The sequence below is a fragment of the Daucus carota genome, chromosome 9 (assembly GCF_001625215.2).
Source record: "Daucus carota subsp. sativus chromosome 9, DH1 v3.0, whole genome shotgun sequence".
NCBI classification, from domain to species: domain Eukaryota; kingdom Viridiplantae; phylum Streptophyta; class Magnoliopsida; order Apiales; family Apiaceae; genus Daucus; species Daucus carota.
In genome coordinates, this window is record NC_030389.2 from 38,449,179 (window position 1) to 38,502,238 (window position 53,060).

Consider the following 53,060-nt stretch of genomic DNA (forward strand, 5'->3'; position numbering starts at 1 on the left):
TCCGCTACCCGCTTCTCCAGAGCGTCAACACCGGAAGAAGAACCACCCGCGCCCGCCACTAAGCTCAAATACTCTGCACTTTCTTTCACAGAAGAGACTCCCTCCTCAAAAGCTTTGGCCAAGGCAGCCCGATATTCAACACTAGCCTGATATTTCCGGATGGCCATCTCCTCAGTGGGTCGCGACGCAACCATAGCTTCAGCTTCTTCGGCACGCTTGCGCAGCTCGGTGAAAGTCCGCTCCGAGGCCACCTCCTTCCCCTCCCAAAACAGCCTTTGGGTCTCCAACTCCTTGTCCACAAGGCCCCTTCGATCCGAAAGCACCTGCCAGTCAGCTTTGAGAGTCTCCATCTCTTGGGCAAGTTCTTTCTTTTGATCCTCGACTGCATGGAAGTTCTCCACCAAGGTCTTCTTTTGACCTTCAAGATCAGCAACCTGCTTCCGCAGTGCAATGTTGTCCTGGCGGAACATTTCTCCCCGGGTGCTTAACGCCAAGTCATACCCTCGAGCCTGCAACAACCATCAGAAAACATATCACAACCCACATACACAAAATTAAACGCTAAGTACAAAAGCAACTGCACAAACACATACCTTCCTGTGATGGAGCTCGGAACGACGCACCAGCTTTTTCCATCCCAACCCATCCAACTTTTCAAAATCATCCTCAGTGAGGCCAACCTGTCCTGGTGGCCCGGCTCCAAACAAATTACCTCGCCCCACACGGCGGGCATCCACAGGTCCCACCTCATCTTCGGTCCCGGACGCATCCCCAGCACTGACACCCGCCATCAAATCCACGTTGCCGCGGCGCTTCACGCGACGCCCAATCTGGGCACTCAAGGTCAACTTCCGACCACTGCCAGCACTGCGAACCCGCTTTCTCCGCCTGGGAACTTCGGGAGTCCGTCCCTCTGTTGTCAGGTTCTCCAGCATCAATACAGTCGACGACCCGCCGACCTCAACAACTTCTTTCTCTCCAGCTGCACGGGACGATCCCGCCTCCACAACTTTCCCGCCAGCCTGTACACTGACCTCAGTTTCACCCTCCCCGCCAAGACCATCGTCAAACTCGCCCGCGGTGGTATGACCGCCACCTTCTCTTTCTTCGCTGTCCGCAATCTCATGGATCTCAGGACTCCTCTCAACGTCCTCCTCATCATCATCTGCATCCCCAAACACACCTTGGTTTTCCACCTCCTCACTTGGCACATTTTCTTCCTGCTCAGTCGCGGGTTCCGGTTCATCCCTCAAGAGCAGCACGCGGCCTCGGGACGCCGTCCCCGAGGTAGAGGCACCAATGGCCGTTCCCGCAGGTTGCACCACCGCCCCCCGTGTCGCCCTAGCAGCCGCGCGTCCCGCTCGGCTTTGCGCCGGCGTACGTCGCCTTGCCTGCGACCGCCCTTCACCTTCAACCCGGGCAGCACCCCTATACCTGGGGGGATTTCGGTTCAGCAGGCCCGTGAGCAATTTTATCTCTTCTTCATCAGTCATGCCCTCCAAGAACGGCAACTCCGTCAATCGCGGGTCCAGGACTGCAAGTTCAAGCAACATATCACAACACTATAAAGCCAAAAACCCACCAAACACAACGCAAACTCCCCCCACATTTAGTAAAGTCAAAAACTTACGCAGGTATAGTTGCAGCCTCCCGTTCTCAAAGAATGCACTCTTGGTCCAGGTGCTCCCCAACGCCTTTGTAATACCAACCAGTATCTCCACGTCAACCGCGGACAATTGATCCCGCGGCGCGCGATAACTCTTCTCTACTTTCCGAGCCATGTTAGGCATCCACGCCAATTCGCCGCCCGCCACCACCAGAAACTCATACTGCCAGTCCGTCATGCTATTTGGAAAATCAAAAGGCATATAGTCCACAAGCTCTCTGCCAATCACGCTGCTCTTATTGGCAAAAGGCAACTCCACAAACGGCTTGGCCGTGCTCGTCTTGATGTTAAACAGGTGAAAAAAGGCCTTAAAAGTAGGCTGCTTCGCCAGAGCGGTGCAACTCGCTATAAACCAGTTAATAGCCCGGATCGCGTTGGGCGTAATCTGCGAAATGGAACACTTCAAATGCACACAGACAAGGTCCCACATGAAACGGTGCATCGGGAACCTCAAACCCGCCTTCAGCTGCTCGAGGGTCACGCATATGGACCCGCCAGCACCACGATGGTGCAACCTCTCCTCTTCCCGGGCAGGCCTCCAGCTATAGGCACTCCCAAACCTAAAAAGCTTCGACATGTATGGCCCATACTCCGCCACATTGAACGTGCTCCTCCTCTGAAGATGATCACAGTCTGCCAGTTCTTGCTCCACTTTGGCATTGTTTATCTCCACTGGGCGTATCTTGAAGGTCCGATAGAAACTACTCTGATCCTCAAAGAACCTGTAATGCAGGTCTTTCGGCGGAAGTGGAATGGTAAACCGCGGAAAATCCCGCCATCGACCAGACAAACTAATCAGCGGCCTTGCCTCCCGCGTCACGGGATCAAAACAATCTTCCCCGGGCATGGCAGCCATTTCTTCTTCAGTACCCAGATGAATAGCTTCCAGACGCACCTCTTCAGCCACAGCAGTCATCAATTACCTGCAAGATGGCCACACAGAGAACAGCCCGTTACATACATCGCCTCCATCCCGTCAACATTAGAGGCATACAAATCAAAGACAAAAACACGTTTCACAACACAACCCCTTTTTGTTACCCGCGACCCCCATACAAACATATTATCAAACACCTACAGTACAAACACGTGCAACCGCCGCATGTTACAAACCTTAAAACTTCAACCTAACCCTAATGGTGCACAACCCGAGACGACAATCCCGAGGTCGCTACACCGCCCTCAAACCGCAAACGACACCGTAAAGACGGCAGCCATGGCGACAAAAACTACGCTACTACCACCACAAATCAAAGACGAAAACACGAACATTCAGACATTTCACATAACTGAAGGACAAGCCCTAACACACCGATCTACTCACACTACGGCGCAGAAACAAGATTACGACACTCATAAACCAAATACATACAGCACAGTAACAGCGGCAACAAACACGATGAAAAAAGCAAAGTACAAAGACATCAACCAGATACAACTCACCCACAATGTACAAAGACAGAACAAGTATAAACACAAAGGACCGCCGGCGACGCTTACTTGTTAACGGAAATGAAGACGAGAACGAGTACACTTTACTCCTTCGAGCGACTTCTCGAAAACTACAAGTGAAAGAGCAGAGCAATTCGGAAAAACTAAAGCTTCAGACAGATATACTCAGAACTGGGTTTTAAGACATACATATATACCCCCACAATTACCAAGAGATGCATTAACTGCATGGCCACGTGCACACACACGATTGGCTCAGAAACTGCACCATCACACCCACCCCTCCTCAAAAGCCGCATAAACCGTACTTCATCCCCAAAAAACCCCCAACTTCGAAAACCGGTGTCTTTTCGATTGCCCCTATAAACAAATACATATATGTCACCCTACTTATCAAATCTTACCCACAACATTCTCCGCATTCAATTTTATTCCCCATTTATTACTCAATTTATTACAAGTAATGAATTGGTCGAGGACAAAAAACATAAATACAAGCAAGCCAAAAGCCAGCGGGAAGCAACACACTTCACATATATATATTAAGAATCTTTTTTATTACAAACCAAAGCAGACTCAGTCCGCGACAAGGAAGCCCTATTCTACAGCTGAGCCTCCAAGTCCGCAATGCGGGCTTGGACATCCTCTAATCGCTCCTGCAGCTCGACCCTCTCTTCCCGGGCCGCGGTCAGCCTCTCCGCCACCGTGGCCTCCGGCGCGGGTTCCGGCCGATCAATGGGCACATACCACCGCCCATTGATCTGCACCGCCGCTCGCCCGCGTCCCGGGACCAGCATTCTCTCATACACCTCCTCAAGAAGGTCGTCATAGGGAAGGCCATCTTCCAGCATATCGGCCAACCTCCTAGCAAAAGGATCGGTTGGCAAATCATTGAACAAAGTGAGAAGTTCAACCCTTCTCATCCAACGCATCTGCGTCCCGTAGCTCCCACTCGACACATCACTCCCGTTGCTCACAGATGCCGAAGAATTATCAGACATTTTTTACAGTACTTTCACAACAAAAAGAACGATTTGACGATTAGAAAAGAGGAAAGAAGATGAACGCACAGATGAAGTACACAATTGAACTTCTCCAGCCCTTATATAGCCACAGCAACAGCCCCGCAATAAAAGCAGATGGGGTTCCCAAAGCGTTCCAACTTCCCACAGGCGTTTCCTAGGTCAACTATAACTCAAACGCACCTGGAAAACCAGCGGTCAACAATCTCCTCAGTGAATGTCTGTGCAGTGCATTTAATGCACACAGACGCCCACGAGCTACAAGTCCACACAACTTCAACACCCACGACCGTACCGCTACCGCTACCACAACCTTCCCGCCAGCTCTTCCCTCATTATTGGCCGCGTCCAATACTTGGGGGGCATATTTTCATTTTTTACTTCAAATTTTTTCGACTTCCCTCATTATTGGCCGCGTCCAATACTTGGGGGGCACATTTTCATTTTACTTCAAATTTTTTCGACTTCCCTCATTATTGGCCGAGTCCAATACTTGGGGGGCACATTTTCATTTTATTCAAATTTTAACATCTTCCCTCATTATTGGCCGCGTCCAATACTTGGGGGGCACATTTTCATTTTCTTCAAATTTTTATCTTCCCTCATTATTGGCCGCGTCCAATACTTGGGGGGCACATTTTCATTTTACTTCAAATTTTAACATCTTCCCTCATTATTGGCCGCGTCCTACTTGGGGGGCACATTTTCATTTTCTTCAAATTTTTATCTTCCCTCATTATTGGCCGCGTCCAATACTTGGGGGGCACATTTTCATTTTACTTCAAATTTTAACATCTTCCCTCATTATTGGCCGCGTCCAATACTTGGGGGGCACATTTTCATTTTCTTCAAATTTTTATCTTCCCTCATTATTGGCCGCGTCCAATACTTGGGGGGCACATTTTCATTTTACTTCAAATTTTAACATCTTCCCTCATTATTGGCCGCGTCCAATACTTGGGGGGCACATTTTCATTTTACTTCAAATTTTAACATCTTCCCTCATTATTGGCCGCGTCCAATACTTGGGGGGCACATTTTCATTTTCTTCAAATTTTTATCTTCCCTCATTATTGGCCGCGTCCAATACTTGGGGGGCACATTTTCATTTTACTTCAAATTTTAACATCTTCCCTCATTATTGGCCGCGTCCAATACTTGGGGGGCATATTTTCATTTTTTACTTCAAATTTTTTCGACTTCCCTCATTATTGGCCGCGTCCAATACTTGGGGGGCACATTTTCATTTTACTTCAAATTTTTTCGACTTCCCTCATTATTGGCCGAGTCCAATACTCGGGGGGCACATTTTCATTTTATTCAAATTTTAACATCTTCCCTCATTATTGGCCGCGTCCAATACTTGGGGGGCACATTTTCATTTTCTTCAAATTTTTATCTTCCCTCATTATTGGCCGCGTCCAATACTTGGGGGGCACATTTTCATTTTACTTCAAATTTTAACATCTTCCCTCATTATTGGCCGCGTCCAATACTTGGGGGCACATTTTCATTTTCTTCAAATTTTTATCTTCCCTCATTATTGGCCGCGTCCAATACTTGGGGGGCACATTTTCATTTTACTTCAAATTTTTTCGACTTCCCTCATTATTGGCCGCGTCCAATACTTGGGGGGCACATTTTCATTTTACTTCAAATTTTAACATCTTCCCTCATTATTGGCCGCGTCCAATACTTGGGGGGCACATTTTCATTTTCTTCAAATTTTTATCTTCCCTCATTATTGGCCGCGTCCAATACTTGGGGGGCACATTTTCATTTTACTTCAAATTTTAACATCGTCCCTCATTATTGGCCGCGTCCAATACTTGGGGGGCACATTTTCATTTTCTTCAAATTTTTATCTTCCCTCATTATTGGCCGCGTCCAATACTTGGGGGGCACATTTTCATTTTACTTCAAATTTTTTCGACTTCCCTCATTATTGGCCGCGTCCAATACTTGGGGGGCACATTTTCATTTTACTTCAAATTTTTTCGACTTCCCTCATTATTGGCCGCGTCCAATACTTGGGGGGCACATTTTCATTTTACTTCAAATTTTTTCGACTTCCCTCATTATTGGCCGCGTCCAATACTTGGGGGGCACATTTTCATTTTACTTCAAATTTTAACATCTTCCCTCATTATTGGCCGCGTCCTACTTGGGGGGCACATTTTCATTTTCTTCAAATTTTTATCTTCCCTCATTATTGGCCGCGTCCAATACTTGGGGGGCACATTTTCATTTTACTTCAAATTTTAACATCTTCCCTCATTATTGGCCGCGTCCAATACTTGGGGGGCACATTTTCATTTTCTTCAAATTTTTATCTTCCCTCATTATTGGCCGCGTCCAATACTTGGGGGGCACATTTTCATTTTACTTCAAATTTTAACATCTTCCCTCATTATTGGCCGCGTCCAATACTTGGGGGGCACATTTTCATTTTACTTCAAATTTTAACATCTTCCCTCATTATTGGCCGCGTCCAATACTTGGGGGGCACATTTTCATTTTCTTCAAATTTTTATCTTCCCTCATTATTGGCCGCGTCCAATACTTGGGGGGCACATTTTCATTTTACTTCAAATTTTAACATCTTCCCTCATTATTGGCCGCGTCCAATACTTGGGGGGCATATTTTCATTTTTTACTTCAAATTTTTTCGACTTCCCTCATTATTGGCCGCGTCCAATACTTGGGGGGCACATTTTCATTTTACTTCAAATTTTTTCGACTTCCCTCATTATTGGCCGAGTCCAATACTCGGGGGGCACATTTTCATTTTATTCAAATTTTAACATCTTCCCTTATTATTGGCCGCGTCCAATACTTGGGGGGCACATTTTCATTTTCTTCAAATTTTTATCTTCCCTCATTATTGGCCGCGTCCAATACTTGGGGGGCACATTTTCATTTTACTTCAAATTTTAACATCTTCCCTCATTATTGGCCGCGTCCAATACTTGGGGGGCACATTTTCATTTTCTTCAAATTTTTATCTTCCCTCATTATTGGCCGCGTCCAATACTTGGGGGGCACATTTTCATTTTACTTCAAATTTTTTCGACTTCCCTCATTATTGGCCGCGTCCAATACTTGGGGGGCACATTTTCATTTTACTTCAAATTTTAACATCTTCCCTCATTATTGGCCGCGTCCAATACTTGGGGGGCACATTTTCATTTTCTTCAAATTTTTATCTTCCCTCATTATTGGCCGCGTCCAATACTTGGGGGGCACATTTTCATTTTACTTCAAATTTTAACATCGTCCCTCATTATTGGCCGCGTCCAATACTTGGGGGGCACATTTTCATTTTCTTCAAATTTTTATCTTCCCTCATTATTGGCCGCGTCCAATACTTGGGGGGCACATTTTCATTTTACTTCAAATTTTTTCGACTTCCCTCATTATTGGCCGCGTCCAATACTTGGGGGGCACATTTTCATTTTACTTCAAATTTTTTCGACTTCCCTCATTATTGGCCGCGTCCAATACTTGGGGGGCACATTTTCATTTTACTTCAAATTTTTTCGACTTCCCTCATTATTGGCCGCGTCCAATACTTGGGGGGCATATTTTCATTTTTTACTCAAATTTTTATCTTCCCTCATTATTGGCCGCGTCCAATACTTGGGGGGCATATTTTCATTTTTTACTCAAATTTTTATCTTCCCTCATTATTGGCCGCGTCCAATACGTGGGGGGCATATTTTCATTTTTTACTCAAATTTTTATCTTCCCTCATTATTGGCCGCGTCCAATACTTGGGGGGCACATTTTCATTTTTATTCAAAATTTTTTTGCGCCCAATATTTGGGGGGCACAACCCTCATTTTTACTACGTGTTCTGTCCGCTTCAAAACTTTATCGCAGGAACTAAACTCAAACACAGAGGCAACACAAGGCGATAAGCGAATAAACAGTTTCACATTAAGGCAGAAATCAAATTACAATCAGACACGGGCTACTCCCGCATCGAAACTACCTAAGGAAGCTGAGCCCTCAGCTCCGCAATCCGCTCATCTACAGCTTCGAGCCTGGTAAGCAGGCCTTCCCTCTCCACCTCCGCGTCCCGCAACCGCTCCCGCACCGTAACACCAGGAGGGACCGGCGGGTTGTCAATCGGCACCATCAACCGCCCATCCACCTCCTCCGCGTCCCGGGCACGACCCGGTAGCAGGAGCTCGTGGTAAACAATCTCCAGAGCAGACTCATAGGACTGCTCCTCGTCCTCCAGCGCTTCCGCGATTCTCACCGTGATAAGCTCGACCGGCAACCGGCGAATCCGGTTGATCAGATCCTGCCGCCGGCGCCACTCGCTAGACCGGCCATAGTACAAATTGGAACTAGCTGCAGAGCTGTCGGAAGACATATCACCTGCACAAAACACACCAAGATGAGACGACCGGTTAACAGTTCCGATCAAACAACAAAACAAGAAACAGATTATCACTACGCCGGAAAAGCCTAGAATCGAACACTAACCAAGATTGCAGAGACAAGCTTTTACAAAGATAAACGATGAACTCAGCACTTTTCACCGGACGAAAACTCCCCTTATATAGACAGCCCTACCCAGCCTTTTGAACTTCAGCCGTTACTTCCCTAGACAGCTGAAGCGCCAAAAAATACACATCCATCACCCCAGTCAAAAGCCTCATACATGTATCTGTGCCAGTGGTTAATTGGCACAAATATCCGCACCAAAATACCATCAGTCAAATTAAACCCTGCATGTAATTACGGCATCAACCACTCACAGTAAGCCACGTGGAAAAACCGTACATTCCCCATACGGAACGACAAGACCAGGCGGCAAAAGGCTTCACACCTTTTGAAAATTTTGAAATCGATGGCCCAGCGAACACAACCCGGATACATCACGCCAATAACCCGCCGCCTCAGCCCAGTCACTCACAAATACACGCTCGCCCACATACAACCCGGAAATGCACCTTTGCGGGAAAGATTTTACTTACTCCCCCCACCCGCTAAAGCAGATGGAAGGAGTAGGGGGGCAATGATAAGGTACCACGCTACAGGAACCGCCAACAGTACCCGCCCCCGCTACAGGACTCGGTGATCCCCGAAGTCAGATCTCATCATTACTAAGTACAAGGCAAACAGGATAATAAGCATGCACAAATCCCAAAAGGACAGAAAAAAGGACAGTAGCTGCACCAAAACAGCCACCCATGCTGGGGAGTGCCTACAGACTCATTCCCGCCACTGTAGCAACAGTGGCGGCCAAGGGCCTATATAAAGGACTCCCCAGCCAAAGTGGAAGGTAAGTGCAAATTTCCCCCCAAAACTCTCTCTCAAAAGCATCTCTCACCATACATTTAGAGTGAAAACTCTCTGATTTCCCTTATTTGTCAAGCACATCCAAATCACTGATTATCACGCCGGAGGCGCCTCACGGGATGTCACCCCCCGTGTAGCGTTGTTTTGCAGGTTAGGTCTTGCCTGAAGCTTCCCGGAACAGTGCATTGGAACCCTAGACGAGATTTGGAGTTATCAACAACCACTCGGCAATCTCGTTGAATAAGCTCTAGCATAGGTACTATAGAATATACGTCAACAGCACGCACACTGATGTTAAATCTCCCGAATACATTTGTTCTTGTCTCTGCAATAGTGTTATTTCGGCACCGCAGATCCACTGACGCATCTGCATATGTACATAATATCAATTAACAGCATGATATTTACTGACATTTATGCAAGCCACATTAAATGAAACCAGTAAGAAAATACTCCCTCCATCCCAAATTAGATGGCTCCGTTGACTTTGGGCACACAATTTAAGGTTCATTGACCGCATGGATACGTGACTTATTTTCAAAATTTTATTTTTGCAAATAAAAATTTAAATATGAAATTTTCATTTATAAAAGAAAAAATAAAAAAATAAATTTTGGAAGTAGACGCACCTAAAGTTGCGTGCCCAAAGTCAAAGGGGACATCTAATTTGGGATGGAGGTAGTAATATTTACTCACTAGGGAAAGGTGGGGCAGGGCCTTCCGGGAAGGTCTCGTTGACGCGACATAACACATTCCCGGACATGTTAATGACTCTAATAAGAAGATCTTTCAGGAGTTGAGCTTCAGCACCCGAGGGAGCTGCCATGAATGCGGAAATGGCAACCAATAGGACAAGTAAGAGGGTGCGATTAAGGGAGGCCATTGAGGTTTGAAGTTGATGAGATTCAGTGAGTTGTGCACGAGCTTATTTATACAATGGTGATGCTAAGAGGGTAGGGTGATAATGGTAATGTTGTCTTTTAATAGTGCTTCTACAACATAAATAGAAAATCATTGTGTTTTAGTGGCATCTCAACCTGTATATATACTCTCTCCCCCATCCAATGGGTTTGGTCATTGAGGTCAGAAAGATTGTTAACATGATTGTGCACGAAAGTTATCAGATAATATCTGAAAAAGTACCGGTGTTAATTAAAGGTTAAGGCCAAAAGATTTTAGAGGATGGAGAAAATTTTGTTGTTATGTATACATGAGTTTTGTAATCCTCAAATTGCCAACTTGTTGTATCATATGATATATATAGATGAATGCAGGCAACTTGATGATAAATCATACAGTACTAGTGCTCGCCCTTTATATGCTATGTATTGCTGCCATCAGGAATTACACTATACATAGTTCTCCACCCACAATTAGCACCATGTAACTTGTATCGAAATCTCCCTATCAGAATCTTTGTACACAATTTCAGGACGTAATTTATATAATTTATCATCATGATATTTGATTTCTTATCAGTCTTTCAAGATTCATGTTCAGTATTTGTTTATGTAGTTTATATTTATGAATCAGTGAACAATGAGCCGTACCTCTAAATCTTACAAAATATAAAACAACTATTCCATATATAATATTGGTGTTCAATCACCGAGACCCTAACAAACAAACAAATAATTGCATGCAAAACCAAGATGTAGTTAGACATTGCTATGATTTGCAGTGACTCGTCATCATTGTCCTGCAACGAATTGCCATGAATTGAATTTGTTACGCACATGATTCTTTGTTCAGGCTTTCTCTCTTCAAGATATTATTTAGGAGAGAAACTGAAAGATAATAACTGATATGTGACTCGTGTTAATGTGGAGGCTGGAGCAAAAAATGTTATTATGATTTTGAGTTGTGTATAATATTTTATTGCGAAGTTGCATATCGGGAGTTTACATGTATACAAAGCAGTTCAAAAATTACAAATACATCAACTTTTAATACTAGTGATCCGATTAGGTTATTATCCAATGGTGTTGAATATGATCTTTAGGGACTCAAAAATTTATGATCTCCAAAGAGCTCAACTACACATATATGTATATATATATATATAGGTTTACTCCTCTACAAACTCACTTGAAATGAACTAGAAACAAGTGACTAAGACACTAATATTTAATGGTAATTCAGTTTTGTCCAAGCCCCACCCCACCCTCGCTCGCCCCTATCCCATTCCAGCCCCAGCCCCACTCTTCTTTCGATCGCTGTCATCATCTCCGTTTACCACCATTAATTCCGACCTAGAAACCAGTGATCCGAACAATTACATTTAGCGATTATTTGGTTTTATCTCAGCCTCAGCCCAACCGACTCCCAGCCCAAGCAACAACCCCATCCCAGCCGAAATCAATTACAAAATAAGCCCCACCACAGTCCCAAGCAACAACCCCATCCTAGCTAAAATTTATTACAAAATAAGCGGAGACAAGCCAAAATGAGCTGAAAGAGTTGTAGACCATGACTCAGTTTAAGTGAGAGACTGAGCGGGGGTGTTTCAAAAACAGGCCGGGACGAGGATGGTGGTTGCAGTGGTTACAGAATGGGGTTGTTGGTGGTTGGTGGTTGTGCTTGTGACGGGGCCGGGGGCGATAGCAGTGGTTGCAGTTATAGCGTGGGGTGGTTGTAGAGAGCTGTGGGGGTGTTTAGTGATTATATTTAAATAATTAGTGATTTTTTTTAGTTTTTAGGCTTATATTGATTTGTATTTGATCATCCTCATATATATATATATATGATATATATATATAATTTCTTTGTCATTATTCCAGTTATTCTCTTATTACAAACGATTGTCCCAGCCTACCAGATGTGTACAATATTAGTATGAGGAATGTTTCTTATCATTAATTTGTTTTCAATAAACAGAACATTGCATTTTTTTTACTTAAATCATTGATAGAGCATATATTTATATATGTTTTTATATGATTTTATTCCCATAATTGTAGTATTTTGTAAATAATCGGGTTATTACTAATTGATTTTAAGTGTTTGATGGCAGGAAAATAAATATTCCTAAGTTGGATGAAATTAGCTTATTTGGGCTTTTATTTGATGGAAATTCGGACTTTATGGGCTACATGCGCAACAAATCTTGTTTGGGCCATAACTTGAGTTCCGGGCGTCAGAATTAGACGATTCAACAGCCCACGCGAAGATATCGAAATTTTCTACAATTTTAAAATGGGCCAGCAATCAAAATCCAGCTGTAGCAGTCCAGAATCAGGCCTGAAAGTCAGCCAGCGAATTTCTTTTCAGAATCCAACTTGTTTTAGGAAATTGGATTTGTTTTTCAAGGAAACCATTAAAAACACTATTATTATTATTAGGGTTGGTATTATTAGAGATAGATTGAATATTGTGTATTGAGAGAGAGAGGTAGAGAAAGCTTTGGGAGATAACTTGAGCAAAGATTGAAGGGATTCAGTCCAAGTTCGAGAGATTTCGTCAAGTTGTATTTTCTTCACTCTTGTACTCTTTTGACATGATTTCAGTAATATATATATTCGTGTTTATTTTAATTGTTATGGGTAACTAATCCTCTAATCTGAGGATTGGGGAGTATTTGTTGGCTTAATATGTTTGTTTGATCTAAGATTGTGGTTTCTTTATGTATGCTAATCTGTCATTGCGCGCTTAACACAGTTATAGGAGTCGCGAACCTGTAATTGTATCTGTAGGATTTATAATGAATCGGGAGAGGATTTATAATTCTTGTACATGATATGACAGACATAACTTGATTAATTAATCGGGAGATTATTAGGCGAGTTGTGAAACAGAAAATCCTTGGTTCGTGATAGCTTATAAGTTGGTTTTGATTGATCATGGGAGTGACTTCAAGATTAAATTATAGGTATTATTTTGTATCTTGGGAGAGAACATTATAATCAATAGAAGGATTGTTTTTAGCAGAGTGGAGACTTGTTTATCACGATTGATTGACATTCATTGTAGCCAGCAAAGAAACCTGATTCTTGGATTGCTTTTTATCATCGTTAATTCACATTTTTAATTGCTTTATTAGTTTAATTTAGTTGATAGTAAAAACCACAATTTATTCTCCAAACTTCTAAATAGAAAGGAATAATATACTTGATTTGATATTGTATTCAGTCCTTCCCTGAGAACGAACTTTATAAATTTCACTGCAACAAATTGGCGCCGCTGCCGGGGAAGGCAACAATATTAAGTTTAGTTTAATTATTTCTTATTGTTTAGATTTTATAATATTTGTTCCAAGATCTATCTCATTGGTGTTTCATTTCAGGTACACCTAACATATGCGAAGATCAAAAAGTGTTGGAAATTTCGAACCAGATCCAGAAATTGAACGCACTTTTCGAATTAGAAGGCAAGAAGCAAAAAGAAAGCTAGAGGAAGCGAAGATGGATGATAACAACAATGCAAACGGAAATCTCCATGTTATTGTTCCTGATGAATCATCCATTCAGGATCATGAGACTCCTAATCCTGCTAATTGCATGTACAAGACTCCGGCGATTGGTGCAACTCAATATAACATCAATCCCAGTCTTATTCAGATGGTGAGCAATTCAGCTTTTGAAGGAGACATTGAGAGAGAGGATCCACACCGACATCTAGAGCGCTTCGTGCAAATGTGTGGTTCTTTCAGAATCAATGGGGTTACTGCTGATCAAATTTGTCTTCATATGTTCCCTTATTCTATAAAGGGAAAAGCTTTGGAATGGTTTCAACAGCTTTCAGATACTACTCTAGCTACTTGGGATAATCTTTCTACTGAGTTCTTATCCAAATATTATCCTTCTGACAAGACTCAGCAAATGAGAGCAATTATTCTTACTTTCAAAGCACAACCAGGTGAAGGTTTATATCAGGCATGGGAGAGATATAAGGCATTGTTGAGAAAGTGTCCACATCATGGTTACGAGGAGTGGATGGTTCTGAGCACTTTCTATGGAGCTCTAAATTCTGATATTCGACTAAGTTTGGATGTTGCAGCTGGAGGAAATTTTAAGAAAGCACCTGTTACTCAAGCTAAGGCACTTCTCGAGGAATTGGCCTCAAATAACTATGCTTGGGCACCTAGTGGTACAAGCTCAGTGAAATCAGCACAAGACACTGAGATGATGAACTTGCTCACTCTAAAATTGGATGCTCTTACTCAGGAGGTTCGTGGACAAAGGGCAAATGTCAATGCTATCTCTTCTCCGATGGAAGGATATATGGATCCTAGTGTTAATCAGCACTCTTATACACAACAGTTTCCGGCCGAAGCAGCTTTCATCCAAGGAAGACAATCATGGCCTGTTCAGAATAATTCTTATTACAATCCAAATCAGAGGCCCAACAACAATCTTTCCTACAACAATAATCATGCTGTTAATCCATCATATGCAGCTCCAAAGCAAAATCCGCCTCCTGGTTTTCAACCACGTCAGCAGTATCAAAGTCAACAACAGTTTCAACCTCCACCTAATGACAAAAAAGAGCCTGCTGATTGGGAAGTTGCACTCGGCAAGATGATACAAGGAACTACCGGGGCTTTTGCTAATATCGAGACTAAATTCGAGAAGGTTGAGTCAAGGATTGATCAGATAGCTTCGTCACAGAAGATGTTGGAAATGCAGATTGGCCAAATTGCTAATAAGGTTGGTGTTCGAGATCAGGGATCACTGCCTAGTCAACCAGATGTGAATGTTAAAGAACACTGCAAGGCTATCACGTTGAGGAGTGGAAGAGAGTTACCAGAAGTCAAAGCTCCTCAGCTGAATGATGCAACTCTTCCTCCTAAAAAGAGAAAGTCATATCAAACTACTGTGAAAATTGCTGAAAAGATTGTGGATGAGCCAAAAGATGATACTGCACCGAAAGCTAATGTGAAACAATACGTGCCTCCAATCCCTTTTCCACAAAGGTTGACAAACCGGAAGTTGGAGAAGCAATATGAGAAATTTTTAAAGATGTTTCGGGAGATACACATTAGCATTCCTTTTGCTGATGCTTTGGCTCAAATGCCCCTTTATGCGAAATTCATGAAACAGGTATTATCTAATCGCAAGAAGTTAGAAGCGGTGGAGACAATCAGTCTTAGTGAAGAGTGTAGTGCTGTTATACAACGCAATATTCCTCCTAAGCTCAAGGATCCTGGGAGCTTTTCTTTGCCCTGCACTATTGGACAAGTCGGAGTAAAAAGAGCATTGTGTGATCTTGGAGCTAGTGTGAGTCTGATGCCATATTCAATCTATAAAAGACTTGGTTTGGGAGAACTAAAGAAAACAAAGATATCACTTCAACTTGCGGATCGATCTATAAAATATCCACTGGGTGTACTTGAAGATGTTTTGGTGAATGTTGATAAATTTGTTATTCCTTGTGATTTTGTTATTTTGGAGATGAATGTGGATGTTGAGATTCCAATTATCTTAGGAAGACCATTCTTGGCCACTGGTGGAGCAAGTATTGATGTGAAGGCTGGCAAGCTTTCACTAAATGTGGGTGGCGAAAAAGTCGAGTTTGATCTAGATCAAGTTATGAAGGCACCAACACTTGAAACTGAAAGCTTTGTTGTGGATATTGTTGAAGAACTTGTGAAGGAAGTCACTGATGATATTCGCGAGAAAGAAGCCAAAGGTGGTGAAAATAATTCTCTGGAATTTCGAGAAAATTATCTGAAGGAGACAAATTCAACACTTGGATCATTTGAGTTGGTTTTAAAAGAGCCACCATAAAAGAATGAGGTAATAACGTCAAGCTAATGACGTTAAACAAGCGCTTTTTGGGAGGCAACCCAATGTCTAAGTAAGTTATTATATTATATAATATAATTTTTGTAATTTTTTAGGAATATTTATTTATTTATTTTTTTACTCCCACAAGGTGTCTTGATAATTTTTGTGAAGTGTTGCAGGATTATAAGAATAAATTTTAATAATTTTGGATGAAAAGCAGAAGAAAAAAAAAATGAAAAAGAGAAAAAGCTTGGATGCTGTGTGACTTTACTGCTTCAGGAAGTGTGCGCATTTTAATATTTATGTGCTGGCCGTGCGGATTGCTGCTGACCGTGCGAAATCTACTGACCAACGCCATCTTATTTCTCTTCACTTCATGCGTGAATGAAGCAGCGCACATCAACATGGTAGTTGCTAGCAAGAAAAAAATTGCTTAAGTGAGGAGTTGAACACCTGACTTACCAAGATTTCAAGGTGACATTGCAAACCAGCTGAGCTATTCAAACGATGTGGTATAATTTGCGTAGGAGTTAGATGAAGAGAGCAGGCCAACACTTTAATCAATTTCCAAGCATCAACGAGGGGAGTATTCTTAATTTTTTTTTATATATTTATTATATTATATATTCTTGTTTAATTATATTATATTAGATATTATTCATTGAGGACAATGAACCATTCAAGTGTGGGGATATGTTTTCACGAATAATAATATTATTCTAATATAAAAAATGGTAAAAAAAATTAGAAAGATTAGAATAAAAATTGCATATTGCCTTGTCTTAATGTTAGAGATTCAGGATAGTTCCATTTAATTAGAGCATATAATTATTTAATTTGGCATGAATTTTTTTATGAGTAGATTTTTTTTATTTTTCTTTTTAGTTTGCATTTGCATAATTCCATGAAAATTTGTCGACCTAGTCAATTTCCTATGATGAGTTTATTTGCATAATTTCTTGGCTAGTAGTCTTGATCATATGTGATGTCTTGCATGCTTAGAAATTGCTTGTGCGGAACTTGTAATTACACTATAATGTTCTAGAGACGAGATTTAGGCCAGCTCAATTCTTGAATCTTAGCTATGAGCCGGGCATAGAATTTTGACTATTCCCTTTTGAGCTTAGAGTCTATAATTCTTAAGTGAGGGGAAGCTTTGGGATATACATGCCTTTCTTAAAAAAAAAAAAGAAAAAAAAAAGATACATGTATTAGCAATAAAGTTCACAAAAAAAAAAATGGTGGTAGAATTGACTAGGTTGGGCTCATTAATACTCGAGTAATTAAGTCTGAGGGGACTTTGTGCCTAGTAACCTAAAGCCTTTCATGGTTTGGGATTGCTGATCCAACACTAGCTAAATGGGTATTAGTGCATAAATCTTTTGGGATCTCAACCATTGCACGGTCAAATAAGCCACCTAAAGCATGTGTGAACAATTTGGTTGGTGAAGTCTTATGGTGGCCGTAACTCACTTACCCCGAGAAGCGTCCCGACCTTAGACCGAGCATGTACACACCAAACGATAGCTATTGTGAAAAAGAAAAAAAAAAGATATATTCAGGAGAGGCATGGAAGTTCCTTGGTGACCCTAAACTGTAGTTGGCTCTAATGTAACGAAGTGTTTAAGCATTATTTTGATTAACGACTCATGGTTAAGATTCTGTTGAAGTTTGTTGGTCTCTATTTTGTTTTATTAGAGAGCATGTTGAGCACACACGATGCACTCCGTACTTGCAGTGGAAGAGTTGCATGACTAATATGTGATATAGATGAATTCCGTGAGTGTTGCATATTCTGAGGATTATATGTTGACAAGGTTGATACTTTCATGATTGGAATCTATGCATATTCATTTAGTTTGCATTCATGTTAGTTGCATTGTTGAGACATGGCAGAGAAAAAAATGAATTTTGTGGGTACATTCGCTATAGGCCCTCACGAGACCTTACTCGTCCACTACGGCTGCCTAGGGGTTTAAAGGGCTTGTTGCATATGCCAAATGCAACCGTGATCACCTACGGAAGTGGTATATATGTATTAGGTGTTAGTTTTATTTATTTTATTTGCCCGAGGACGTGCAAAATACTAAGTGTGGGGATATTTGATAGAGCATATATTTATATATGTTTTTATATGATTTTATTCCCATAATTGTAGTATTTTGTAAATAATCGGGTTATTACTAATTGATTTTAAGTGTTTGATGGCAGGAAAATAAATATTCCTAAGTTGGATGAAATTAGCTTATTTGGGCTTTTATTTGATGGAAATTCGGACTTTATGGGCTACATGCGCAACAAATCTTGTTTGGGCCATAACTTGAGTTCCGGGCGTCAGAATTAGACGATTCAACAGCCCACGCGAAGATATCGAAATTTTCTACAATTTTAAAATGGGCCAGCAATCAAAATCCAGCTGTAGCAGTCCAGAATCAGGCCTGAAAGTCAGCCAGCGAATTTCTTTTCAGAATCCAACTTGTTTTAGGAAATTGGATTTGTTTTTCAAGGAAACCATTAAAAACACTATTATTATTATTAGGGTTGGTATTATTAGAGATAGATTGAATATTGTGTATTGAGAGAGAGAGGTAGAGAAAGCTTTGGGAGATAACTTGAGCAAAGATTGAAGGGATTCAGTCCAAGTTCGAGAGATTTCGTCAAGTTGTATTTTCTTCACTCTTGTACTCTTTTGACATGATTTCAGTAATATATATATTCGTGTTTATTTTAATTGTTATGGGTAACTAATCCTCTAATCTGAGGATTGGGGAGTATTTGTTGGCTTAATATGTTTGTTTGATCTAAGATTGTGGTTTCTTTATGTATGCTAATCTGTCATTGCGCGCTTAACACAGTTATAGGAGTCGCGAACCTGTAATTGTATCTGTAGGATTTATAATGAATCGGGAGAGGATTTATAATTCTTGTACATGATATGACAGACATAACTTGATTAATTAATCGGGAGATTATTAGGCGAGTTGTGAAACAGAAAATCCTTGGTTCGTGATAGCTTATAAGTTGGTTTTGATTGATCATGGGAGTGACTTCAAGATTAAATTATAGGTATTATTTTGTATCTTGGGAGAGAACATTATAATCAATAGAAGGATTGTTTTTAGCAGAGTGGAGACTTGTTTATCACGATTGATTGACATTCATTGTAGCCAGCAAAGAAACCTGATTCTTGGATTGCTTTTTATCATCGTTAATTCACATTTTTAATTGCTTTATTAGTTTAATTTAGTTGATAGTAAAAACCACAATTTATTCTCCAAACTTCTAAATAGAAAGGAATAATATACTTGATTTGATATTGTATTCAGTCCTTCCCTGAGAACGAACTTTATAAATTTCACTGCAACAATCATCGGTCATTTGTAAGTTGTTACATCTATGCAGCAGTGATTAAAGCATTAAAATATCTTGTATATAAATTAGAGGACCTCAATTGTTACAGAATATCACAGATTTGATTCTGTAGTGATCCCTCCCTAATACAACCTTCACAAAGTAAAATCAAACGCCAACGTATATAAAATTAAAAAGTAAAGTAACTTGTGTTATGATTGATTGCTGCCTGCATATATCCATCAATACACTAAACTTTATTTAGGGGAGTTGGGTTCTATGGAGGACAAAATAAATTGGAGTACTTGGAGTACACTCTTAGAGCCGTTGGATAAAAACAAATCCTGTGGTCATTATTCACTATACAGACCTTTTTTTTAATTTTAAAAATCAGAATACAAACGTGGGTGACTTCAGATGTATACAGTACCGTATATCCTTGAAGATCGGTAAACAATATCCCGCATCCTGCTCTCCCGAGAAACTGCTGTTACAAAAATAGTGCAAGATAGTCGCTATCATCTTCTTTGAAGTTTCTTTGATTATTAGCAGGACAAGTAGCGAAGAACAAATGGCAAGTCAGTCAAAGATGAATCCAGGTATGTGATTGAAGTTTTTGATTAATTATCTCCTTTTTTCGATTTCCATCTCATCTTATAACTTCGATCTGGGTATATTATTTGGAGTTTTGTCTTGCTTTTACGAGGGTTATCAATCTAAAGTGATCTCATTAGGTTAGAATATGCATCTTATTATTTTGGGTGAAACGAGTTGCAGGACAGTTGTTCTGTTTATTCTCCGAATTATTCTTATACTTGTATAGACAAATTAGTAAAAATGAATCTTATAATACTTGGTGAGCACATGGGTTCTGCTTTACTATTTTATTAACTGAGAATGTATCCCTCTTTTGACATGTTCTGTAACTATAAAGTGATAAGCTTTTTTTTATTTAGGATAATGTAGGGGATGGAAACGACGAAATACAGGCTCTCGGCAATGTAGTTTCAGGGAATGAGTTATTGGAGGTCAATATCTTTGATTGTGGCATTAGTTGAATGTCATACTTTACAAAATAAATAATTATAACAATTTTCTAATGGTTTTAAATTATTCATTTCTAATCTTGGGTACAATTATTTAGACAAAGCAAAGTATTGCAGTTTTGTTTGAGTACACAAGACCTGTAATAGGGCTTCATGATTCGTCTTCTGTTTGAATGTTTTTCTTTGTATATATATCTAATGTCGTTAAGGAAATAATTAGGGAATATGTTACCATTGGAAGAGAATAATGAAGCACATGGACGTTGCATTATAGTCATGGTTGATTATGGGAAGCAATATCAGATTAATCAAATTGTAAAATATATGTTCTTTATGATTGTGCAGGCTTTCAATTTTGCTTGTTCTGCGCAGGACGATGTTGTCAGAAATGATGCACTTGTTGTAATTGGTAATGTTGTTCCAAATTGTGAGCAATCGACGAATGTGCAACAAAACTTGATGAGAAGATAATTTTTGTAACCTGTCAGTAGAATTTCCAATTTACAATAATATTACAACAATTAAAATGACTTTGGGGCTAATGTCATTATGCAGGCCATGTCCTATAAAAAGACAATTGAGGTTGGGAAAGAGGATCGAAATTCAGTTCAGCTTGGAAAGATGCGTAAGGTACTAGTTAAAGCAAATTGTTAAGAGTGCTTTCACTGAGAACATTTGATCAGCACTCCTCAAAAAGTGCATCACAATATTAATAATCGTGCAGAACAATTGTACTCACTCTAAAATGTGTTACGAGACATATAGAGTCGTGCATGGAGAACACGTCTATAGCGTAGGTTTACTTGTTTGCTTTGCCTATTCTTATATCTGAGTGTGAAGAAATGATGTGCAGGATAATCAAAGTAGCGTGTTGCACAAACTAAGAGTGATCTTTGCTCACTGGATGCTGTTATGGTCCAAAAACATGAAAAGGCATCGTGTGTTGAATAAGATGGTCCAATTCAGAAAAAGCAAGCTGATAGGAGTTTAATATATTTTTTTTAGAAAGTATTTTGTAATTGATCCTACTGTAGTCAAACTTGCTCTTCAGTTCGTATCTAAGTTGGATGAATTCTCTGAAATACTAAACTGAATTTACCATGTCGGTTTAAAGAATTGATTTTTTTTGTTGTCATATTTTTGTGTAGAAATTCTGCCTCAAGTGATGTGAATGTTTTACTTTTTTGTTTTGCAGTATTTTTTTTTCAATCTCAGATCTTATAAAGTGAAAAACTAACTGGTAAAACATTCATTCGTTGAGTAGATTCTTGCTCACTTGCATGAGCATCAGACTCCATGGTAAAAGGAAGGAGTGAGAGAGACATCTCATAACACTTAATCAAAGTTCTAGGTATAAGATGATGTGCGGAAATAAACAACAAATTGACCTTCTCCGGCCTAACCTGAAATAAAGAATGTTCTTTGGACTTGCCTCTCTAAAATAAGCATAATACCATGTAAACACATCTAATTTTCAATCCTTTGTTTAAAGTAAGTTTAGAAGAATGAAATAATAAACACAAAAAAAAAAAAATTATACTGTAACAGAGGAACATAAACTTCGTCTAGTCATAATAATATAGCACTGTGAATGACAAACTTATTAATGTTGAGTAATGGAAATCTGAACTTGAACCATCATTTGGAAAATAATTACAAACAGTTGAATATATCAGCTAGGAACAAAAGCTTCCTCCAATAAAGGAAAATGTTGATTCAAGTACGGTTTTTTCGAATCCTCGCATTTAGGAGTCCATAACTTAACACCATCAGGGGAAGTAAAACAAGTCTGTTCTGAATTATCATTGTCAGTTGGTTCATCCGCTTCTTTATCAGAACCAGAGCTTTATGAGTTTAAAGATACTAATTCATTTTCAGAATCATCAGAGTCGGAACTTCAATATGTGGCATAGCCTCCGAAACTACAATAGATTTACAAAAAGAAATGAGCATTTAAAAAAAGGCCAACCAATTAAGTAAAACATGCACATAACTCTATAATCTGCAGTAAGTTTTGAGCACGCGGAACAAAAAAAATACGCATGATTCTTCAACTGAAAAGGAGAAATGTTTATAAAAAACTGTAAATTTTTACAAACAAAACACTCAAACAGAGTACAATTCATAAAGGCAATCCAACAAGCCTGATTGATGTTGTTTAATTTCCATGTGTACCCGTGGAGAATGAAGAAGATAAATTAGAAAAAAAGCCACGGCTGGAACTGTGTAAGATCGTTGATAGTGGAGTGCAGAACAGAATAAGAACATTGATAAAGCAAAGTTCGTTGTACATGTCTGTTGATCAGTAATAGGTTGCTATAATCTTGGAGCTGTTGTAACTGTCAATTAAAAATAACAATATACGTATAAACCGATTCAAACATATACGGTCTAATGATGATGCTTTAATTTAATTTTTAAAATTAAAAAACTGCCAAATAAATGCTAGCCCTTGGATGAGAAATGAATTAACGGTAGATGCTTTGTCCTCCAATACTCCAGTCATTATGTGTACTCCATATAACTTTTCTCTTATTTAGGGTACATATATTTGTTACATAGGCTGAGCGATGCTTATATAGGAGAATTTTATAAGCCCAGATTGTTAACCAAGCTGAAAACTCCTGCAATAAAATTGAAGACGTTAATACCGTTGACGATGCTGAAGATGCCTGCAGTTAAGTTTGCGACGAGATTTCCTGGGACGGGTAGGTTTGCATTGCACTGAGCCAACAATGTGGTAACAATCACTCGGCAACCCCCGAGTTGAAGAAAGTCTTGTATACTTAATTGAGTTAATTGGTCAACAGGACCCAGAGTGATGTTAAATCTCCCGGATTCGTCTGTTGTTGTTCTTGCAACAGTGAAATTTCGGCACCGCAGTTCAACTGCCGCTTCTGCATATGTACATAATATCTGTTAACAGCATGATGAAAACTACAAAATATATATATATATATACTCACATGATGCAATATATATGCACGCCACATTGAATATAATCAGTAAGATTGCATTGTAAATATTTACTCACGAGGAAAAGGCGAGGCAACGCCTCCTGGGAACGTCTGATTGATCTGACATAACACAGTCCCGCCGATGTTAAACACATTATTAGCAATAGGGTTCACGAGTTGAGCTTCAACACCGGAGGGAGCTGCCATGAATGCGGAAATTGCAACCAATAGGACAAGTAAGAGGGCGCTATTAAGGGAGGCCATTGAGGTTTGAAGTTGAGGAGATCTGGTGGATGATAGAGGATGTTGTTTTGATGAGATTCAGTGAGCTGTGCTCGAGCTTATTTATAGTAGTTGGTCGGGGCATGCTACGAAGCCAGGGTGCCAATGGTAATGTTGTCTTTTAAATTTTAATATTATTATGATACATAATTAGAAAATCAATATTGTCTTCTAGTGGCATCTCAACTTGTACTCTGCCCCATCTAGTGGTTTTGGTCATTATTTGAGGTCAAATTTGTTTTGACATGCTTGTGCATGAAAGTTATTCGATAATAGCTGAAAAAGTATACTGGTGTTAAAAGTATACTGACAAATTTAGTTATCATCTATACGTGGTTTTTTAATCCCTCTATTAACTTATTTTATTAAAGAAATTTATTAAATTTCTATTCATAAATTATAAAATTCAAATATATTAATTTGAACAATTTGGTCAGGGCAAGAACTTTAACAAAAATTTCATTGATTAGAAGTGACTATATATATATATATATATATATATATATATATATATATATATATATATATAAACTAAACCAAATCAAACATACTCCGTATATCCGACCATGCCTCTACCCTTAGAGAGGCTGTTTCGTGAATAACCCCGGCTTAGTGCACAATAAATAAAATTGTGTGTGATATAATAGTAATATAATACTTTAGCTCATGACCTTCTTCACATGTTACTTATTTAAACAGTTCTATAATGGGTGATAATTATTGAAACAGAAATATCAAACTAGATCAAAACTGTCATGGCATACTTTCTTAAATTAACTATATATATAGCTTCTGTTAATTATTTAGTACCTACCTGGATTCATCGCTGACATATATACCTAGCTAGGGCTTACTGTCAAATATAAATCCAACGTTTTTAGCCAAAAATGTTTTGTAGTGAAATGTCTGTATAGATTAGGCCCACTTTGATCTTCTTTGCGTCCTTTTGATCATTCACGAATATTCTTCCCGACAACCCCAAGTTGCCAACTAGCTGTATCATATGCAGTGCGCCGATCTAACTATAAAATTAAGGGGTCAATTTTTTTGTAAAAAAAATTAAGAGAGATCAAAAAAATTAAGAGGTCAATTTCAATTTTACAACCTAAAAATGTGTATAATATTAAAAAAAAAAATAATTTAGAGGGTCAGTGTTGCCCCTTCCCCTCCGCCTCTGATCATATGATATATAACGCAGCGGGTAGATTAATTCAGGCAACTTGCATATATCATACAGTAGTGCTCGCGCCTTTATATGCTATATATTGCTGCCACCAGGAGTTACACTATATATATAGTTCCCCACCCACAAGCACCATGCAAGTTGTCCGGAAATCTTGTAGGATATCAGCACAGACGTTAACTGGAACTCAAGTTTATCTATACACTTTCTGATAACCATATAATTAAAAACATACAACGTTTAAATAAAAACTACTCTTAAAAATAAGCAACTAGTTTCCTGCATAAACTCCATCACATAAACTTTTCCCCACAATTCTACTACTAAGTCACACGGTTAACAAAAGCATTCAAAAACTATATTAAAAGAATACTTAAATTTAAGTTTGAGATTAAATTCCAACAAATCTCCTTATCAGAATCTCAGGACACAATTTCCACACGTAATTTATATAGTTTATGATCATGATATCTGGTTTCTTAATTATCACTCTTTGAAGATTCATGTTCAAAATTTGTTTATGTAGTTTATATTTATGAATCAGTGAACAATGAGCGATACCCGTACTACAACACATCCTGATTTTTTTGACGGATTTTAAACCTGGAATCCATCAATACACTGGAAAAAAACTCATTCCATAATATTAAAGAATATAAGATAACCATTCCATGATATAACCGGGTAACTCTAAATCTTGTAGAATATAAATTAACCATTCCATAATATTGGTCCTCAATCACCGAAAACCCCAACAAACTTAACAAATAATTGATGTGGTTGGAAATTGCTATGATTTGCACTGACTCATCGTCATTGTCCTCCAACGAATTGAATTTGTTATGCACCTGATTCTCTGTTTAGGCTTTCTCTCTTCAAGATATTATTTAGGAGAGAAACTGGAAGATAAAAACAGATTTGTAAGTCATGTTAATGTGGAGGCGGAAGCAAAGTGTGGGATTAAGATTTTGAGTTGTGTAAAATATTTTATTGCAAAGTTGCCTATCCGGAGTTTACATGTACAAAGCAGTTAAAAATTACAAATACATCAACTTTTAGTATTAGTCGTCCAATTAGGTTAGCATCCAATGGTGTTGAATATGATCTTTAGACACTCCAAAATTTTTGATCTCCAAAAAGCTGAACTACCCACATATACAGGGATTTACTCCACTACAAACTCACTTGAAAATAAAATCTAGAAACAAGTGACTGAGATACTAATATTTAATGGTAATTCAGTTTTGTCCAAGCCCCACCCCTACCCCCACCCCCTTTCGCCCCTATCCCATCCTAGCCGAGGCCCCACTCTTCTTTCGATCACTGTCATCATCTCCGATTACCATCATTAATTCCGACCTAGAAATCAGTGATTGGAACAATTGCAATTAGTGATTATTCAGTTTTATCTCAGCCTCTGCCCAACCAGTACGAGCCCAAGCAACAACCCCAACCAAGCCGAAATCAATTAGAATATAAGACCCACCCCAGTCCCAAGCAACAACCCCATCCTAACTGAAATATATTACAAAATAAGCGGAGACAAGCCAGGAGTCTTGAGTCAAAGAGGAGCAAGTGTCGCAAGCTATAAATGAGGTGAAAGAGTTGTAGCCTGCTCTTGATGAGAATAAATCTCCACTACATGAATTAACCTACCATGACTCAGTTTAAGTGAGAGACTGAGTGGGGTGTTTCAAAACAGGTGCGGGGACGAGGATGGTGGTTGCAGTAGTTCCAGCATGGGATGGCGGGTGGTTGTGCTTGTGGCCGGGCCAGGGGCGATAGCTGTGGTTGCAGTTACGGCGTGGGGTGGTTGCAGAGATGTCCAGGGTTGTTTAGTGATTATATTTAAGTAACTAGTGATTTTTTTTTAGTTTATAGGTTTATATTGATTTGTATTTGATAATCTCCCCATATATATATCCGATATATATAAAATTTCTTTGTCATTACTCTACTGATTCTCTTATATATTACAAACAATTGTCCCAGCCTACCAGATGTGTACAACATTAGTATGAGAAACGTTTCTTATCATTAATTTGTTTTTAATAAACAGAACATTGCATTTTTTTTACTTAAATCATCGGTTATTTGTAAGTTGTTACATCTATGCAGCAGTAATTAAAGCATTAAAATATCTTGTATATAAATTAGAGGACCTCAATTGTTACAGAATATCACACATTTGATTCTGTGGTGATCCCTCCATAATACAAGTGTCTGCAAGTAAAATCAAACGCCAACATATATAAAAATTAAAAAGTAAAGTAACTTGTGTTATGATTGATTGCTGCCTGCATATATCCATCAATATTACACTGAACTTTATTTGGGGTACATATATTTGTAACATCGGCTGAGCGATCGATGCTTATATAGGAGGATATTATATGCCCAGACCGTTAACCAACCTGAAAACTCCTGCAACAAAATTGAAGACGTTGATACCATTGAGGATGCTGAAGACACCTGCAGTTAAGTTTGCGACTAGATTTCCAGGGACGGGTAGGTTGGCATTGCACTGAGCCAACAATGTGGTAACAATCACTCGGCAACCCCCGAGTTGAAGAAAGTCTTGTATAGTTAATTGAGTGAATTGGTCAACAGGACCCAAAGTGATGTTAAATCTCCCGGATTCGTCTGTTGTTGTTCTTGCAACAGTGAAATTTCGGCACCGCAGTTCCACTGCCGCTTCTGCATAAGTACATAATATCTGTTAACAGCATGATGACAACTACACAATATATATATACTCACATGATGCAATATATATATGCACGCCACATTGAATATAATCAATAAGATTGCATTGTAAATATTTACTCACGAGGAAAAGGCGAGGCAACGCCTCCCGGGAACGTCTGATTGATCTGACATAACACCGTCCCGCCGATGTTAAACACGTTATTAGCAATAGGGTTCACGAGTTGAGCTTCAACACCAGAGGGAGCTGCCATGAATGCGGAAATGGCAACCAATAGGACAAGTAAGAGGGCGCTGTTAAGGGAGGCCATTGAGGTTTGAAGTTTAGGAGATCTGGTTGATGATAGATCGAGGATGTTGTTTTGATGAGATTCAGTGAGTTGTGCGCGAGCTTATTTATAGTACTTGGTCGGGGCATGCTCCGAGGCCAGGGTGACAATGGTAATGTTGTCTTTTAATAGTGCTTCTCTGCAATATTGTGATACATAAATAGAAAATCATTGTCTTCTAGTGGCATCTCAACTTGTACTCTGCCCCATCTAGTGGTTTTGGTCATTATTTGAGGTCAATTTTTTTTCACATGCTTGTGCATGAACGTTATTCGATAAAAGCTGAAAAAGTTGTACTGGTGTTAAAAGTATACTGACAATTTTTTTTTTTTTTTGTCATAAGTATAGTGACAAATTTAGTTATCTATACGTGAGTTGTTTAATCCCTCTATTAACTTATTTTATTAAAGAAATTTATTAAATTTCTGTTCAAAAATAATAAAATTCAAATATATTAATCTTAACATTTTGGTCAGGTCAAGAACTTTAACGAAAATTTCATTGATTAGAAGTGACTCACTAAATATGTATATATAGCTTCTGTTAATTATTTAGTACTCCTACCTAGCTACCTGGAATCATCGCTGACATATATACTTAGCTAGGGCTTACTGTCAAATATAAATCCAACGTTTTTGGCCAAATATGTTTTGTGGTGAAATGTCTGTATAGGTTAGGCCCACTTTGATCTTCTTTGATCATTCACGAATATTCTTCAGGACAACCCCAAGTTGCCAACTTTGTATCCAATGATATATAACGCAGCGGGTAGATGAATTCAGGCAACTTGATATATCATACAGTAGTGCTGGCCCTTTATATGCTATATATTGCTGCCACCAGGAGTTACACTATATATATAGTTCCCCACCCACAAGCACCATGCAAGTTGTACGGAAATCTTGTAGGATATCAGCACAGACATGTTAACTGGAACTCAGGTTTATTTTCATACACTTTCTGATAACCATATAATTAAAAACAAACAACGTTTAAAGAAAAACCACTCCTTAAAATATGCAAATAGTTTCCTGCATAAACTCCATCACATAAACATTTCCCTAGAAATCCTCCACTACTCTACTACTCTTTCCCGACTACAATAAGTCATACTCTTAACAAAAGCATTCAAAAACTAAATGAAACGAATACTTAAATTTAAGTTTAAGATTAAATTCCAACAAATCTCCTTATCAGAATCTCAGTACACAATCTCATCACGTAATTTATATAGTTTATTATCATGATATCTGGTTTCTTATCACTTTTTCAAGATTCAAGTTCAATATTTGTTTATGTTTCTGAATCAGTGAACAATGAGCTGTACCCGTACTACAACACATCCTGATTTTTTTTTTTGACGGATTTTAAGCCTAGAATCCATTAATACACTGGAAAAAAAACTTTTTTCATAATATTGAAGAATATAAGATAATTCCATAATATAACTGGGTACCTCTAAATCTTGTAGAATATAAAGTAACCATTCCATAATATTGGTCCTCAATCACCGAAAACCCTAATGTTGCGTTTGGTTACGGAGAATGAAATGAGTAAAATTACTCGAACCTAATAGAGATACGAGGGAAGTTTTGAAATAAATTTGAATGAGTGCAAAATTGTATGATGAGATTTGAGAAGAAATTGGAGGTAGGAGAGAATGGAGCATTCCATCTCAAATTAAAAGTATGATCTCTGGTACATAATGTAAGGAACGGAATGGATGAAGGAATGAAATTTGTTAATAATTGCTCAAAATATAGTTCATTTTTCATCCATTCCTTCCGGATCATTCACCCCAACCAAACACAACATAACAAACTTAACAAATAATTGATGTAGTTGGACATTGCTATCATTTGCACCGACTCATCATCATTGTCTTGCAACGAATTGAATTTGTTATGAACCTCATTCTTTGTTTAGGCTTTCTCTCTTCAAGATATTCAGGCAACTTGATATATCATATAGTAGTGCTCGCCCATTATATGCTATATATTGTTGCCACCAGGAGTTACACTATATATATAGTTCTCCACCCACAAGCACCATGCAAGTGGTACGGAAATCTTGTAGGATATCAGCACAGACATGTTAACTGGAACTCAAGTTTATTTTCATACACTTTCTGATAACCATATAATTAATAACATACAACGGTTAAATAAAAACCACTCCTAAAAATAAGCAACTAGTTTCCTGCATAAACTCCATCACATAAACATTTCCCTACAATTAATCCTCCACTACTCTACTACTCTTTCCCCACTACAATACTAGACTAAGTAACAAAAGCATTCGAAAACTAAATAAAACGAATACTTAAATTTAAGTTTAAAATTAAATACCAACAAATCTCCTTATCAGAATCTCAGTACACAATTTCATCATGTAATTCATATAGTTTATGATCATGATATTTGGTTTCTTATCACTCTTTCAAGATTCATGTTCAAAATTTGTTTATGTAGTTTATATTTATGAATCAGTGAACAATGACCAGTACCCATCCTACAACAAATCCTATTTTTTTGACGGATTTCGAATCCATCAATACACTGAAAAAAACTCATTCTATAATATCAAAGAATAAAAGATAACCATTCCATAATATTGGTCATCAATCACCGAAAATCCTAACAAACTTAACAAATAATTGATAGTAGTTGGACATTGCTATGATTTGCGCTGACTCATCATTATTGTCATGCAACGATAATTGAATTTGTTATGCACCTAATTTTTTGCTTAGGCTTTCTCTCTTCAAGATATTATTTAGGAGAGAAACTGAAAGATAAAGACAGATTTGTAACTCATGTTATTGTGGAGGCGGAAGCAAAGTGTGGGATTAGGATTTTGAGTTGTGTAAAATATTTTATTGCAAAGTTGCGTATCTGGAGTTTACATGTACAAATCAGTTTAAAAATTACAAATACATCAACTTTTAGTATGAGTCGTCCAATTAAGTTATCATCCAATGGTGTTGAATATGATATTTAGAGACTCCAAAATTTTTGATCTCCAAAGAGCTGAACTACCCACACACATATAGAGATTTACTCCACTTAAAACTCACTTGAAATTAAAAACCATAAACAATTGACTGAGATACTAATATTTAATAGTAATTCAGTTTTGTCCAAACCCCGCTCGTACCCCCACCCCTGTTCGCCCCTAACCCATCCTAGCCCCGGCCCCACTCTTCTTTCGATCACTGTCATCATCTCCGATTACCATCGTTAATTCCGACCTAGAAATCAATGATGGGAACAATTGCAATTAGTGATTATTCAGTTTCATCTCATCCTCTGCCCAACCCAGTCCCAGCCCAAGCAACAACCCCAACCAAGCCTAAATCAATTACAAAATAAGCGGCACCCCAGTCCCAAGCAACAACCCCATCCTAACTGAAATCTATTACAAAATAAGTGGATACAAGCCAGGAGTCTTGAGTCGAAGAGGAGCAAGTGTCGCAAGCTGTAAATGAGGTGAAAGAGTTGTAGCCTGCTCTTGATGAGAATAAATCTCCACTACTTGAACCTACCATGACTCAGTTTAAGTGAAAGACTGAGCGGGGGTGTTTCAAAACAGGCGGGGACGAGGATGGTGGTTGCAGGAGTAATGCTACCTGCACATAAACTCCTACAAAATTCTTTCACAGAATGACGTGGTAGAGCCACCTTTGCATAATAGTAATGTGTCTTGCCGGCCACTATTTTTGTGTACACGCTTTTCTTTTTCATTTTTTTTTTCTTAATATTGAGATTGATGTTTTAGTTCACTTAAAAAATGTTACATTTAGTTTTTACTTTTCTTACACTTTTCATTTTTTTTAAATTTTTTTATATTTAATAATTATATAATTTTTATGTTATTTACTTTTCACTTATATTATTTATTTTTTACATTTAATACTTGTTGAGTTTTATATCTAACTTTTTATATCAAATTCACAAAAAATATATATTTTGTTTTTATCGCCCACTATGCTTGTACATATATATTTTATTTTCATTTTCTTGTTGGAAAATTGAAATTAAATTTGATATTCAGTGTACACGTCATTCTGTGAAAGAATTCTGCATGAGTTTATGTGTACGTAGCATTACTCTGGTTGCACTAGTTCCAGCATGGGATGGCGGGTGGTTGTGCTTGTGGCCGGGATGGGGCCGGCGATAGAGGTGGTTGCAGTTGGAGCGTGTGCGCCTGTGCGGGGTTGTTTTGTATATATATTAAATATAGAATATCATGTTAATTAATAAAAAAAAACTCACACACTATTATATTTAAGTATTTTTAGTTTTTAGGATATATTGATTTGTATTTGATAATCTTCCCATATATATAAAATTTCTTTGTCATTATTCTAGTGATTCTCTTGTAACAAACAATTGTTCCAGCCTACCAGATGTGTACAACATTAGTATGAGAAACGTTTCTTATCATTAATTTGTTTTAAATAAACATTACATTGCATTTTTTTAACGTAAATCATCGGCTATTTGTAAGTTGTTACATATATATATGCAGCAGTAAATTAAAGCATTAAAATATCTTGTATATAAATTAGAGGACCTCAATTGTTACAGAATATCACACATTTGATTCTGTGTTGATCCCTCCATAATACAAGCTTCGCAAGTAAAATCAAACGCCAACATATATAAAAATTAAAAAGTAAAGTAACTTGTCTTATGATTGATTGCTGCCTGCATATATCCATCAATATTACACTGAACTTTATTTGGGGTACATATATTTGTAACATCGGCTGAGCGATCGATGCTTATATAGGAGGATATTATATGCCCAGACCGTTAACCAACCTGAAAACTCCTGCAACAAAATTGAAGACGTTGATACCATTGAGGATGCTGAAGACACCTGCAGTTAAGTTTGCGACTAGATTTCCAGGGACGGGTAGGTTGGCATTGCACTGAGCCAACAATGTGGTAACAATCACTCGGCAACCCCCGAGTTGAAGAAAGTCTTGTATAGTTAATTGAGTGAATTGGTCAACAGGACCCAAAGTGATGTTAAATCTCCCGGATTCGTCTGTTGTTGTTCTTGCAACAGTGAAATTTCGGCACCGCAGTTCCACTGCCGCTTCTGCATAAGTACATAATATCTGTTAACAGCATGATGACAACTACACAATATATATATACTCACATGATGCAATATATATATGCACGCCACATTGAATATAATCAATAAGATTGCATTGTAAATATTTACTCACGAGGAAAAGGCGAGGCAACGCCTCCCGGGAACGTCTGATTGATCTGACATAACACCGTCCCGCCGATGTTAAACACGTTATTAGCAATAGGGTTCACGAGTTGAGCTTCAACACCCGAGGGAGCTGCCATGAATGCGGAAATGGCAACCAATAGGACAAGTAAGAGGGCGCTGTTAAGGGAGGCCATTGAGGTTTGAAGTTTAGGAGATCTGGTTGATGATAGATCGAGGATGTTGTTTTGATGAGATTCAGTGAGTTGTGCGCGAGCTTATTTATAGTACTTGGTCGGGGCATGCTCCGAGGCCAGGTGATAATGGTAATGTTTGTCTTTTAATAGTGCTTCTACAATCAATATACTTATATAAAGGAGAAGCGAGGGGCGTGTAGGTGGCGCCTCTCACATCGCTCCGTTCTATTTTTCTAATTTTCTGGACTTTTTGGATGAAAAATATCAAAAATTAGAATTACCTTTTTGGTTTCATGTATATTAGAAGGAAGTTTCAGAATCTGATTTTGTTTCAGATTATTTATGGAATATAGTAACTTGAAAGTTTTAATCTGATTTTGTTTCAGATTATTTAATTACAAAAATTAGAATTACCTTTTTGGTTTCATGTATATTAGAAGGAAGTTTCAGAATCTGATTTTGTTTCAGATTATTTATGGAATATAGTAACTTGAAAGTTTTAATCTGATTTTGTTTCAGATTATTTAATTATGGAAAAGATTAGCACACAAGTCTCTCTGCACCTATAAATACCCCTATAGATTTTAGGGTTTTTGATCATCTAAACACAACCTCCTCTGTTTCAATACCACAACCCTACCTCTCTTCTTTGGTGATAGTCATCTGAAGGCTGTTTATACAACATTAAAAAATAAAGGTTGTTGCAAGCAAAGGTAGTTATAGAGCGCTGTGTGGGAGTCGACAAATCCAGTAATCTTGACATGATATTGATAGATGATATCAATAAATTAACTATTAGTGATTTATGTTTGTTGATTATTCTTTTATAATATTTGTCATCGGACATGTTTGTTTTTGTTAATTTTTATATGATTTACTTTGTATACATGAAAAAATTATTCATGCATAATTTGTTTGCTCCGTTCAAGCAACTTTTAAGTGATGGCTATTTATACAGTACTAAAAAATAAAGGTCGTTACAAGCAAGAGTAGTTATAAACCGCTATCTCATGGATTTAAACCAGATGTTTTTGTGCACAATCAATCCAAAAAAATTCGAGGAAGGTGACAATGTAAGAACATGATTACTTTTAAAAAAAACACAAATAAAATTAAGATTCGTCGTGCTTTAAATTGTTAATTACGTGTATAATTTTATTTCCATTTTCTCACCATAAATTATTGTCCAATTTTGCAATTTTATATATTAGTATTGACATCACATCAAGATTTTTATAATATAAAATTTAGTTTATCCTACAAATATTAATTTTGAAATATTAATATATATTTTATAGACAATCACAAAATTATTTTATTCTACAAATATTAATATTAAATCATTAATATAATGTTATAGGCCGCCGCAACGCGCGGATTCTCAACTAGTTTGATACATAAAAGAAAATCATTGTCTTTTAGTGGCATCTCAACTTGTATACTCTACCCCCATCCCGTGGTATTTTGGTCATTGTGGTCAAAAAAATTGTTGACAATGATAGTTATCAGATAATAGCTGAAAAAGTAGAATGGTGCTAAAAGTAAAGGCCAAAAGATTTTAGAAGATAGAGAAATTTAGTTGTTCCATATATACGCGAGTTTCTTAATCCCTCTATTATCTTTTTTTTTAAAGAAATTTATTATATTTCTGTTCACAAATAATATAAAATCAAATATATTAATTTTAACTATGTGGTAAGATTAATGTTAACGAAAATGTCAGTGATCAGAAGTGGCTAGATTCATTGCTGACATATATACCTAGCTAGGGCTTACAGTCAGATATAATCCAACAATTTTAGCCAAAAATGTTTTGTAGTGAAACGTACGTCTGTATAGAATAGGCCCACTTTGATCTTCTTTGCTTCCTTTAGTTACCACCATTTTGATCATTCATGAATTAATATTCTTCAGGACAACCCCAAGTTGCCAACTAGTTGGATCATATGATATATAACGCAGCAACTTGATAAATCATACAGTACTAGTGCCGGCCTTTATATGCTATATATTGCTGCCACCAGGTATTACACTATATATAGTTCTCCACCCACAAGCACCATGCAAGTTGTACCGAAATCTCCCTATTAGAATTCAAACGTGATGTGGGGCTGAAGAGTTCAGCACGGTCATAAGAATTTAGAAAAGAAAAAATCACTAGAGTTGGAGACAATCAATCCCATTTAGAAACATAATATATATACCACTACAACAAACTCGCAATTTACGATGGAAATCAAGTTTTTTTTTTTTTTTTTGACGTAAATGGAAATCAAGTCTTAAATCTGTGGTAATTTACAAATTTATTGCAGACAATTTCCGTCGTTTTTGCTCAAGTAGTAAGTTCGAAAATCCGTTACAATTTTCTATATATGTCGTAAGTTTGATCAAGCGTCGTAAGTATAAATAAGCGTCGTAAGTTAATTTGGTAGGACCCACAATTTCATTATAATCATAGTTAAAATTACGGCGTACAATCCGTCGTAAGTCGGACATTTTACGATGGAAACTTCCGTCGTATGTATATTGTGGGCCATCAGTTTCATATTTTTGGTTTTGATCTTGTGACGGAAATTTCCGTCGATAGTTATCTTATGACTGAATCTATTATGAACATCCGTCCATTATAGAGAAATCTGAAACACAAATAAAACACATATAAATATTAAATAATTCATATTATTGCACATATAATTAAATTAAGGAAGAATAAGTAAAGATTTATTATATACTTACATTGGTTCAAGTGATGATAATGGCTGTTGTTATGTCATATTTTGTGTGAAATCATAAGGAGAAGTATTTTGTTTTGAAAGAGAAGTGGAACATGGAAAGGGGGTAGTAGTCATTATTGAGACGAACTTAAGACGGAAAGAACAGCTCGCACAATAATAGTGACAAAATTTCTTTTCATGATAATTAAATTTATTTGTATTTTGTAGATGGACGTAAGACACAAATAAATTGGTAAGGAAAAGTAGTGCATAACCTAGCTAGTTTGTACTCAGTCCCATTTTATTTGAGCTTGTTTGACTATGTATGTCATTTTTAAGAGATGAATGCTTGACTCATTTTCAACCAAGAGAGTTGGTAAATATTAAATGAACATAGTTTATGAATGTGTGTTGTAATAATACTTCATTAGAAAGATGCTACATATAAAAGGTTCATTTTTTCTGTCGCATCCAAAAAAGAAAAGTGATTGAAATAAAATGGGACAAAGAAAGTATACAAGATGCATAGACCTTTATTATTACAGAAAGGAGCTATATATATAAATATCTCCTGTCCCATGAGAGTATCCCACACTTGCTTCTCTGGTGATCTCTCCTTAATACAGAGCTTGGCTTCGTAAAAACACAGACAGTAAAGGAAATTACTTTTGTTTGATCGAATGCTACATGCATCAATCAATACAATAAACTTTATTTGCGGTAACATATTACATCAAAGGGCGATGCAGCACTACAAAAAAACAGGACAAAACCGACCGCCCAAAACCGACTCCTTAATTTAAAATATACTAACCCAGCAGCTGAAAAGAGCAACCCCTAAATTTACGATGCCGCCGATGACAGGAAGAGTACCATTCATAGGAAGTATTTGAGCTACGAGATTTCCCGTAGTCGGGAGGGAGACGTGGCAACTAGACGGAGGTTCTTTAACTATGGCTTGACATTCGCCACCCTTCAGGAGAAATGGATCAAGGAGTATGCCACGCTGCAGGAGAAATGGAAGGACCGCACATATTAATGAAAATCTATTTGAAACGATGTTGAAATTCCCAGAGGCGTTTGTGGTTGTATTTGCCATAGTTGTATTTCCGCACTTCAACATCACATTCGCGTCTGCATACAAGACCATATAAAGTATATGATAATTTATTACAAATTCTAAGGAAATGAAATAGTTAACATATACTGCCATCATCCCAGCCGGTTGTTTACGTTGACTACTGTTTGCCCGTATTTTGAGTCTCCTATACCTTATAGTTCCATAACGTTTTTATAATTTTATTTGTTTTTTGAATAAAAGTTTAAACATCAAACTTTTATTCAGAAAAAATAAATTAAAAAGAATATCTAAATGCGATAAAAAAGTAACCTAAAGAACCTGCGGGGATGGTGGGAAGAGGGAGTATGTGTATAGTATATATAGTAGTGTACATGCATATTTCACGTACAAAAAATTGAGTCCAAACCAAGATGCATCGTTCATAAGAACTTTTTTTTTTTTTTGAGAAAATCTTTCATAAGAACTTAATATCAATGTTAATTAGTTCATGTGGCTGGTAAAGGTGAATTACTAGCTATCAGTGTATCTTTATGTGCATATGTATACATTAATTATTACTCACTAGGGAATGGTTGGAGGTTTGGGGGCAAAGTGCCATTGTCAGAAACAGTGACATTGGGAGTACAAAATACAGTCCCGCTGATATTGAGGAGATGAGGCAAAGCTGCAGGAAATATTGGGGGAGCAAGGCCTGGAATTATCTGAGCTTCAACAGAGGAAGGATCGGCCATGAATGCGGAAACGGCAACCAAGAGGCTAAGGAAGAGGGCGCGGTTGCTGTTGAAGGAGGCCATTGAGATTGGAACTTAAGGTGTTGGACATTATACAACAACTAATTCTGTTATACATCCACTTGTACATCCACCTGGAGATTAGCTGGCATTAGCTGTTATCAGTTAGTTAGTTAGTCAGTTAGATTAGAACAGTCTGGAATCTCTCTGTGTATATATTTACATTCCTCTTGTAACATTTCATTAAGTGAATATACAGTTTTACAGTTTTTGCTCTGTTGCTTTGTTTCTTCTCTCTACATCACCACCAAACTCTAGCTAAACTAACATTTACAACCCTATCAGTTATTTTTTAACACTCCTCCATCCTATACACATTTACAACCCTTTGGCTGCCTTGCCTACATCACTGATACTAGATCTCACAAAGATAAATTTTCACCTAGAGCTTTCCCTTGTGTTTTCCTTGGCTATCCTTATGGCAAGAAGGCTTACAAATTCTTAAATATGAGCACACATACTATTCAATACTCAAGAGATGCTCGATTTCACAGCACTATATTTCCCTATGTTAAAGCATCTTCCTCTGAGTTTATTCCTCTACCAGTTCCTGATTCCACCATTCAATCATCATCTGCTCAACCTATCCCTGATACTCCTCCTTCACCAGTAGACAATCATAATTCTGTGCCCTCTTCTCCACCATCATTTGTTCCACCAGTTCTTCCTAGCAGAAGGTCTACTAGAGTCACAAAACTCCCTCCTTATCTTGATGATTATGTTCACACATACTCCAACACTGCTTGCACAGAATCTGTCTACTCATGCACTTTATCCTCCTTATGCTGTGTACCCAACAGTTCCACACAATCACTCATTCCTTGTTGTAATGTTACAACAATAAACTCACAGCCTCCTCTAACTGAACCCTGTTCTTATAATGATGTTATCCTTTATCCAGAATGGCAAAAGGCTATAGCTTCTGAATTCTCAGCTCTCGAAGCTAATAATACATGGTCCTTAGTACCTTTACCACCTGGCAAGAAAGCAATTTCTTGCAAATGGGTTTTCAAAATCAAACGCCACGCAGATGGGTCTATTGAGCGTTATAAAGCACGCCTGGTAGTTAAGGGCTTCACACAAAAAGAAGGCATTGATTTCACTGAAACCTTCTCCCCAGTTGTCAAAATGACAACTATTCGAGCATTAGTTGCCACTGCTGTTAAGAAGGGTTGGTCAATGCATCAATTGGATGTAAACAACGCATTCCTTCATGGAGATCTCCATGAAGATATTTACATGAAACCTCCACCTGGTCTTGATCTCCATGATTCTTCTCTAGTTTGCAAGCTTGAAAAATCATTGTATGGTCTGCGACAGGCCTCAAGGGAATGGTATTCTAAGCTTAGCTCGGTTTTGTTGACCAGAGGTTATACTTTATCCAAGAATGATTCCTCCCTATTTTATAAGAAAGAAGGTAGCTCTGTTGTGTTTATGGCTGTTTATGTCGATGATATCTTGCTTGTTGGAAACAATCATACAGAAATCTCTGATATCAAATCATACTTGGATTTTGTCTTTAAATCAAAGATCTAGGTGCTTTACACTATTTTCTGGGTCTAGAGTTTACACCTATTGCTACTGGTATGGTTGTTTCTCAACGAAAATTCACACTAGAGCTGCTCAAAGAGTTCTGTCCTGATGATCTTTCTCCTGTTGCTAGTCCATTGGATCTCAATAACAAACTATTTCCTGACAAAGGAGATTTATTTCATGATGCTTTTGAATACAGAAAATTAGTAGGAAAACTCAATTTTCTTACTAACACCAGACCAGACCTTTCATTCTGTGTTCAGCACTTAAGTCAGTTCATGTCTTCTCCACGACAGCCTCATTGGGACGCTGCCATACATGTTCTCAGGTATCTTAAACGTGATCCATGTCAAGGCCTTTTCTTCAGCACAGATCCATCTTCATCTGTCACTGCATATTGTGATGCAGACTGGGCTGCTTGCCCAAACACCAGGAAATCTGTAAGTGGCTACGTTGTCTTTCTTGGAGACAGCTTGATCTCTTGGAAGTCCAAGAAACAACACACTGTCTCATTATCATCTGCAGAATCTGAATATAGGTCCCTCCGACGAGTAACTGCAGAACTATCCTGGTTATCCAGATTACTTCATGAACTTGAAATTCCTAACATAACTCCTATTCCTGTCAAAAGCGACAGTCAGGCTGCTATCTACATAGCTCGCAATCCTGTCTATCACGAACGCACAAAACATATTGAGCTCGACTGTCATTTCGTAAGAGAAAAGTTATGTTCTGGTCTCATTTCCTTGACCTATACTCCTACAAAATTACAGCTCGCAAATGTCTTGACTAAGCCTCTTACTGGTATCCAGCATCATAGCATACTTGGCAAGTTGGGTGTTACTTCCTCACCCTCCAACTTGAGGGGGGGTGTTGGACATTATACAACAACTAATTCTGTTATACATCCACTTGTACATCCACCTGGAGATTAGCTGGCATTAGCTGTTATCAGTTAGTTAGTTAGTCAGTTAGATTAGAACAGTCTGGAATCTCTCTGTGTATATATTTACATTCCTCTTGTATCATTTCATTAAGTGAATATACAGTTTTACAGTTTTTGCTCTGTTGCTTTGTTTCTTCTCTCTACATCACCACCAAACTCTAGCTAAACTAACATAAGGTTAGTGAAGAGAGGGTGTTATATTGTTTTGATGGGAAGTGGAGTGCTGTGGAAGAGCTTATTTATACTACTCCTTCTGGCCTCTGCTGGCACCAAGCATGCAGATAAAGTTGCCTTTCAACAGCGCTTGTACACTCCTAGCGATATAGTACATCTCTAAAAGGTCCTATAATGGAATGTCAACTGACAATTGTTACCTTGATAACTTACATAGCATATGTAGGGTTGTTTAACCGAGCTGCTCGCGAACAAGCTCGAGCTCGGCTTGTTAAGTTAACGAGCTCGAGCTCGAACACAAAAAATTGTTCGTTAAGAAAACGAGTTCGAGCCGAGATTTTAGTACGTAGGCAAAGCAATAAATCAAATTAAATATATATAATTTTTTTTCTATTTCCAACTATTCTTATTTATTTACTTAATAACAAATTTACTTTATTCTTGTTAAGTAATATTAATAACTTATAATTCTTATAATAATAACTTATGTACACTAGTTTTTATTGATATATTTTAATTTTTATATTTGATTTTAATATTTTATTATTAGGAATCAGCTATTTATTCTTCAATTTCATCATTGTTAAATGGGTTTGTTTGTAGTGATTAAATATAAAATATTATTTTATATACGGTTTAACCTTAAACCGATCTCATGTTTACGATCCTAACTCCAAACAGGCTTTTAGGTTAGAAATCAGATGATATGTATGTATAAAGTTTTTCATCACCAGCTGCCACAACAACAACAGTGAGCGATTTTCATTGCATGTTATAAAATAATAATGAAAAAAACACAAAATTTGGTACGAAATCTTACACCAAATGACATCAGGCCTTACTCTATTATTTTGTGTAAAATTTTGTATCTATTTGTGATGGACATGTGCATATATATAAAAATAGGTAATATTGGAAAAGCACCCAATAAACTAGCTTGTATATATATAAGTTGCAGGGACCTTTATTAATACAGAAAGGAGGTATATATAAATATCTCCCAGCCCTTGAGAGTATCCAACACTTGATTCCCTGGTGATCTCTCCTTAATACAGAGCTCGGCGAAGTAAAAACAAAGACAGTATAGAAAATTACTTATGTTTGATTGAATGGTACATGCATCAGTCAATACAACAAGCTTTATTTGCGGGTTTATTCATAACATATTAGCATCAAAGGGCGATGCATGTGCATTTGTTTATAAAAACCTGAAAAGACCAGACACAATATTTAGGATGCCCCCGCCAGGGAAAGGAATAGCAGACAGAGGACTTATATCAGAGACGAGATTTGTCGTAGTCGGGAGGGTGACGTTGCACGACATAGACACTGGAACTATGAGTCGACATTTGCTTCCGCCGCCCAGGAGAAATGAAACGACCGCCTGAATGACTGGTGCAGCTCCGGAAACGAGATTTATGTATATGCATATTTGACATTAAACAATCAATCTAAACTAAGATGCATTGTTTATGTGAATTTAATATTAATGTTAATCAATTCATGTCGCAGCTGGTAAATGTTAATTGGGTTTGTCTAGTGTGTGCCCATGGCCACATGCTAAGCGTGGAATTTTATATGTTTGGGAGATTTTGGTTAATGTGATAATTGTATATGCAGGAGGTCTACCATTATTAAGATATGAGAGCCAATAAAAATGACTCAAACTTATAAAATTCCGCGCTTAGCATGTGCCCATGGACACACACCATATATATATCAATTACTCACTAGATACTGGTTGGGCGTTCGAAGGGACAGTGCCATTGGCAGAAACGGTGACATTGGGAGTACAAAATACAGTCCCGCTGATATTGAGGAGACGAGGCAAAGCTGGAAATATTGGGGGAAAGCCTGGAATCTGAGCTTCAACAGAGGAAGGAGCGGCCATGAATGCCGAAACGGCAACCAAGAGGCTAAGGAAGAGGGCGCTGTTGCTGTTGAAGGAGGCCATTGAGATGGGAACTTAAGGTTTAGTGAAGAGAGGGTGTTATATTTGTTTTGATGGGAATTGGAGTGCTGTGGAAGAGCTTATTTATACTACTCCTTCTGGCCTCTGCTGACACCAAGCATGCAGATAAAGTTGCCTTTTAATAGTGCTTGTACTCCTTAGCTAGTACATCTAAAAGGTCCTATAATGGAATGTCAACTGATCACAATTGTTACCTTAATACCTTACATATGTGATCCGTACAGCCCGATGAGATTCAAAGAATTTGTTAAACTCGACTTCCTAGCTTGTTTAATTTCTTTAACTCTTACAGTTAAAGATTTTTTGAAAAAGCATTTGTAGATAAACTATCACTTACATCAATTAATATTGGAGCTTCAACTGACCCGAAAACATGAACATTTTTTTTATCGTCAAAGGCGAGGTTTTGCAATATTCACCACCGTGTCATATTTGATACGATCCTCACCGATCACCCAAAATATCAGGTAAGTCTTTATGGAAGTCCATAACAAAATAATAAAAACAAACCAAAACATTCCAAAAAAGGGGGCACGATTAAAAATTTTGATGAGGTACTCAACAAGAACTCACCAAAAAAAGTTTAGATCTTGATGTTATGTATAAACTAATAAATATGAGATAAGATGGACAAACAAGATGATTTAATCACTAAAACTGATAAAGGTTGAAGAGCGGAGAACTAACCGTCGGAATTCTCTTGATTTGGAAGTCGACTCTCAAAACTGCAAAACCTAATTTAATTTAGATAAAAAATATTATTATTATTTAATGACTAATAAGCCACCTAAAATTTGAAATGACCGAAAAATTTAAACGGATAAGTGACCATGAGTCATGACTAATTATTTGATTACTACTCAGAGATGCTTCAGAATTCACAAGATGCATGTATATAAGATATTGGTGGTCTTCACCCTACTCCAAGTTGAAGGTCTTCCCAGTTGCTCATTATTCCACAGACTATGTGGCTCCATTGTTTAGTTGCTACTTGCAAGCAACTAGACCTGGCAAAATATGGATTTGGTTTGGTTTTGGACCCAATAATATAGATTTGGTTTGGTTTAGAAATCAAAACCATTTAAAATCCATATTACATTAAATATGGTTATGGTTTTAGATTGGTTTTATGATTTTGGTTAAAAATATGGATAAATAATATTTATTTATTGTCATTTAAACGTAATTTGAAAAATATGCATAAATATGGAGCAGGGGTACATGTGTCACTTTAAAAATTAGAACGGGTTCATATTGCACTTATTCAGGTCATAAATAATAAACCCGAAAAAAAAACAGTATTTCCGAGAATCACTGCCCACTCTTATCACCTCTCTCCACCGTCTCTTTCCCAAACTCTCTCTCTCTTCCCACAACACCCATCTCTCTCTGCACCTCCCCCACCATGAACTTTTTCTCCAAGTTGGGCATAGATGGAGTTGCGTTTTAAAAATAATACTATTGGAGCCACTGCACGCCGAGGCCAACAATGAGGCGGCGAGCACGGAGGTGGTGATCGAAGGACGAGATGACGCGGTGGAGCCAGGAGCTGACGACGGCGGGAAGGTGCAGCGGCGGTAGCGGCGGTCGGTGAAAGTAGGTTTGATTCTGATGTTATTTTGAGGGTAGAGAGAGGGAGAGGGGAAGAGAAGGGGGGGGGGGGGAGAGATTGTGTGAAACGGTATGACTGGAGTGGAACTGTAAAGGAGTGTTGGAGTGGGGTTAGCATGATGTGTATTAAGGGGTGTTTTAAAAGTGAGACAAAATGTGCTTTGATCCATATTTTATTAGAAATGTAAGATTAGAAACCAAACCAAATCCATTTTTCAAAATGTGATTTCATATTGATCCATATCCATAATTTTGATTTTATAGTCTTATATTATGAAAAAGGTCTTATTAAAAATATGCATGGTGACAAAATGAGTATGATAAATAATTTATTTAAATGATTAGATTAATTAGTTATTATTATATACAAAACAAAAATGAAATAACATATTTAGTAAGTACATTCTGCTATACTTTTGAACTGTTTTAAATAATTATTATCATCTTAATTATTTATTACACAAAACCGCGTGGTGCCGGTAACGTATATATTATCCATTTTCTGAATAAATAAATTTAATAATAAAAAAATATAGTTAAAACCGACCGATACTATGGTCAGTTTTGACTTTAAACACAAAATGGCATCGGTTTGTCTAACAAATAATAAATTAATTAAACATATCCAAACACTTAATCGACGGGGTTGTTGGTCGGTTATGCTTTGGACTCGTCAGTACTAAAATAGATCAATACCGATGGGTCGGTTTAAGTCATTCAAAATCTTGCCAGCAACGGTTAGCAACGTTGTTTTGGATAAAATCGACCGATTCCAGCCGTCGATTTTATCTTGACATTATTTACTGTCAGTTGGCTTTACGCGGTCGGTTTTGTCCTATTTTTAGTGAAATCGCCTTAAGAAAAGTACTCCCTCCGTCCCATTTTAGTTGTCACATGACAAAAACACACATATTAAGAAAAATTTAATTTTACACTTTGTTGGTTTTGTTTTCATCAATATTTTGGTGCTTGATTCTATATCATTAATTACTGTACATGAAAAATGTAGATATATATACACATGGAGTATGATTTAACTATAAAACTCTTCAATAGTCAAACATTGGAATCAACCAAGCAGGGGGTAACCATGGAAAAGTCTACACAAATATGCATTGGACTTGATGTGAGACAACTATTTTGGGACAAAAAAATTTCCCAAATGTGACAACTAAAATGGGACGGAGGGAGTATTATCTTGTCCTTTATATACATGAGCCCGTGGAGATTAAATAATATTTGCACTAACATTTAGAAATGAGTTACTGCATGACCAGTTGTCTTTTAATGTAAGTATGAGTGTTCCAATTTCCTGTGTCTTAAGATCTCAGTGCACCAAGACATGACAAAATGCAACGACATTTAATATTTGTATGATAACGCCTTGGAATCATCTTCTGTGTGTGTATTTTCTGCCTCTACACAACAGAGATACAGCTCTTTAACTCTTTTATATGAGCTCAGTTGGTGACACCGAAATTGCCATGACAGGTAAAAGGAGGCCTCGACGGAGATGAAGGATATATGGCAACTCCTACTCTGACTAGAGTTGCGATCTCTAAGCGGGATTTTCAGTCATCTATCCTTTTTCTTTTTCTAGCCAATGAAGAACGAGTGTTGAGCGAGTGAAGTACCCCATAAGCTATGAGGGGGAGCTATATATATGTAAAAATTCCATGAGCAGCGATTGAACTGAACGTTCCAAGTGCATCCAGCAGGAATCAAACCTACGAATTTGCCCGGTTGGACGCTTGAAAACCATTCAGCCATGGATGCAAAGAGACTCAGCAAGTGAACTAGGTTTTGGTATTCCTTCTCGAGCTTCTATTTCTTCCGTTAGAGAAGATTCGAGAAAAGATGGAATAGGAAGATGTGTTTCCGGAACGAAAAAAATACCGGTTGAGAAGGGGGAGTTAGCAACAACAGTGAGCAATTTTCCTTGCATGTTAATTAAATATATTGGTATTTTGTAGATGGACGTAAGACACAGATAGATAGGTAACGGAAAAGCACTGCATAACATAGCTTGTATATAAATTGCAAGGAGCTGTATTATTACAAGAAGGAGGTGTATATATAAATCGGTTTTTCTAGTGTATGCCCATTGACACATGCTGAGCGCGAAATTTTATATGTTTGGGAGATTTTGATTGGCTATCATAATCTTAATAATGGTGGATCCCTGCATGTACAATCACCACACCAATCAAATCTTCCAAAAATATAAAATTCCGCGCTTAGCATGTGCCCATGGCACACACTAGACAAACCCTATATAAATATCTCCCGGCCTTCAGAATATCCGACACTTGAGTCTGTGGTGATCTCTCGAAATAAAAACACTGACAGGAAAAGGAAATTACTTTTGTCTGATTGAATGCTACATGCATCAATCAATACAATAAGTTTTATTTGTAGTTTATTCATAACATACATATTAGCATCAAAGGGCGATGCATGTTTCAGCCACGAGTTGACGAGTCGGGAGGGTGAAGTTGCAGCTTGACAGAGGGTTCTTTAATTATGAGTTACTGGTGCCACTACACCAGTAACTAACACCAGACACCCTCAACCACCGGTGATTTCATGCTAGTGATCCCACAACTCGCGGCCAGCAACACGACTTTCAGTCTCCCTTATATTTTCTTTGTCATTGGCGACACACAAACAGCCACCGACCCACTTCTCATCTGTCTTCAACAACCCCAGCCATCACCTGCTACCACAACCACAACACACACATATATATATGCACAGATGCATATACGTTCAATTTTGATGATTCTGCATTTTAATCCCCAAATATTTTAAATCCTAATACACATATATACATTTTTAAATATATGGGTGTATTCCCCCAAGTCACTAAGGCCATCTCCAGCAGTTGTGATCCAAAAATTCAAATTTGGATCACGAACTGATCCAAATTCTGATCTAAATTTCTGACCAACTCCAGCAGCGTGATCCAAATTCTGATCCAAATTATTTTTTCAATATTATATTACATAAATTTTATATCAAACTATATAATTTTAAGTTTAATTTTTAATTATTATTAACTACTTATATTATATCTTATTAATTTATATTTATCGTTTGGTTTTCCAGTCATTTCCCGGTATTGTATTTTATTTTATTTTAATTTCAATAATATTTGCTTCCTATTATTCGAAAATTTTACTTAAACATTAGTTTTACCAATTATTGATTATAAACTATTATTAATTAAATATTAATAATCAGAAATTAAATTCAAGTCTGATAAACGAAAGATGTAGAAATAACAAAATCATTATTTTATAATAAAGTAGGTGATAATAAAGTAGGTGATCCAAATTTGGATCGGTGAACAGTGGTGATCCAAATTTGGATCAGTACTATTCACTGATCCAAATTTGGATCACTTTTTGGATCACTGATAGAGGAGAATTTGGGATAATCTGCCTCAAAATTGGATCTTTGGATCAGGTTTCCCCTCATTACTATAATTACTAATTTACATAAACCTCTATTTTCTAAAGTAAATATCACTAAATTTTACCTGTTTTTAGTTTTTATTTAAGGATTGGTTTGTATTTGATGGGTAGCTTTATATACACATATACATACATGCATATATATGTGTGTGTGGGTGTGGGTGTGGATAACCTTTATATTATATACTCCCTCTGTCCCACTATGCATGACCGGTTCAATGTGTTCCATTGATGTAATTTTACATAATATTTTTTCATAATTTTAATTTTGTATAAAAGTTTAAAGTTTAAATTTTAATAAAAAAAGAAATCACGAAAAAATATTATGTACAAGTACCTCTTTTACCTACCTAAAAAAGCGTGTTAAAGTGATAAGGTTATTTCAAAATGGGACGGGAGTATTTATTTTAACTACTATTATATTGTTTTTTTTTTTTTGAGAAACGGAAAATCCATTAAAGATCAAACATCCGACAATAGTGTCTCCAACACACAATTTGGAGGAGACGAAAAATCAGCAAAGCTATTAATCGAACAAGGTAGTTTAGCTAACAGATGAACTACCTTATTCGCCTGCTTTCTAATAAAAACAACTGAAACATCAACCTTATGCCTAAGAATAGAGCAGCAATGATCGATGAGATGCCCTACTTCCAACTGGTTATGCTCCATCCTATTAATGGCCTGGACACTTTGCAAAGAATCTGATTCCACAGTGAAAGGTTTCTCTGGTAAGTCATTTATCCATAACAACGCTTCTCGAATCCCCATCATCTCTGCTTCCATCACTGAAACTTGGCCTGCAAATTTCATGGTCTTGCCTCGAACAAACATGCCTTGATGATCCCGAGCGACCATTCCAACGGAGAAAAATTTGCACCCTCAATAACAGATGCATCCACATTGATTTTAAGAGCTCCCTGGATCGGAGCTGCCCACTTGATCTCTCTCAAAGTAGCAGAATTTCGACCATTGTTAGAAGACAGAGTCTTGCGCTTCTGGGCTTCTCTCCAATCCTGAATTTGCTTTGAGCTCCAAGCCACTGCAACATGAGGTGTGATCACCTTCCCCTCCCAGACCCGGTTGTTTCTTGCCCACCATATTCCCCACAGAACCGTGGCAATTTTAATCAAGTGATCCCCCGACTCTGTGCTCAATTTATCAAGCAACCATGCAGGAGCACTCTCGACTTCCCACATATTATATATCAACTCCACTTTTTGCCAACAAGCTTGTGCAAAACCACAATCAAAAAACAAGTGTAATAGATGTTCAACATCACCTACACACATAACACAACTGATAGGCACATGAATTCCTTTAACTCGAAGCAAATTACGGACAGGAACATTATTGCGGCACATTCTCCAAAGAAACACCTTGATCTTATGCGGGATACCCAGCCTCCATATTTTCCCCCATCCATCAGATTGTTGTAATTCTACCCCTCCCAGATGATGTCGATGCCACGTTTGATATCCCGTTTTCACATAGTACTGTCCATTGTTTGAATGGACCCAGGCTATCCTGTCTCGTGTACTAGTCTGCGGAATACGGGTTGCTAGTATGGCTTCAGCATCATTGCTGGTGAAGGTAGCTCGTACTTTATCTACGTCCCATATCTTACTGCCATCCAAGAAAAAGTCACAAACTTTGATACTATCTCTCGGCCTTCCATCAGAGTCCACACAAAAATTTTCTTTACCTCGCAACCACCTGTCTGTGTGTATGTGAATGGATTTACCGTCCCCTAGTACCCATCTGCACCCATCTTTCATGTTCTCTTTAGCCTCCCAGATTCCAGACCATGTGTAGCTAGAACCCCCCACTCTAGCAGCTTGAAATAGACTACAGTTAGGGTAGTATCGAGCTTTCAGGATTCGAGATACTAGTGCGGTTGGATTATTAATTAAGTTCCAACATTGCTTACCAAGGAGAGCCAGATTGAAGCCATGCAAATCACGAAAGCCTAACCCTCCTTTCTTTTTTGACATACTCATCCTTGTCCAAGATAACCACTTTATTCCCATGTTGTTCGAGGAATTTGAGCACCACCAGAACGAGTTCATCATTCTCTCTATCTCCTGGCACAAAGTTTTGGGGAGCATAAAACAGGACATTGTATACGCTGGGATGGCCTGTGCAACATTTTTTAGAAGTACTGCTTTTCCTGCTCTAGATAATAATTTAGAGTTCCAGTTTTGAATCTTTTGCCACACCTTATCCTTCAGATACCGGAAAACAGTTTTCTTCGATCTGCCAACAAGAGAAGGGAGTCCCAAGTATCTGCTATTTTCAATACCATTAAAAACTCCAATAATATTTCTGATTTCATCTTGCTTATCCCGTCGCACATTTGAACTAAAGAAGATGGCTGATTTTTGAAAATTCACAGCTTGTCCAGAAAACATTTCGTAAGATTTGAGAATTTCTCTGACCGCTATCGTCTCCTCAGCAGTGGCTTTGAAAAATAGAAAGCTATCATCGGCAAATAATAAGTGAGTTACAGCTGGGGCTTGAGGACAAATACGACAACCAGTGATATCTCCATTTTCAGCTGCTGTTCGTAGTGATAGAGAGAGGCCCTCCACACATAAAAGAAAGAGGTATGGCGATAATGGGTCTCCTTGACGGAGACCTCGTTGCGGAACAATTGGACCAATTGTTGAGCCTTGGAAAGATATAGAATAAGAGACTGAGGTTATGCACATCATTATCCACTTTACCCATTTTGGCGAGAAACCCATAGCCACCATTCTATTACGCAAGTACTCCCAGCACACCCGATCATAAGCTTTACTGATATCGAGTTTAAGAGCCACATTTCCACTTTCCCCTGAAGTTCTTCTTTTCATAAAGTGAATTAACTCGAAAGCAATTAGAACATTATCAGAGATGTTGCGTCCTGGAACAAACGCACTTTGCTCCTCAGTAATCATGCCAGGAAGTAACTTTTGCAGTCTATTTGCTAGCACTTTGGACAAGATTTGGTATAGAACATTGCATAAGGCTATAGGCCTTAAGTCCTTAGTGCTTTCAACCTTCTCTTTTTTAGGAATTAAAACCAGCATGGTATCATTTACATGAGCTGAAATTTTACATTCAGAAAGCCAATCAGAACAGCATTTAAAAACTTCCTTACCAAGTAAGTTCCAGAAGTGTTGGAAGAAAGCTAGATTTAGACCATCTGGTCCACTAGCTTTATCAGGATGCATACTTTTCACAACTGCTGTAAATTCCTCAAAAGAGAGATCTGATGTCAACATGTCATTCTGGGCTTCAGTAACCACCACTTCCGCCTCTGTGTGAGTATATGGGACAACGTTTTCTGATGCTGCAAATACATTTGTGTAGTAACTCTTTAGAAGTCTGCAGAGCTCCTCATGATTATCCACCACACTACCATCTTCAGATTTTAACGAAGAGATATGGTTCATCTTCTTCCTACTCGAAGCAGTTGCAAGAAAATATTTCGTGTTACTATCTCCATCCTGCAGCCAAAAAGTCTTAGCCCGTTGTTGCCAATAAGCTTCCTCATGAAGCAACAACTCATTTAACTTGTCCTTCTCATCAAAATATAACTGGATGCCATCATCATCCTCTCTGTTCTTCAAAGCATCAATTATCTGTTTTTGCCTTGTCACCTTCTCTCTAAATTTATGAAAAAAGTTACGTCCCCATTTTGCCATGAATGTGGAGACCGAGATCAACTTGGGAAGAAGATGGGTTGGAGGAAGCTGTTCCCAGAATTTAGAAACATCAGTGTGGAAAGTTGGCTCCTTTAACCAAGTGTTTTCAAATTTGAAGCGAAACTGCTTTTTAGTAACATCCGCATTGAGCAGGTTCAACTTGATAGGCTCATGGTCCGAGATTGAAGCATGAAAAACTGTGAGAGTGCACAGAGGGAACATATGCCACCAGTGATTTGTACCAAAAGCCCTGTCCAACCTTTCGCGAACCCAATCTGTAGTACCCTTCCCCTTCTCCCACGTGAATTTACCACCCACCAGATCAACTTCATTTAACATGCATTCCTCGATGACATTTTTAAAGCCATTCAACAAATTTTGGGGATGAGAATGTCTACCTTTCTTATCTGAAGAATAAAGAAGGTCGTTAAAATCTCCGAAAATGCACCAAGGGAGATCAGACTTAGAAGCCAGCATTCTTAGAAAATCCCAAGCGGCACTCCGTCTTTCACGTTCTGGGAAGCCGTAGTAACATGTGAGTCGCCAGGAAGTTGTAGAATTCTCTGTGACTTCCATGTCTATATGATTCTGAGATGAGTCGACTACCTTACATCTCATGGAATGCTTCCACATGACTGCAAGACCACCTCCTCTTCCCTGCCTATCTACCGAAAAGAAATTAGAAAAACCAAACTTTGAAGAGAGCTCTGCTATTTTATTACCTACGGAAAGAGTTTTAGATAAAAATACAAGATCAGGCTGATGAGATTTTAAGATATCTCGAAGAACACGAACTGCATGAGAGTTGCCTAGACCCCTGCAGTTCCAGCTTAGCAAACTCATTGTAATCGGCTAGTCTGCATGGCAGACTTAGCCGGGACAGTTTGAGAAGAATCTGCTAAATCCATACTGGAAATAACAGGTTCTGTTTGTTTACCAAAAGCTTGATTTCTAGTACCATTTGGGCCCAGATCGATATCCATTTCGCTAGCTGGTGTTGGATCTCCTCTCCTTCTTTTACGCTCCTCATATTTAAGCCCAGTGTTTTCATCCACATCCGGCCCATATAAAACATTTGAAATTGTGCTGAATCCCGCCAAACTATTATTGTTGCTATGATTACGTGGTTCTGTTACAACCAAACCCCTGGATTCACTCTCCTGAATTATCTCCTTCCCATTTTTCGGATCATTATAATCCCGATAATTACGGTACCGATTCTGCTTGCCTATCCGGGCTTCCCACGTGTCATCCCTTTCCTCCCTTAGCCACCTGCTCTGCCCTTGACTCGCCGCCCTACGTGGTGGAGCTCTGAGCCACGACCCCCATTCCTTTTCGATCTCAGTTTCTCTTTTGCCAAGAAATTTCCTGCAAAACCTATCTGTATGCGTTACCATTCCACAAGAGAAACAAAAGTCACCTAACCTTTCGTATTTGCAGTTTACAATGATTTCTTTGCCATCTTTCTTGACAATTTTCTTCTTCCTTTTGAGGGGTTTCCTCACATCTAGACGAATTTTTATTCTCATATATTCTCTCCAGATTGAAGAGTTGTTCTTAGCATCATACTGTACGAATTCACCAAAGAAGTTTCCCAACTGTTGGCCTACAG

At 38.0% G+C, this 53,060-nt stretch overlaps 2 protein-coding genes, 3 long non-coding RNA genes and 1 pseudogene across 5 annotated transcripts; 2 read left to right on the forward strand and 4 right to left on the reverse strand.

Moving 5' to 3' along the window:
- The first annotated feature begins 13,748 nt into the window (after window positions 1-13,748).
- Window positions 13,749-16,178, forward strand: LOC135149663 (uncharacterized). Its single transcript, XM_064085442.1, has one exon. It carries the CDS (start codon window positions 13,749-13,751, stop codon window positions 16,176-16,178), a length of 2,430 nt encoding a protein of 809 aa, XP_063941512.1.
- On the reverse strand, window positions 14,260-14,374 carry LOC135149821 (small nucleolar RNA R71; annotated as a pseudogene).
- A 3,674-nt stretch (window positions 16,179-19,852) lies between the features above and the next one.
- Window positions 19,853-21,772, forward strand: LOC108200789 (uncharacterized). The gene is made up of 3 exons (XR_001802833.2): window positions 19,853-20,128; window positions 20,921-21,205; window positions 21,429-21,772. It is a non-coding gene; the product is annotated as an uncharacterized LOC108200789 (long non-coding RNA).
- A 5,349-nt stretch (window positions 21,773-27,121) lies between these two features.
- Window positions 27,122-28,173, reverse strand: LOC108200892 (uncharacterized). Its single transcript, XR_010287246.1, has 2 exons — window positions 27,828-28,173; window positions 27,122-27,694 (listed from the first exon to the last, which is right to left on the reverse strand). It is a non-coding gene; the product is annotated as an uncharacterized LOC108200892 (long non-coding RNA).
- A 4,396-nt stretch (window positions 28,174-32,569) lies between these two features.
- On the reverse strand, window positions 32,570-33,590 carry LOC108201872 (uncharacterized). The gene is made up of 2 exons (XR_010287293.1): window positions 33,275-33,590; window positions 32,570-33,141 (listed from the first exon to the last, which is right to left on the reverse strand). It is a non-coding gene; the product is annotated as an uncharacterized LOC108201872 (long non-coding RNA).
- Window positions 33,591-36,974: 3,384 nt separating this feature from the next.
- Window positions 36,975-37,987, reverse strand: LOC108201836 (phylloplanin-like). Its single transcript, XM_017370150.2, has 2 exons — window positions 37,819-37,987; window positions 36,975-37,309 (listed from the first exon to the last, which is right to left on the reverse strand). The coding sequence occupies exons 1-2, from the start codon at window positions 37,985-37,987 to the stop codon at window positions 36,975-36,977; spliced, it is 504 nt and encodes a 167-aa protein (XP_017225639.1).
- Window positions 37,988-53,060: the final 15,073 nt, after the last annotated feature.

Coding starts and splice junctions, on each gene's coding strand:
- LOC135149663 (XM_064085442.1), top strand. CDS start 13,749: ATGCGAAGATCAAAAAGTGTTGGAAATTTCGAACCAGATCCAGAAATT.
- LOC108201836 (XM_017370150.2), bottom strand. CDS start 37,987: ATGGCCGATCCTTCCTCTGTTGAAGCTCAGATAATTCCAGGCCTTGCT. Junction 37,310..37,818: donor AAACCTCCAACCATTCCCTA/GTGAGTAATAAT, acceptor TCTTGTATGCAG/ACGCGAATGTGATGTTGAAG.